Source organism: Trichosurus vulpecula, chromosome 1 (genome assembly GCF_011100635.1).
Source record: "Trichosurus vulpecula isolate mTriVul1 chromosome 1, mTriVul1.pri, whole genome shotgun sequence".
Taxonomy (NCBI): Eukaryota; Metazoa; Chordata; class Mammalia; order Diprotodontia; family Phalangeridae; genus Trichosurus; species Trichosurus vulpecula.
This window is the reverse complement of record NC_050573.1, coordinates 521,652,880-521,724,802: the sequence shown is the minus strand read 5'-3', so window position 1 is coordinate 521,724,802 and position 71,923 is coordinate 521,652,880. Positions and strand designations below refer to the sequence as shown.

The 71,923-nt window shown below is 41.6% G+C and overlaps 1 protein-coding gene across 3 annotated transcripts; it reads left to right on the top strand.

Moving 5' to 3' along the window:
- The first annotated feature begins 38,445 nt into the window (after window positions 1-38,445).
- On the top strand, window positions 38,446-69,411 carry ITGAL (integrin subunit alpha L). Of its 3 annotated transcripts, none has more exons than XM_036741267.1 (31): window positions 38,446-38,620; window positions 39,705-39,807; window positions 40,696-40,790; window positions 40,889-40,956; window positions 42,951-43,068; window positions 43,268-43,398; window positions 43,536-43,681; window positions 44,510-44,642; window positions 44,782-44,923; window positions 51,236-51,312; window positions 52,066-52,198; window positions 52,326-52,480; window positions 53,341-53,478; window positions 54,187-54,384; window positions 54,509-54,639; window positions 55,002-55,159; window positions 55,685-55,836; window positions 55,968-56,039; window positions 57,665-57,703; window positions 57,789-57,862; window positions 58,063-58,204; window positions 58,883-58,987; window positions 59,252-59,331; window positions 59,793-59,879; window positions 62,192-62,267; window positions 64,357-64,464; window positions 65,009-65,065; window positions 65,200-65,298; window positions 65,413-65,508; window positions 65,607-65,717; window positions 69,026-69,411. In XM_036741267.1, exons 1-31 carry the CDS (start codon window positions 38,566-38,568, stop codon window positions 69,245-69,247), a joined length of 3,501 nt encoding a protein of 1,166 aa, XP_036597162.1. In that variant the 5' UTR covers window positions 38,446-38,565; the 3' UTR covers window positions 69,248-69,411. The 3 variants fall into 3 exon arrangements, with proteins under 3 accessions (XP_036597162.1, XP_036597161.1, XP_036597163.1); XM_036741266.1 differs by having other exon boundaries at window positions 57,656-57,703; XM_036741268.1 differs by lacking the exon at window positions 69,026-69,411 and having other exon boundaries at window positions 57,656-57,703; window positions 65,430-65,508; window positions 65,607-65,695.
- The last annotated feature ends 2,512 nt before the right edge of the window (window positions 69,412-71,923 follow it).

The window sequence follows — 71,923 nt, the reverse complement described above, 5'->3', positions numbered from 1 at the left end:
GTTTAGCTTTTAAAGCCATTTAAGACCTGGCCTGTAACTATCTTTCCAGCCTTGTTTTACCTTACTCCTTTCTTGCAATCTGTGATCCAACCATCTGACCTTCTCTTTGTTCCCCTCCTGGTAAAATAGATAAGACTCTCCATATCCCCCTTGTACCTTGTTTACCTTGGGTAATTCTGGAAATATTCCAGGCCTGTATTCTCACCTCCTTCAGCCAATTACTATGCTCAGAGATCCTAGAGGATAAGTCTGGAAGCAGAGACAGCAGATAACATCATGCTCCCCACTGATCACCCTCCAGGAACCTTCCTAAAAGGAGGAGATGTCTCTAACACACATCAGAGATCAGAATTTTCCTATACAGAAAGGGATGGCTGGTAAGCCGTTTCTCAAGCTGCCAGACCACCCCAGTCTGGAGAATTTCAAAACCATTGTTCCAGTCTGGACACAGACTTGGAAATCCATCCTTCCCGTTCCCCATCAGCTGTAAATAATTGTCTTCAGTAAATCTCTTTTGGACGTATGCATCTTATGTATAGGCTTCCTTTTCCCCTTCCTAGAGTAGATGACTTGGTTACCACATCATCACTCATTTAGAGAGGCATTTGCTGCCAAAGAGAGAAACTGTAATGGGTAGGAGAAAGAAATCAAGTCTCTTACTTTTTAAAAAAATTCCGTGAATTCAGAAAGTCCTCATTCCACTTGCTGTAGTGAATGGCCCTAATTAAAAGAAGTAACATGAGTTCAATCTAGAAAGATGACTTGGCTCTAGACCATATAAAGCTCTGAATGCCAGATGAGTCTGTTTTTTTATTGAGGAGTCAATAGGAAGCAGTTGAGGCTTCTTGAGCAGGCTCCCCTGCTCATGGTCAGAATTATGCTTTAGAAACAAATATCATTTAGGCAGTTGGATGGAGGCTGGACTAGAGAAAGAAGACGCCTGGGGCAGGAAGACTAATTAGGATGCTATTCCATAGTCCAGCTAAGAGATCATGAGGGCTTGAACTGAAGAGTGGCTGGGTGAGCGTAGAGAAAGGGACAGATCTGAAAGATGATTTTGGAGGTAGAATTGATAAGACTTGGAAACTGATCAGCTACAGGGGTAGGGCAGGAATGAGGGAGAGGGAAGAGTCAAAAATAACTCTAAGATAATTACTACTCAGTCATGTAAGTCTAAATACCCTGTGCTAGTAACCTAGAACATTAGTCCTGGAAGGGGCCTTTGGGAATCGTATGATCCAACAACTTTCTTTCACAGAGAAGGTCCCTCAGACCTTCCTAGAGGAAGACGTTACTCAGGGAGTTAGTGGCAAAGTCAGGACCAGTATCCTGGGCTCCTGAGTCTCACCCTGTGGTTCTTTTCGTTGCATTATCTTTCCTTAAAATCTGTTTTAGCTTCTTTGGACTTTTTGCTTCCAAGAAAGTTTGGTAGAGTCAGGGGCTGGGGAAATGGAAAGCTTATGAGTCCAGCCCTCTCATTTTACAGATGAGGAAACCGAGGCACAAGAGATTAGGTGATTCCCTCCAGCATCACAGAGGTAGTAAGCCTCTGAGGTAGGTCTTTCTGCCTCCAAGTTCACAAGTTCACAAAGCCAATATATACCAGAGATGAGATTTGAACACAGATTTTCCTGATTCAGGGGTTCTTTATCTATTAAACCATGTTACTATTCCATAGCATTTACATAGGTAAATAAATACAAGGTAATTTGAGGAATGTAGGGAGATAGTGCCGACCCCGGGGCTGCTCGGACCCTAGCACTTGGCCTGTTTCCTGGGTAATACCAGACAGGCTTAGTGGGAGTTGAAACAGTAGGCGCCCGGAGGAAAGACTTCTGTCCCTAGCAGCCCCCCTAACAGCACCCCCCTCCTGCTCTGATAGTCATCCTTTCTCATGCAGGCAGAGTCCATTCACCAAGGACTCACAAGCCCAGTAGGAGGAACACAGCTGGCCACTACCTAAAGCTCTTGAACCAGTGCCTAACACAAACATGCTTTAATTAATGGGAACTTCTTGGATACTTTACAAGGGCATCCTGCCTCGTGCCTCACATAGCTCATACAGTCTGATACCAGTTTGTATCCTGCCCGAGCCTTCCCATGCCTCTTTAGATACTGTAGAACAGCACTCCCCTCCTGTTCCCAGCCTTCCCTGTCACTGTAGAATAGCACTCCCCTCCTGTTCCCATACTCCTATGGAAACCACCTTACCACAGCCCTAGTTTTCCCATACGCTTGTAGGCAACATAGTTTACAATAATCCAGATTCTTCCCACCAGATATTGCTACTTACATCTAATCTAAGTGCAACAATACATTACTGAAGCACATCTCCTTTTTCCCATGCTTTCATCCCCTTGAACATCTGCTTCTGCTTATGTAGTGCAAAACCCTATAAAACTGGATAATGTCTGCCAATAAATCAGAGTTATATGCATCTTGTCTCCCGCCTCATCATTGCGTACTGAGATAGGGCAACTTGCTGGTCAAGACCGTAACAGAGGAATAGAGAATTAACAATGGTGGGGTTCAGAGAAGGCATTGAGGAATAGATAGAACCCAAGCTGAACCTTGAAGAAAGATGAAAAATTCAGAAACTAAGATGAAGAAGAAGTGTGTTCCAGTCATGGAAAACATAGGTTTAGGAGAGGAAATATCAACTTCAGGGACCAACCAGTAGTGTAGTCAGGCTGGAGCAAAGAATCTATGTGGGGGAACAATATGAAATAAAGTTGGAAGGATAGGTTTAATCAAACAATCAATAAATATTTGTTAAGCATCAGATTGTAGAAGCCCATAATTACCATGCTAAAGGATTGTTATTTATCCTGTAGCAATAGGGAGCCATTGAAGGTCTTTGAGCAATAGATGTCTACATCAAATCTGTGTATTAGGAAGATTATCTTGGCATCTTTGTGGAGGATGGATTAGAGAAGGGAGAGACTCGGAGTAGGGAGACAAGTTAGGAGGTTATTATAATAGTCTAGACAGGAGGCAATTGGCCTAAAGTAGGATGAATGAAGAAAAGGAGATAGATGGAAGAGATGTTAGGGAGGGCAGTGGAGATCAATAGATGGGCCTTGCAACTGATGAGATATGAGGATGAGGAAGAGGGAAGACTCTGAGGTTGAAAACCTAAGTGTCAGGGAGGATAGTGGTATCCTCACTAGAAATAAGGAAGTTTATAGGAAGGAAGATACTAAGTTTGGGTAGCCAAAAGGAAATACAGGTAGAGAAGTTGTGTGTGGGGGCTGGCGTGGCGGGGGGAATAGAAACTGCAATTATTTTGCCACATTTTGGTAGACTAACTATGTAGGGATCTCCCTCTCCACCCATCTGATGGCCTAATAATAGAAAGTCCCCAACCACTATTGAAGAAGTATACAACATGGGCAGCTAGATGGTGCAGTGAGTGATGATCACCAGCCCTAGAGTAAGGAGGACCTGAGTTCAAATCTGGCCTCGGACACTTACTAGCTGTGTGACCTTGGGCAAGTCACTTAACCCTAGTTGCCTTGCCTTACCCCCTCAAAAAAAAAAGAAATATATAATAAACTGTGCAAGAATGCAGTAAAATTGAATGGTCTGACCCACTGTTATAGCAATTGTTTGTTGTTCTTGAGTAAGAAACACCTGCAGTCTGGTCTAAATGATTACCTTGAATCTTCAGTTTTGTCTAAAGGGGGCTATTTCCCAATTGTAAAAGTGCTTGGTCACCTTCCCTTTTCTCCTGCCCTTGAACAGGGCATGTTTTCTCATTCTGCCAGCTGCATGGCAAATATTCCTCCGGAAGTCTTCCCTTTATCACTTGAATGACTCCCCCTTCCTTCACCAGTGAAAAGTGTTCCTTACCTATCCTGGGTTGCTGCAGAATACTGCTGATTGGTTGTGTACTTTAAACCAGCTTGAAAAGTACACAAACTCAATCTGTAACCCTGGGAACTTGAAGCCGCTAATAACAGTGTTCTTAGCATGCTAATACACTTCCTTGCTTTCAGTTTGGCCTCCTATCTGACCCACTGGTTTCAGACTTCTGCTCAGGTGTCTGATCTTCCCAAGAGATCCCATTCCTCTCTGTCAATGTCCAGCAGGTAAGTGAAGTGGGATTGGATTTCAGAAGAGAGATTTGGGTTGAGTATGTACATTTGGGAGTTATCCACCTAAGACTGAATCCATGGAAACGTATAAGATCACCAACGAGTGTAGAAAGAAAATAGAAGAGGACAAGGGCAGGTGAGGGGCAGGAAAAAAAACAAACCAAAGGAGACTTTAGTCAGACAAGACAGGTTTGACAGGTAAGAATAGGTCCAGAAGAAAGCAGGAACACAGAAGCCAAGAAAGGTGTTTATTGAATGTTTTCTGAATAAATGAATGAATGGCTAGATCTGAGCCTGCCTGAAGCTCCCTCCAGTCCTACATGGCTCTATGTTCTTTGTATTTCCCCAGAGTACTTCCTCTTGCTTTTTCTCTGTCTCTCTCAAGATATCTATTAAACTGGCTTCTCACCTTATCAATGGCTGATGGCTTATGGGATCTTGAGCCTTCCCTCTTTCCTACCTTGCCCCTTCCACCAACATAAATGAGATAAAGCTCCAGACACTTTCTCAAGGCTGGTCGGGAGAACCACTATCTTGAGTTTTTTCTATCAAAGAATTTGCCTATCACTCAGTCCCTCAAGTTCTGGGTCAAGCCCCATTTTATTTTTTTTTGGAGGGGGGAAGGCAAGGCAATTGGGGTTAAGTGACTCGCCCAAGATCATACAGTTAGTAAGTATGTCGTATGTCTGAGGCCACATTTGAACTCAGGTCCTCCTGACGCCAGGGCTTGTGCTCTACTCACTGCACCACCCAGCTGCCCCTTCAAGCCTCATTTTAGGGAAAGCTAGTGAAAAGAGCAAATAGAATGATACTTGGAAGGTTTCCTAGAGGTTATCTGGTCCCACTGCCTCATTTTACAGATGAAGAAACTGATACCCAGAGAGGTTAAGTGACCAAGGTCACACAGTGAGTGGTGGAATCAGAATTTGAACTTTGGTCCCAGGATTCCATATTTAGCATTCTGGGGACATAGAGAGATGGGGAAAGCTCCATATTTGGAGTCTAGGCCTCAGAGTTAAAATCCAGTTCTTCTGTTCCCTAGGATAGATGATTTTGGGGATCTGTTTCCTTATCTATAAATGAGAGGGTTGGGTTAGATGATCTTGGAGTTCTCCTTTATATCTAAATCTAGGCTGCCATGATACTGGTTTCCCCAATCTTTAAAAAAAAAAGTACCCTGGGGGATATACAAGCTTTCCTCTGCCACTGATTTTTTTTTTAATGCAGGACAGAAGCCTGGGTTAAGAGTCAGAAAATTTGACTTTCAGTAATCAGAACTTACTGGCTTGTGCATGTGACAGTAGGTGAATCATAGCAGCATTCTTAGCTTCCGTTTTTTTATGTGTAAACTAGACATAAATAATATTTGCACATCACAGCCTTGTAAGATACAAAAGAAATTCTATTTATATACATATACACACATATATGTATATATGTGCACATATGCATACATATATGCATATATACGTGTGTGTGTGTGTGTGTGTGTGTGTGTGTGTATAAAGTGCTTTGTAATCAGCTGAAGCTGTCATTGTCATCTTTCTAGTGTGTTTCCAGTTCTCTCTCAGGGCTTCTGCTGTCAGTCAATTCTGTTCTCACGACTCCTTTTTCTTCTTAATTCACACCTATAGACAGGAAGTCTGGTACAAATGTGAGAAACAAAAATGGTATGAAACAAGATTTATCCCAGATGAGTCACTTCTTCCCCCTGGTATTTTGAAGTGATACCCACATAAAAGGGGAAGGGGGGAGGAAGAAGAAGCAAAAGCAAAAGATGGAAGGAAAGGGAGACAATGAGGGGGAGAGTGATGAGGAAAGTAGTAAGATGGAGAGAGAGACAGAGAGAGAGAGAGACAGAGAAAGACAGAGAGAGACAGAGACAGAGAGAGAGAAACAGAGATATGGGAAATTAAGAACTAAATAGGGCAGGAAGAGACTGAGGGAGAAAGAAAGAATGAAAGGGGAACAAGATAAACGAGAAAGAGAGTGAGAAATAGGATGTCAAGGAGAGACAGATGGAGGTAGAGATATGGAGGGAGAAAGAAATTGAAAAAGAGAAAGATAAGAGAAGACAAATGGAGAGAGACAGACCTGGGAGAAATTTATAAAAAGTAGAAAAAATAGAAATACAGAGATAGGGTGGGAAAGAGAAAGGCTAGAGACTGGTCAAATAGAAACAGATGGAGAGACAAAAAACCAGGAGGTAGAAAGTCAGAGAAAGATAGAGAATAAGAAATGGGGACAAATAGAGATGAATAAAGAGTGAAAACTCTGTGTGTGTGTGTGTGTGTGTGTGTGTGTGTGTGTGTGTGTGTAAGACAGAAGGAGTCTAGCCATGAGTAATGGGAAGAAAGAGAGGGAAAAATGAGGAAACAGGGAGAGGGAATGAGGGATGGAAAGCTGGGGTAGGGGAGAGAAAGATAGAAAGAAAAAGAAAAGATATATATGTCAAGTACCAGTATTCAGAAAACGTCTTTCATTCGGGTATGAGAGACAGGACAACCTCAGCTGGAAAGCCTTAGCAAGTATTATTAAAGGCATAGAATATGTCTCAGAGTTTCCAGGGAGAACCCACCACGACACTACGAGTCTTGGAAGGATTTGAGAATAGCAGCCCCCACATTCCTTATTCCTTGTTGCCTCCCTCTAGCATCATTCAGCACCCTCTTTGAGGTTCATTCCACTCCTCAATGTTAAGGGTTCTAGATACTTCCAGCTCCTACCATTCCTCACATTGACCTCTCTTCTTTCTTGTTTTTGGGTTTGTTTGTTTTTTGGCAGGGCAATTGGGATTAAGTGACTTGCCCAAGGTCACACAGCTAGTACGTATGTCAAGTGTCTGAGGCTGGATTTGAATTCAGGTCCTCCTGACTCCAGGGCCAGTGCTCTATTCACTGCACCACCTAGCTGCCCCTACCTCTCTTCTTTCTTCAGGAGTTTTGTAGCTGGTTTCTAGCCTTCCTTTCTGCCCTGATTCTTACCCTCATGCTTGGTGACTTCAGTCTATACACTGATGTCTCTTTCTTATTCATCAGCCTGGAATCTTCCATGGCTCACACTTTCACTTTACCTCAGGCACCCACAGAGATCCTCATTCTTTATATAATGATACTTGGGGTGACCACCCACACTATAGCACCATATATCTCTCACAGAGGAAATATAGACACCAACTCACTCTCTAGGCTGACTTGATCATTCTAACCTGCTCCCACACTGGCAAGTCTAGGTTCCCAGAGAAGGAACACCATGTTCTTTGGTCACATTAAAATTATCTTGGGGATTTTAGGGGTAATTCTGTTGTGAGAGAATATATTCCCCTCAGTTACTACCATAGCTCTCAAGCCCCAGCAAATGTGTTTCTATTTTCTCAAACCAGACACTCACAATGATGATACTTTCAGATCTTAAATATAACCATTTTCTATTACTCAGTAAAAGGAAAAAAAATAATAACATTGTAATAGGATTATCTCTCACATGTAGCATACATGTAACGGAATTTCTGTGGTAGGGTAACACAGATAGGAAGAGTTTAGAGAGGGCAGCTCCCCATGTGTAACATGAAATGCCCTGGAGAGGCCATGCAGCCCAAGAAGAAACTCCTCTTTCCCTTCATCCTGGTTCGCTGGCTTGCTAATGACAATAGTCTAACAGAAAGATATGGTTTCAGATTACAAATGTCAGATTACATATTACAAATCTCTGTTGTTGCTATTTATTTCTCCTATATATCATCTTGGATTGGCTTAGAAACCTTCACAGGCAACTCTATCGAGATTGGAAGTTCCCATGGGGAACCCATTGTTCAGCTACTTCCCCATCCAGTGTCTGGCTCTAAAAATAGGTGTTGGACTTCTCTATCAAATTATTCCAAACTTCCACTTATATTGCCCAAATAATATTATACAATCAAAGGTTAGCAAGCTAACTTTTTTTTAAAAAATCTAGTCTTAGAAGAAACCATTGCACAAAGGGCAGCCAGAAAGCATAGGGGAAAAGGGAAGCACAAAGAGCTGACCAGAACAGTCCATTGGAAATATAGCACCCAGAGCTAAGCTTATGATTGTATGAGCAGGAAATGGCTTTCCCACTTAGATGCTAGAAAGTAGGGGCAGTTAATATAGTGGATTGGCCTGCTTTGGCCACCTTATCTCCCACCCTAGTCACTATGTGGCCACAAATACCCACAGCCTCACTTCTACCCTTTTTTTTGTTTATTCTTTCCTGATCTTATGTGAATAAATATTTGGAATGAATCAGGCCGAGTTAAGACTTTCTGGGCTTCTAAAAATCAGAGGAGTGATCAAAGGTCCTGCAAATGAAATCAGCAGCCGAATCGGCCAGCAAGTGACTCCTCATGGCTGGCTTGCTCTTCACCAGACTTAGCTACTGTAGCTACTGGCAGGTTCCATCAAAGAAGTTTTGCTGCACCTTTGATGGTTCCTGTGGTCTTTTGAAGTTCACAAAGTTGCAATACAGCTCATATTGCCTCCACTATTCATTCACCTAAGAACAGGAAAGAATAAACCCAATAGGGACATGAGAAGCAGCAAGATGGGGAGATAAGACAGCAGCAGTAAGCTTCCTTATGGCTCCCCTCTTCCTCTGCTGCCTGGGAGGCAGACAGACAAAGTTTATTGTTCAGATCTTTGGTACCCATGTTCCTTTCTAGTTCAGCAGCCAATTAAAAGGATTTTCATCACCAAAGAGTAAATAAATGGGAATGAGAGCATACCAGAGCATCCTCTGAAGCAGGAAGGGGAAGGCTTGGTGAGTCTCGATTTCCTAAAGCAGAACCTCAGGAAAGGCTAAGGACTCTTTGGTCAGTCCCACCTTTATACCTAAATGTTAATGAAACTATATGTAAAATTTAATCGGACTTCCAGACTTAATCGGACCAGGGGACAGAGGCTCAAAGTGTCAGCATGACTTCCCGGTCATCTAAGTAGAAAATTACAGAGCATCAAGAGTCAGGCACTCCTCCAGCTTGATATTCCTTCCTTGGCAGGTGCACAAGATTGGGAAACTGCACCCATCAGAACCAATGTGGCACTCTTGCCCAATTGACTTTTCGTGCTGTTGTTAAGTGAACTTTTTGTTGTTATCGTTGCTGTTAAATGTTAGATGGTCTCTGGGTGTCTTGTTTTGCTCCATTTCCAAAACTGATGCACCAAACATGGACTAAGTCAGGAATGACCTAGAACATTACCAGCCAGACATGCTATTTTTCTATCAAGCTAGACTTTTAGCCATTTGCTGAATTAGCATTTAATCTGTCTTCACGCTTTTGCATAAGCTGTGTCCTATGCCTAGAATGCACTTGTCTCATCTCCGTCTCTTAGAATCCTAAGTTTCATTCCAGGCCAGATCCAGGGTTACTTATGTTTGGTTCTTCCTTAAAATACAATAAAACACAGATAATACTACACTTTATTTTATTTTATTTTTTCGGAGGGGGAAAGGCAGGGCAATTGGGGTTAAGTGACTTGCCCAAGGTCACACAGCTAGTAAGTATGTCAAGTGTCTGAGGCCAGATTGGAAGTCTGGTCCTCCTGACTCCAGGGCCAGTGCTCTACTCACTGTGCCACCTAGATGCCCAATACTGTACTTTAGAACGAAGTCAATGTGTAGCTGGCAGGAATCCTTATGTATGGATAATGGCTCTGTTTCCATTTGAGCTTGACCCCATTAGTATAGAGTAAGGCAGTAAGGGGAGGTAAGGCTGGAGAAATGGGCTTGGACCAAAGACTTATTCTCAGTGGTATGGAAGATGCAAAAATGCCCTCAAGAACATTATAGATTAATCTTGTGTGGAAAGCAAGTTGATATTAAGCACTGATCACTGGTTGCTATATACAATTTTATCTGAAAGTTTAGGAGCAAGATAAAAATTTTCTGTTCAAGTCTTTGACTCTACAGAAAGTAAATTATTTCTGGTCTAAAACATAGTAGTTACTATATAACAAAGAGACTCTAAACAAATTCTAGAGCAGCAGAACCCACAAAATGACAGAGTGAAACAAATCTCCAGCCCCAGACAACCTAGAAAATTGACAGGAAAGGTCTGTTGCCCCAGTCTAAGAAAAGAGCACAGTCCAGTGTGGGTTGTGCTGGCATAGACGGGGTGTAGCAGGCCTCAGGGGACTGAATCGCTGGCAACCGTGGCAGTTTCCAGACTTCTCAACCCACAAATGCCAAATGCCAAAGACAACTTAGAAGGTCAGTAGGAAAGGTCTGTTGGATCTGGGTGAGAGAGGAGCAAGGTCTGGTCCCAGCCCCAGCCCCAGCCCCAGGGTGGCAGCAGTGGTAGCAACAGCAGAGGCTGCTTCTGGAGCTCTCAGCCCAAAGATGGTGGGAAGGGATCCAGTGGCTGATCAGAGGTGGATTGCAGGGATCTCTTTGGTGGCATTAAGGCAGGATTTTCTTGCTTTGCCCATGCTTGGAACTGGGTTACAGTCCTGGGTGGCAGTGTTGGGGTGAGGAGGAGTGCTGGCATGGCAGAGCTTGTGGCAGTGGTGGAGAGGTAATCCTCCTCATAGTTCCAAGGCAGAAAAGAGTACTTGTGGTCACTCATAGACCAGAGCACAGGATCAGGAGAGGAGTGAACACCTCTCCTTTCATCATACAACCTTGGAATAACTGAAAATTTACAAGTCCCTAGAAATATCTCTGAAAACAGCTACACAAAACCCCTAAAGCTCGGGACAGTATACCCTCCACAATGGAAGCAGAGACCTACCTTAACAAAGAGCTAAAAGTCAGGTAGTTGGCTAGGAAAATGAGCAAACAGCAGGAAAAAAATCAGACTATAGAATCTTACTTTGGTGACAAGGAAGATCAAAACATACAACCAGAAGAAGACAACAAAGTCAAAGCTTCTACATCCAAAGCCTCCAAGAAAAATATGAATTGTCACAGGCTGTGGAAGAGCTCAAAAAGGATTTTGAAAATCAAGTAAGAGAAGTAGAGGAAAAATTGGGAAGAGAAATGAGAGTGATGCAAGAAAACCATGAAAAATGAGTCAACAACTTGCTAAAGGAAACCCCAAAAAATACTGAAGAAAATAACACCTTAAAAATAGACTAACCCAAATGGCAAAAGAGGTCCAAAAAGCCAATGAGGAGAAGAATGCCTTAAAAAGCAGAATTGGCCAAATGGAAAAGGAGATTCAAAAGCTCACCGAAGAAAACAATTCCTTAAAAATTAGAATGGAGTAAATAGAAGCTAATGACTTTATGAGAAATCAAGAAATTATAAAACAAAACAAAAGAATGAAAAATAGAAGATGATCTCATTGGAAAAACACCTGACCTGGAAAACAGATCCAGGAGAGATAATTTAAAAATTATTAGACTACCTGAAAGCCGTGATCAAAAAAAGAGCCTAGACATCATCTTTTAAGAAATTATCAAGGAAATCTGCCCCAATATTCTAGAGCCAGAGGGGAAAATAGATATTGAAGGAATCCATTGATCACCTCCTGAAAGAGATCCCAAAAGGAAAACTAGGAATATTGTAGCCAAATTCCAGAGTTCCCAGGTCAAGGAGAAAATATTGCAAGCAGCCAGAAAGAAATAATTCAAGTATTGAAGAAACACAATCAGGATAATACAAGATTTAGCAGCTTCTACTTTAAGGATTGGAGGACTTGGAATATGATATTTCAGAGGTCAAAGGAGCTAGGATTAAAACCAAGAATCACCTATCCAGAAAAACTGAATATAATACTTCAAGGGAAAAAATGGATATTCAATGAAATAGAGGACATTCAAGCATTCTTGATGAAAAGACTAGAGCTGAATAGAAAATTTGACTTTCTTTTTTAAAATTTTTAATTTATTTTTTATATTTAGTTTACAACACTCAGTTCCACAAGTTTTTGAGTTCCAAATTTTTTCCCCCTCCCTCTCCTCCCCTTCCCTTCCAAGACAGCACATAATCCAATATAGGTTGTACATATACCTTCACATTAAACTTATTTTCACAATAGTCCAGTTGTAAAGAAGAATTATCAACAATGGAACAAACTATGAGAAAGAAGAAACAAAACCAAAAAAGAAAAAGAGAGAGTGTGCAAATAGTTTGCTTCAATCTGTATTCAGACTCCATAATTCTTTCTCTGGATGTGCATAGCTTTTTTCCATCATGAGTCTTTTGTTGCAGTCTTTGAACCTTGCATTGCTGAGAAGAGCCAAGTCTATCAAAGTTAGTTATCACAGATACTGTGTGTCTGTAATCATGTATAATGTTCTCTTGGTTCTGCTCCCCTCATTCAGCATGAGACCATATAAGTCTTTCCAGGTTATTATGAAGTCCATCTATTCCTCATTTCTTATAGCACAATAGTATTCCATTACATTCATATATCACAACTTGTTTAGCCATTTGCCAATTGATGGGCATCTCCTTGATTTCCAATTCTTTGCCACCACAAAAAGAGCTGCTATAAATATTTTTGTACATATGGGTCCTTTTCCCACTTGCATGATTTCTTTGGAATACAGCCCTAAAAGTGGTATTGCTGGGTCAAAGGGTATGCACATTTTTATAGCCCTTTGGGCATAGTTCCAAATTATTCTCTAGAATGGTTGGATCAGTTCACAACTCCACCAACAATGCAATAGTGTTCCAATTTTCCCTACATCTTCTCCAGCATTTATCAATTTCCTGTTTTGTCATGTTAGCCAATCTGACAGGAGAGATGTCTAAGTTGTTTTGATGTGCATTTCTCTAATTGATAGTGATTTAGAGCATTTTTTCATATGACTATAGATATCTTTAATTTCTTCCTCTGAAAACTGCTTATTCATATTCTTTGACCATTAACCAATTGGAGAATGACTTGTATTCTTATAAATTTGACTCAGTTCCCTGTATATTTTAGAGATGAGGCCTTTATCAGAGATACTGGTTATAAAAATTCTTTACCAGTTTTCTGCTTCCCTCCTAATCTTGGTTGAAAATTTGACTCTCCAATACAAGAATCAAGAGAAACAGGAAAAGGTAAACAGGAAAGAGAAATCATAAGAGACTTATTAAAGTTGAACTATTTACATTCCTACATGGAAAAATATTTGTAACTCATGAGACTTTTCTCAGTATTAGGGTAGTTTGAGGAAATATATATACATATATATACATATACATACATATATTTATATATATGTATATATATATATACACACACAGAACATGCAGATGACTTGAATATGAAGGAATAATATCTAAAAAATAAAATTAAGGGGTGAGAGAGGAATGTACAGGAAGAAGGAGAAAGGGAGAGATAGAATGGGGTAAATTATCTCACATAAAATGGAAGAAAAAGCTTTCATAATGGAGAGGAAGAGGGGGGAGGTGAGAGGGAATGGGTGAACCTTACTCTCATCAGAATCAAGAGAATCAGAATTAAGGAGAGAATAACATACACACTCAACTGGGTATGGAAATCTATCTTACCCTACAGGAAAGTAGAGGGGAAGGGGATAAGAGAGGCAGGGATGATAGAAGGGACAGCCGATTGGTGGGGAGGTAATCAGAAGCAAACACTTTTGAGGAGGGACCGGGTCAAAGGAGAGAATAGAATAAATGGGGGTTGGGATAGGATGGAGGGAAATATAGTTAGCCTTTCACAACATGACTGTTATGCAAGTGTTTTGCATGACTGCACATGTGTAGTCTATATTGAATTGCTTGCCTACTCAGTGAGGGTGGGTGGGGAGGAAGGAAGGGTGAGAATGTGGAACTCAAAGTTTTACAAATGAATGTTAAAAATTGTTTTTACAGGCAACTGGGAAATAAGATATACAGGCAATGGTGTATACTATCTTGCCCCACAGGAAAATAGAAGGAAAGGGGATGGGGGGTGATAGAAGGGAGGGCGGATTGAGAGAAGGAGTAATCAGAATACACTCCATCTTGGGGTGGGGGGAGGGGAGAAAATTTGAAACTCAAAATCTTGTGGAAGTGAACGTTGAAAACTAAAAATAAATTTATTAATAAAAAAGGGAGAGAAAAAAAAGAAATTGTGGTCAGGAGTAAGGAAAGGGGAGGAAGTTTAACGAACACATTTGGAAATGGCCCCAGATGTTCATAGTGCAAGGAAAGTGGCATTGACAGGAGAGAAGTTTAGGACAAAATTATATGATTCAGTTTCCTAGATAAGGGCACCTGTGTGACAGCATGCAAAGGAATGAATGGGGAAGAGGAGGAAAGCAGTCATAGATGAAAGACAGGGTCTCAAGCTCTTGAAAGACAACATTTAAAAGACTCTAAGAACATTGGGTAGCTAAAAAACATAGTTCTGCCAACTTTGCAAGTTTTATATGATAATAAATTTCTCTTTGTTCAATTCCTTTTCATTACTAATGTAATATAAAAGGTTTGTCCTATACCCCTCAAACCCAATTAACATATCCAACAATATAACCTGTATCAGGTGAGAAAGTCTAGGCATTATCTAAGGCTGAGGTTTGTAATCCTAGAGGGAGCCAAAAACAGAACAATAGCAGCTTTGCCTTTTAAGTTAGATTATAATCATTTAGAACATAAAGCAATAAAATAAATGAGAAAGCAGGTTAGACAAATTTTAAGTACAGGTAAAGAATTATTTTTCCACTACAGATGGAAGGGTAGGTTGGAATCAGATTTTAAAGGTCCCTCTAAGTGCCAAACACAGGAATTTGTATTTGATCCTAGAGGTAATAGGAAGCTGCTAAGTAGAAGGGTGACATGGTTAGAACTGTGCTTTAAGGAATGACATTTTAGTAGCTATATGTAGAATGGATTGGAGGGGGGAGATGCTTGGAGGGAAGAAATGCTTGGAGTAGGGAGACCAATTAGAAGGCTATTGAAATAGTCCAGGAGAGAGGTGAGAGGTGACAATTGCCTGAAGTTGTTGGCCATGCGAGTTGGGAGAAGGACACTAATTAATCTAAGAGATGTTGTGGAGGTAAAATTGATCAAGATGTGACAGCTGATTGATTGAATATGTGGGATGAGGGAGAGTGAGGAGTAAAAGATAATTCCAAGGCAGCAAATTTTGATAGAATTAGTGTGGGTTCTAGGGGAAGGATAATGATTTCTGTGTTGATTGTATTAAACGTTAGATGCCTTTTTAACACTCAGTTGCAAATAGGCAACAGGTGGTTGGTGACATGGGATGGTAGCTGAAGAGAGATTCTTGGATCTTGGAATCATCTGTATAATGATAATAACTAAATCCACGACAAGTTCACTGAGAGAGAGCATAGAAAAAAAAAGTGTCGAGTTCTGGGAACAACAGCAAATAATTGTTTGTTTGGAAGACTGCCTAAGCATAATAAAGGGAGATAGAGCTAGGAAGGTAGGATGGAACCAGAATGTAGAGATCATTTAATGTCAGCCTCAGGAGTTTGGTCTTTATGGTGTAAGCAAATTCAAGTTATTTAAGGTTTCGATTTGGGACATGACAGAGAAATACAGCTGGGAAGACAGAGTTCCAAATTCTCTCTCTTCCTCCCTTCCCTCCCCCTTCCCTGAGATGGTAAGCAATTTGTTTTTTAGGTATGTGTAATCATGTAAAACATAATTCCATAGTAGTCATGTTGTAAAAGAAAAGACAGACCAAGACCTTAGAAATCATCTAGTTGACCAGTACACCCTACTTGCCCACCTACTCTCCAAATGGAAGCAAGGACATCGGTTAGGAAGGTTTAGGTTAGGTGTTAGTAAGTAGGCAGTTAGCTGAACTTTACTCTGCCCACAAACATTTTGGTTTTTCTCCCTCTCCTCTCTTCCAAGCCCACACACATCCTGTGGAAGGCGGATGACTTCTTCCTCTCTCCCCAGCCTCCAAATGCTACATGGGGCTTTGCAGCTGATGGAAGGTGCCAGGCATGGCTCAGTAAGTTACCTGCAGAGATATCTCCCTCCTATGGTTCTTGTGAGGACAGGGCTTTCTAGAGAAAGAAGTTGTGGCCGTGGTTACTAGTTGTAATGACAAGACTTCCCAATCTTTGATTTTGTCAGTGTGGGTCTTCCCTGAAGTGACAGCTACTATTTATAAACTGGTGATTTGCTCTCTTGGACCTGACCTAATGACTGACACAGAGTAAGCAGACAGCGCTTTCTCTCTCTCTCTCTCTCTCTCTCTCTCTCTCTCTCTCTCTCTTTCTCTTTTTCTCTCTCATAATATTTTTTTCCCCAATTACACGTGAAAACAATTTTTAGAATGTTTTTTTTTAATTTTGAGTTCCAAATGCTCTCTCTTCCTCCCTTCCCTCCCCCTTCACTGAGATGGTAAGCAATTTGATTTTTTCAGAGATGTGTAATCATGCAAAACATATTTCCATATTAGTCATGTTGTAACAGAAAAAGACCAAGAAAAAAAAACCCAAGAAAAAAATAAAGTGAAAAATAGATGCTTCGATCTACATTCAGACTCCTTCAGTTCTTTTTCTGAAAGTAGATAACATTTTTCATCATGAGTCCTTAGGAATTGTCTTGGATCATTGTATTATTAAGAATAGCTAAGTCATTCACAGTTATTCATTTTACAATATTGCTGTTACAACATGATCTAGTTCTGCCCACTTCACTTTACATCAGTTCATATAAATCTTTCCAGGTTTTCCGGAAATCATCCAGACACTTCTAAAAGACTATTCCTTGATTCAAGGATAGATGGGACTTCTGCTCTCAAAACTTAGTCACCAGGGCAAAGAGAAGGAAATTGAGGGGATACCTATCAACGGGATAACGGCTAAACAAGTGTGGTGTATGATTGTGATGAAATACTATTGTGCTATAAGAAATGAGGAGCAGGATGGTTTCAGGAAAACCTGGAAACTGATGCAAAATGAAGTGAGCAGAACCAAGAGAACACGTACAGAGTGATAGCAATATTGTAGAACGATGACCAACGGCTATTCTCAGCAACACATTGATCCAAGACAATTCCAAAGGACTCGTGATGAAAAATGCTACTCATCTCCAGAGAACTGATGAGCTCTGACTGCAGACTGAAGCGTACTTTAAAAAACGTATGTTTCTTGCTTTTTTCTCAAAGTGACTAATATGTAAATATGTGTTGCATTACTTCACATGCATAAGTGATATTATATTGCTTTGCCTTCTCAATGCGGAGGGGAGGACGGAAGCCAGAGAATTTGGGACTTAAAATGTTCACAAAATAAATGAATAAATAAACGGGAGAAAAACCTGGTCACTAAATGCTTCCCCTGGGCTTATCAAGTAAACGGGCTCAGCAAACTCCAGATGCTATACCCCTCCCCCAGCGGTTTGCTAAAGAGCGAAGCACTTTTTAGAGACAAAAGAAGGCCAACCAGCAAAGTGGGTGCTGCATGATAGTAATACTCCGAGGCCGTTACGTTCCTGAAGGCTGGCTTTCCAAAGACCTCAGTACAAAGATCACGGAAGGCCCCACCAAGGCTAGGGGGCTCGCCCTAGGTTGCCAGGCGAGGGCAAGGGTCAGGGGCAAGTCTCGTGGCGGACATCCACGACCCCGCGCTCTACTCGCTGTACATCCCCCTCAGTCCCCAGCTCAAACCTGCCAGCGATCTAGCTTAGGGCTCCAGCGCCCCGCCCACTCATGACGTCTCCTTTGGAAAGGGCCCAATAGGACGACGACCTCCAAGCCCCGCCTCCCCCGCTGCCTTGGAGTCTCTGGCTCCGGGTTCTTGGCTTCCCTCCTGGGCCTCCGCCGTCGCCCAGTCTCCGCTCCTGATCCTTGTGTGGAGAAGCTTGAGGCCCAATCCTCGCAGCGCGTGGGGATCGAAGCCCCGCCCCTCGGGAAGCCGGGACTGGGCCCTGGCGGGAAAAGCAGGAGGCTTTGTTTGGGTCTAGAGGGCCAGGCGGTTTGGAGGGACGGGAGTGGGGCGATTGCGGACCGGCCTGGGCTCTCCTGCCCACTTAGCGTGTGACCTGGAGGGAATTGTGTACTCTCTGTCCTCCTCTGTGAGAAATGGGGGCGGGGAGGGGGCGCTGGACCAGAGCCCCTCCGAAGCCCCTTCCAGCCCTGACGACCTGTGAGCCCCCCGCGGGCGAGGTTGGGAAGCATCACCCCCCCAAGCTTCATGTCACCGCAGCCCTCTTCACCCGAGACCCCCTAGCTCACCCTGCTCCCCGTGCCTGCAATACCTTTCCCTCTCTTGCTTCACCTGTAGACAATTCTACTCATCCTTCAGGGCCTACTTCAATTCACTAAACATTTATTAAGCACCTACTATGTGCTAAGCTGTCTCTTCCGGGAAGACTTTCCCTCCTTCCACCTACCTGAAAATGCTCTGTCTCTCTTTCATGCCCGCGTGATAACTTGTTACTACGTTTATGTGACCTCCCAATTCACCCTTGTATGTTATACTGATATGGACTGGTAAAGTCAGAAAAAAACCCTCTAGATTTAAGGCGCTGTAGGACGAGTCACTTCTTCTCTCTCCATGATTTGCAAAATTGGGATGACAATAGCTCTGGGGACTGATATAAAGGAGGGCTTTTGTAAGCCTCGAAGCCCTGTGTAAACATGAATTATTAATATCTGCATTATCATTCATACTTATTTGTTCACCTTCATTTCCCTTCCCCAATTGTGAGCTCTTTGAATGCCAGAAGCAAGTCATTGCCTGCATCACCCAGTACATCGCTTCTTCACCAATAATAATAATAGCTAATATTTATATAGTCCTTATGTTCCAGGCACCCTGCTAAGCTACAATTATTATCCCATTCGACAACCCTAAGAGGTAGGTGCTATTATTATCCCCATTTGACAGATGGGGAAACTGAGGCAAACAAGGTAAGGTGACTTGCCCAGGGTCATATAGCTAGTAAATGTCTGAGTCCGAATTTGAACTCAAAACTTCCTAACTCTGCACCTGGTCAGTTCTATCCACTTTATCACCTACTCGCTACCAGGGACCTCATAGATATTTGTTGAAAAATGAATTTATTTACTGTCCCAGTACATATGGAACTGCATGTTAAACACATACGTCTGTATGTAGATACACAAGGGATGACTGGACAATGCCTCTTACCAGACACATCAGAACTTTTAAGTTCAAATGAGAGTTTAAGGTCCTCTACAAGGACGGTTGTACTGAGAGTAGAAAGAAAGGATAAAAATGACATATTGGCAACTGATGGCGTGTGGAAGGTTAAGGAAAGAGAAAAGTCAAAGATAATAGGAGATTACATACCTGGGGGCCGTTCAATTTAACCAACATTTATTAAATGCTTACTGTGTCTAAGGCCTTGGGAAATTAGGAAATATCAAAATAAAAAACAAACAAAAAAACCAATTTACTTACTTGCCTTTGACAAAGCTTATAGCCTACTGGGAGACTAAGTTATCTACATCAACAGAAAATAGAGACATCATAGGGAGTTTGAGGCTTGGGGGGGGTGCGGCGATGAATTCAACTGGAAATGCATTGAGGTTGAGATCTTCATGAGTTGATTTTCAGGTGGCAGGGGAGCCCAGCTTTCCCACGTACACCCAAATAAATATCTTAAAAGATACTGGAGAGACCAATCACCAAGAAAATCAAAGAGAGACAGCAATAAGCTTCTCCACTTGGTCCAGGAATGTACATAAGGATGGCCAGAAAGCCACAGAGGTTAGGAGAGAAGAGGCAGAAGTCACCTGTAGAGTAGAAGGCCAGTAAACAAGCTTGACTCCTCATAAAAGGAGTTGGACAGAGTATTTCCTTCCTCAATTTGTGAAATGATTTATATAACATAAGTATTAATTATTCTTTAAAAGTTTGACAGAATTCTCCAATAAATCCCTCTGGACCAAGAGTTTTTTCTTTGTTAGTTCTTGTTACTCCTAGTTCAGTTTCCTTTTCTGAAACTAGGTTCTTTAAGAGCTCTATTTGGTAGTTTGTTAATTCAACTGTTTTTTATATTTTTGTAGGCAATCCTCTATTTCTTTTTTAATTCTAAGTTTTGTTGGCATATAGCTGTGTATAGTAAGCTTTGATAATTTTTTTATTTCTTCTTATTTTGCTAGGATTGCATCCTGTTCACTTTTTTTCTAGGTTAATTTGTTTTCCCACTCTCTTTTTTTCTTTAACCATGTTGACTAAAGTTTTATCAAGTTTGTTATTCTTTTAAAAGAATCAGTATTTAGTTTTGTTTATCAGTTCTGTAATATTTTTGGTTTCTGACTGTGGAAAATATTATACTATTTTATATCATTTTTGTAATTTCAGTAAGACTCAGGGCCTGAACTACTTAACCAGAAGAAAAGCCTGATCCTAACAGTCTCTTTGTTCTCTGAGTAAGCTCAGAGATATCTCTATCTTATATCAACAAAATCCAGATGGAGCATTCCTTGCTCTGTCCATGGCCATTAAGGGTGAAAACCTTGACCCCAGACACTATCTTGAATTATGTGACTTTTCCTTATCTTAATATTTTATGGGCATATACTATGTTGTGGAATGTTAATGGCAAATTAAACACAGAGATCCTGGGGTAGTAATTCCAATTGACACTCTGTCAACTATCTAATTTGTTGTATTTACAATCTATTCCATTAAGGAAAATCCTCTTCTTGTATCATGGTTAAACATACATGGGGGTCATAAAAATGAGGTCATACAGGCTTGCTAGCTCTGCTAAAATAACATATATAAGTTTTCTCATTGCTTTGTTCAGGCAGCTAGAGCTTCTGCTCTGACTCCTTGTACGTACAAGTAAGCTAGCTCCGCTATGTTTTAAGGGAAAATAATAAACAACATGGATTTTTCTATCACCTAGCTCTGTTGTTTCCTTCAACCAAATTTTCAGGTTTTACATGACTTATCTATCTCTCCTCTAGTTTTCAAGTTTTCATCTTTCATGCTTATTTTAAATTTATTTGTTAACTTTCTAATTTAAAAAAAAATACACATTTAGTTCACTAATTATCTCTATGTTATTAATATATGTTTTTAGGAATATAATTTTTCTTCTGAAGACTGTCCAAGGTGCTTCCCAGAAATTATGCTATGTCTCATTTCCATTACCTTTCACAAGGTTATTAATTGTTTCTATGATTCTTCAACACATTCATTATTTAGGATTTCTTTATTAAGTCCCATTTAGGTCTGTATTTTTTTGCTTGTGCTATCTGAGGTACTTACTACTTTTGTTGGATTATGGTCTATAAAGACTATGCTTAATATATCTGTATCTTTAAATTCCTTTGGGCCTGAATACATGATCTGTTTTTGTAAAAGTGTTATGTGGTACTAAGATAAATGTATGTTCTTTAGTCATCTCATTCAGAAGGCACTGAAAATTTTTTTTCTGTTCTTTATTTTCCCATTTGTCTTTCTATTAGATTTTGCCAAACTCTGAAAGAAGAATATTAGGGTCTCCTATTATTCTTATGTTACTATCCATGTCTTTTTGCAACTTAGTTAATTTTTCCTTTATTAACTTAGATGCTATGCTATTTGATGCATATAAGTTTAATATTGGTATTGGTTTGTTATCCGTGGTTTCCTTTAAACATAATATAATTTCCTCGATAATCTCTACTAATATTGTGAATTTTTATTTTTGCTTTGCCTAAAAGTGTGATTGCAACTCCTGCTTTTTTGAAGTTGCCTAATATATAGTAAACTTTGTGTCAACTTCTCATTTTCATTCTATGTACTTTTTTGCTTTTTAAATATGTTTCTCATAAGTAAGAGATGGAATTTTGTTTTCTTATCCATTCTGCTATACTTTTTTGTTTTCTTAGATTGTCTAATCATTCACATTTAATGTAATGAGAGGAAAGTTTATGTTTAACTTTGTATTTTTAGTGCTGACTTTTTTAAAGTAGTTTTTTTTTTAGTTCCTCTTCTTGTTTTAAATCAGCACTTTGTCCCTGTGATTTGTTTTCTTTAAACAATTTTTATGCAATCCTGTTCCCACAGGCTATTTTCTCCACCTCCTTTCACCTCTCACTCCTATTTGTCAATCCTTTCCCAAGTTTAGGGAGTTTTACTTAAATGAGTTCCTTTTTTTTCCCTGTTACTATTTTAGTATTTAGAAGAAATATTACCCTTTCTCTCCATCTTTTTCCTTTCTTTCCCACTGCTTAGTTAAGTGATTGGTTCAAAAATCCCCCCTCCCATTCTCCTCTTTTCTTTTGTGTATTAGAGGGTTTTTCCCCTGAGTTGATAGGATCCTCTTTTGTACTTTTATTTGCAAATTATCTATATAATATTGTAATTAATTGTTCTTTGAACTTTGGGTAGAATTCACCTGTAAGTGTGTCTAGCCCCAGGTTGTTGTTTTTTTCTTTGGGGAGTTCTCATCTTAAAAAAAAAGTTTTATCGATCTTTTTTTTTGTTGTTGTTTAATATCACTATACTTTCCCTTGTTTTCTCTCCCTTTGCCTTCCCAGAGGGCAATAAAATATAAAAATATAGTATTTTTAAAGAAAAGAAGAGAAAAGTCACCATCAATACATTGGATCAGTACATTGAAAAAGTCTGAAAATATGTGCAATGTCCACAGTTACATTTGTGAACTTTCCACTTCTGCAAAGTGATGTGTTGGGCATATCTTTTCATCTTTCTTTCTAACCATGATTATTCTTAATAATTTTGCAACATTCACTTTTGATTTTTTTGGTGGTTGTTCTTTCTGTTTACATTGTTATAGCCATCGGGGATATATTTTTTGGTCTTTGCTTACTTTACTCTTTATCAGTACATGTAAATCTTTCCATATTTCTCTGTATTCATCACATACATAATTTCTTACAGTACAATAATATTCCATTACATTCATGTACTACAATTTTTAGCCATTCTTTGGGAGTTTATTTATGCTTTGTTCAGTTTCTACTCCCTGATATTGTTATTTAAATTCTCTATTTCTTATACTGTTAATCTGAGTATTTTATATTTTAATAAAAATTCATCCATTTCATTTAAGTCATCACTTTTGTTGGAATATAGATGGGAAAAAATTTTCTAATAATTCCCTTTATTTGTTCTTCACTTTTTGCATACTCTACTTTTCTTGTTTTTATATTGTTAATTTTCCCTCTTTTTTCATTAGATTAGTTAACAATTTGTCTATTTTATTAGTTTTTTTTAAAAGAGTATCCTCATTTTATTTGTCAGTTCAGTGAGTTTTTGCTTTCAATTTATTAATCTCTTATCTGATTTCTCAGAATTTCTCCTTTTGTTTTTAGGGTTTTGTTTTTTCTTTTGGGGGAGTGGCTTTTCTAGGTTTTTTTTTTTTAAAGTGATATGTCTGATTCATTGATCTGATCTTTGTTGATGAACATGTTTAGAAATACAAAATTTCCCCTTAGGACTGCTTTGGCTGTGTCCCAGAAGTTTTGGTATGTTGTTTCATTTTCATCTATTTGATTGACACAATTATTTATCATTCCTAATGATTTATTTGATCCAACAATTCTATAAGATTATTCAACCTCCATTTAAGTTTGGATCTTTTCTTCAAAGGTCCTTTATTGATCATAATATTAATCTAATTGTGGTCAGTAAAGGATTTGTTTAATGTGTCTGCTTTGTTTTTGAGGTTTTTATATACAATTTTGTTGTTGTTCAGTCATTTTTTAGGCATGTCCTACTCTACCATTTGGGATTTTTGGCAAAGATAGTGGAGTGGTGTGCCATTTCCTTCTACAGCCCATTTTACAAATGAGGAAACTGATGCAAACAGGTTTAAGTGATTTGCCCAAGGTTACACAGCTAGTAAGTGTCTGAGGCTGAATTTGAACTCAGGTAGAGGACTCTTCCTCACTCCAGGCCTGGTACTCTATCCACTGCCATCTAGCTGTTCCCTTTGTACATTAATAAATACATGGTTAATTTTTGTAGTTTCTATGCATAGCTGAGTAAAACATAAACCCTTTTTAAATGACCATTCAGTAATCACTAGATATCGAATGTGAACCCCTCCCCAAACCATTTTGAACCCCCAAGGCCTGAGAAAGGCAGAAAACCTGGATTGGCCAATCGGGAGAGACATTTTGGCCCACTCTGAGCTTAACCTACCATAATGCTTTGTGTCAGCAACTACAAGGCCAGATGAAGCTGACTAGGAACATTCTTGTGTTTATGACTGTCCAGGGCAGCATGCCTTGAACCGGATACTACCTTGAATAACGGGACTTTTTCTTGTCTTGGACATGTGTTATGTTATACTCTCTCTCTGTCTCCACATATATGTGTGTATATATTCATGTTAATGATAAAAGAAACACAGATATCCCGACACCCTGACATTCTCCTATCTTATTGTATTTACAATCTATCCAATTAAGAAATTCCTTTTTCATATTATGGTTAACACATTTGGAGACTATAATTTTGGCTAACACAGGCATCCTGAGCAAGGAAGGGAGGGGTGAAGATGTAAGATCCCCTTTGTCTGTCTATCCTTGGGCTCATTTTCCACAATGAACTCCCATGCATATATCTAAATGTGTGTTCCATAAGCTTTGGGAGGAATAAACGTGCAGATACAGCCTGATTTTGTTTGACTTTCTTAGAATGAACTGAGTAATGGTTAACAGTATCAAATAGATCTTTTCAAAATTTCTATTCATGTGCTTAACTTCTTTCGGCTTTATATTTTTGTTAGGTTTATATCTGTGTGAAAAGGTGATGTCTCCAATAGACTTTAATTGTCTATTTCATTCTGTAATCTGATTAACTTTGCCTTAAAATATTTAGATGTTGTGCATATATATGTGCATATATAGATGGTACATGTATATGTATTGTATTGATATTATTTTATTGTACATGGGTACTTTAAGTATAATACAAGTTCACTGTTTATCTCTTTTGACCATGCATATTTTATTGTTGACTTGTCTGAGATCCTGATTGCTACCCCTACTTTTTCAAGTTCATATGAAGCATAATAAATTCTTCTCTAGCCCCTTTATTTAATTCTTTGTGAATCTTTACATTTAATATGTGTTTCTCTTTTTAATTCTTTTTTTCTTTTTGCAGGGGGGAAGGCAGGGCAATTGGGGTTAAGTGACTTGCCCAAGGTCATACAGCTAGAAAGTGTCTGAGGCCAGAATTGAACTCAGGTCCTTCTGACTCCAGGGCCGGTGCTCTACTCACTGTACCACCTAGCTGCCCCTAATATGTGTTTCTTGTAAACATCATATCATTGGATTCTGCTTTTTAACCTGTTTTGCTACCCTTTTCATTTTATGTTTGTGTTCATCCCATTAATGATAATGGTTATGATTGCTAAATGTGTACTTCCTTCCATCATATCCTCTCTTTGGTCCTGCTTTTCAATGAAGAATATGGTGGGAAAAAATGATTTTGATAGATACTAATGACCCATAATTATTATTGAATATCTCAATTAGTCAGAGACTTTAGACTAGGTGTAAAGTCTTTGGTCAGTTTAGGAGTCCTTGAAAGCTAGTGGATGAAATGGAATGACACTGCATAGGAAGCATATTTGGATTGGTTGAGGAGATTGGATCAAATTCTGTGGGGCTTGTATAAAACCAATAAGCTAGCTTTGACCAGAGGAAGGAGGCCCTTGTGAACTTCAGAATTTTTTGAGGATTTATACTTTTCATCAGAATTCTAATATCTTCCACAGAATAGCAGCAGCCAATGTAGTGTCTGCATCCAGAGCCAAGGTCAATAGACATACTTAGGAAAGGACACTATGGGGAGCCCAACAGAAACCTACCTGGGGGAGGGGAGGGAGGGATTACAGGAAAAGGGACTTCTAGGAGCTGTGAGTTGATACCTGTGCCCTCTAAGCTTCAGCTCCCTTTCCCCTGGACTCTTTATGTTTTAGTGGGAGAGGGTGTCAAAGATTTTTGTAGTGACGCTTTGTACCAATTTGCACCAACTATGTCAACGTAGTAAGATGATCCTTTCTAAAAGCTAATTAAGTCTATATGATCAATTGATATTGATTGATAGTCATGGGTGGTGGTGGTGGTGGTGGTAGAGCAGACTGGTAGGGGCCCATGGCCTACAGTACTAGAAAACCAACCCTAACCCCTCAACTAAAACCTTGCCAGTGGATATAGAAGCTGCCCTCTGCGGACCTATCTTACCAGTGAAAATTGGAAGTATAGTTCTAGAGCATGAATGTGTCACATCTTCCTTTATGATCTACCTTCCAGAGTTGGAGTTTGTTTTGGTCGTCACTGCTCCCTCCTTGACTCTATCCTCCTTCTTAAGCCTCTCTTTTCCTCTTCACCCTTTCCCTTTCTAGAGGTATCTAGGTTAATCAGCAGATAAAGCACTGGACCTAGAGTCTAGAAGACCTGAGTTCAAATCCTACCCCAGATACTTACTAGCTGTGTTACCCTGGAAAGTCACTTAACCCCTGTCTGCCTCAGTTTCCTCACCTATAAAATGCAGATAATAATTGCACCTACCTCCCAGGGTTGTTGTGAAGTTAAGATGAGAGAGTATTTGTAAATTGCTTGGCCAACTTTAAAGTACTCTATACATGCTAGCTGTTATTTTCCTGTTGAGTTAAATGTATCACTAAACCAAACTCTTTGTGTATGAATATGAGTGTGTTCAACCTTCCTTTGTCCAGTTCAGATGAAAATGAAGTTCATGTGATGCCCACTCCCCCAACCCCTTCCTCTACTTCTGTATACTTTTTTCTGGTGCCCCACAGTTATGGGAAATAGCAAGTTCCTACCTTCTCCTTCCTCATTTCTTTTCTAGTGAATTCCTTTTTTCTTCCTTTTTCTTTCCTCCCTTAAAATCATCAAAACAAACAAAACCACACCCAATCCTTCCATTTGTCTTCCCTATGTAACCCTAGAAGACAGTGGGATTTCCAGGGACAATTGTTTTTTCTCCCCATGTTAGAATGTAAGTATTTCACCATTATTTAACCCTTGCAGTTGTCCATTGAATTTACTTTTCTAGGCTTCTCTAGACTCTCATGTTTGCATTTCAAAGTTTCTATTCAGCTCTGGTCTTTTGATCAGGAATGCTAGAAAGTCCTTTATTCCATTAAAGATTTGTTTTTTTCTTTATAAATTTCTACTTGGAGTTTCAGGACAAATCATTAATGGTTATAAGCCTTTTGGAATATTGCATTCTAAATTTCTCTCTTTTATAACCATAGCTGCTAGGTCTTATGTGTTTCTGACAGTGTTTTCTCAATACTTCATTTCTTCTTCCTGGATGCTTGTAGTATTTTTTTCTTTGACCTGGAAGTTCTGGATGGAAGTTATGACATTTCTGGGAGTTTTCATTTTGTGATTTCTTACTGGAGGTGACCAGCAGATTCTTTTTATTTTCACTTTGCCCTCTGGCTCTTATAAATATGTCTAGTTTTCACTTATGATTTCTCATTATCCTTGAAAACCATGACCTAATACTTTTTTTTTTGGAGGTGGGAAGGCAAGGCAAGTGGGGTTAAGTGACTTGCCTGAGGTCACATAGCTAGGCTGGATTTGAACTCAGGTCCTCCTGAATCCAGAGCCAGTGCTGTATTCACTGTACCACTTAGCTGTCCTGACCCAATACTTTTTATTTCATGATAGTCAGTAAAGGTTTTCACGGAGTCTGATGATTTCCCTTTCATCATAACAAAAAATATTTTACTTAATAGAGAATTTCCAGACAGTCCATACAAAAGAGTCAGCACATTTCTTGAAGGGAGGTTTCTACACTTGACAGCAGAATCATCATACAAATGAAGTTTGTGGCAACGTTTGAGCTTTTGTTCAGAGAACTAAGCTTGTCCATCTACAGCATATAAGGAGTTAGGCTTGGTTGGAAAACATCGTTTAAAGTAAAACTTATTGGTTGCTCTAACCAATGCAATTCACTTCACCACAAAAAGGGAGAAAGAGTCCGCAAAACTGGGGAGGAAGGAAGATACAGCCCCATAGCTAACCAACCACTACTTTCATTCATTGATTCTTAAATCATAACATAGGAGGTGAGTACAGGTAGATTTGTGCTACTACATGCAGGTTCACAAAAAGGGTGATGAAACCTCTTGTTTCTGCTCATGTTTCTTTCTGTTGCAAGTCAGTCTGGGTTAGGCGACTTGCCCAGGCTCACATAGCTGGTAAGTGTCAAGTGTCTGAGGTCAGATTTAAACTCAGGTCCTCCTAACTCCAGGGCTGGTGCTCTATTCCTATGCCACCTAGCTGCCCCTTTGCTTATGTTTCAACAATGAATTAGGACAAGATGTAGTTTTGCTAATGTTCATTTAATCAGCAAAGGACCAAAGAGCTTCAGTTTTTATTCTGTAATTTTTCTAGTTGGTTGATTATTGTCCTTTGCACTTAAAGAGGACCAAAATGACATCATTTGGTGATGTCTTTTGACTTTCGAATAAATTGAATTTCAGTGAAACAGAGTTGCACAAAGTCATCAGCTTCATTTTCTCTTCCAGGGTCATCAAAGTCCATTGGCAAGACAAAAGTCAAGATGACTGGAGATGGCTCGGGATACAGTGGATGACCTTGGCGTCTTCAACGTCTAGCCAAGCTCTAACCAGCCGCTTTCGTGGCTAATGGAACAAATTGTTCTCATCCTCCCATTCTGCCAGGGAGGTCTTCACCTGCTTGGGGTAGACACCCCCCTGACCCACCGATGGTTTGAAGCCCCTCAGTAACTCTCAACGTGGTTTCATCCATTTGCCTAAACGGTTTAACTGGGTATGACTGCTGCATGCTACAACTTCTTAGAGGCACAAGTGAAAGTTGGGTTTATCAGGTGGATACCAAAAGTGGATGAGCAGCTGTGAAAAGGTCTTGACATCCTTTACACTAGAAGTACTAGTCTTCCCTGAACACCCCTCCTCCTCGGTGTTTCTAATACTATGTTCATTAATTAAAAAAAAAGAGGTCTTGGTAGAAAGAATGACACACACTTGATGTTGAGATTGAATTTAAATATTATTTATGGCATATATATATATATATAGATAGATAGAGAGAGAGAGTCTGGTCTAGGGATAAGCAATTTGTCCCTCTTTTTGTACCCTAAGCTGAGAATGGTTTTTATATTTTAAAATACTATAAATATTTTAAAATGTAAGATTTTAAAATATAAACCATTCTTAGCTCCAAGACTATACAAAAACAGGCTGCAGGCCAAGCTGTGGTTTCACAGTCCTTGGCCTAGTCCATGCTCTTGTGTGGGTCAGAGCCCACTACTCACATTAAAAATATACAGAGACCATTCTTGAGAAAAGGCAAAAAGGAGTTTATTACTTTTTCATGAGAAAGGACACACCCCAGCAAGTGTGTGTGTGTTTTGCATACAGCTCAAAGAGAGTTTCCCCACCCCCTACTGGCTCCTCTTCCCATTGACTGGGTTGGGAGCTCACATTCTAAACAAGGAATCTTTTCCCAGCAACAGAGAACAAAGAACAAAAAGACAGGCATGAGACCAGGGACCAGTATTCAGCAAAAAGGGAGTAAAAGCTAGATAAACAGGACCTTGCAGGTGTCTGTCTACTGATATAATTTCTTATCCCTACTTTCTCAGCAGAGCAGTTTCTAAAAATATAGAAGGGGTGCAGAGTGGGGGTGGATGGTAGGAGAAGTAAGATTTTGTCCCACACTGAGGAGACTTCAGTATTTCAGCATCCCACTCATTCAGGTGAGCAGAGGGAAATATTGGAACTACCATGCATATCTCATTATGCACTCTGAGTCATGCACCTTTTTGTTAGGGAGTAACATGCTTTATCATTAGTCCTCTGGAATTGTGGTTTGTCATTATGTTTATCAGAGTTTCTAAGTCTTTCAAAGCTATTTTTCTTTACAAATTATGTAAATTGCTTTCCTGGTTCTTCTCACTTCACTCTGAAACAATTCATATACATTTTTCAAGTTTCTCTGAAGTCTGTATCCTTTGTTATTCCCTATGGCACAATAGTATACCATTATATACACTTACCATAAGTTGCTTAGATGACTTGTTTCCTGAGTTTCCAGTCCTTTGCTGTCAAAAAAAAAAGTTGCTGTAAATGTTTTTATACCTAGGGATTCTTTTCATCACTTATCTTTTTTGGGGGGTATAAACCTAATAGTGGTATTGTTGAATTAGTCAGATGGCTAGTTGCTGTTCTTGGTTCTCAAAGAAGGCCAAAATGACATCACTATGTTGGAGTCAAGGTACAGTGTGTCTCACTGTGGCTGAATACAATCTCGGAAGGTTCTACCACAAGTCAGGCACAAATAGTGCAGATGAATATTTGGGATGGCGATGTTTCTAAATTTGTGCATCTTACATTTCTTTTGAGCTACTGCAATTCTGCTTTGGTTATAGAACACAGAACCTTCTTTGATTCGGGTACACCATGCTGATAATCCTGTGCCAGTGTCTCTCATGTCTCACAATCGATTCCAAAGCTCTTCAGAGACACCCTGAGAGTATCCTTGTATCACTTCTTCTGACCACCTTGTGCGAGTTCTCCATAAAATAGACTTTTAGGCAAACATACATTTGGCATTTGAACAATGTGGCCAGCCTATTGGAATTGCACTCTCTGCAGTAGAGTTTGCATGGTTGGCAGTTTAGATCAAGAAAGGACCTCAGTGTCCAGCACCTTATTTCACCAGGTGATCTTCCTAAGGCAATTCAAATAGAAGCGATTCAGTTTTTCGGCCTGGCTCTGGTAGACTGTACAGGTTTCACAGGCATATAAGTCACTGTTTAGCGACTTTTGGGGCATATTTCCAAATTACTTTCTGGAACGTCTGGACCAATTCACAATTCTGCTACATGCATAGTATTATCAGTTATACGCACTTATAGATACTCATGTAGGTATAAAGATCAGAGAAACACAGAAATGTAACACATGGCACTGTTGTACCAGAAGCGAGCGAGACACACCACAGAGTATAAGTTTTAAGTGGAGAATTTATTAGCCGGCGGCCATCGGGGTACGGCACCACAAATCAATGGCAAATGTGTTGGGGTGATGGCTTGGTTTATATAGGATATGGGGGTACAGAGTAGGGGGGAAGAGGAACAAAGGTCCTGGCTGATCAAAAGATTCAGTCAGGTTATCGTACTAGTGGGATAATCTCATTTACATTCCTTGGTGGAGTCCCAGAGTCCCAGGGATATCTCCCAGGAAGGGTCTATCAAGTTATCTCTCAGTGGGATGGTCCTATCTATTGACATTCCAGGAAGGAACCAAGGAGTCTCAGGGATATCTGCTAGACAGGATCTGCCAGGTTATCTCTCAGTGGGATGGTCCTATCTATTGACATTTCAGGAAGGAGCCATGGAGTCCCAGGGGTTTGCTAAATACCAAAGATATCTGAATCCATTCTTTCTGGGGGGGCTTGTCAGTAGCTAGGGGTTACTCAGGGGTTCCTAATTTTCCTTGTATTACATTCCCCACTTTTTTTCATGGGGATTTCAAATCCTTGAAAAAAGGAACGACCTGATGGGGCATAGCAATAAAATTAGGAGGCCAACCAAAAACGCAAAGCAGGGGTGACAATAAAAGGAACGCTACGTCGTTGGCCCCAGGGGAAGGCCAGACCTAGTTGGAAGACTCAAGGAGAGTCCAAGGAGCCTCCCCAGGTACTGCACTCCAGAAATTTAAAAAAATGGTATAAAACATCCCACATTTCCCCCTTTTTGGTCAAAGGAAAACTGAAAGTTTCGCCTAAAGACCAATTAAAGGTATGGAAAAGACTCCATTTTCCACAGGGTGAAGTTTTAAAATCCCTATCTAGGTGGAGTCAGGTTTTCCCTTTTCTGTATTTGGACATCCCCAGGGATGGGCAGAAATTGTAAACTAATTGTAAGTAAGCAGAGGGAACATAATAAAAGTTCAGGAAAAGCAGTCTTGGGAACACAAGGACGCAGAAGGGAAAAAAGCAGGTCTTTGCTCAGGTTCTGGTTCCGGATCCCGTGAGAAAGCCGTCCGCGTCCGGTGCTGTCCCTCTCAGGCTCTTGGAACCGCAGGGCAAGGTCTTCTATAGGCCCAGATGTCCACTCCTCACAATGTTCATTTAAAGCAGTATTTTAAAATCCCAGATGCCTGATTGTAGTTATCTGGTCCCTTGATAGTAAAAGAGAGTTCTGCTTCTCTGGTTCAGATCTAGAAATTCTCAGACAATTTTAACTTACTATAACTTACAGATACTTTACAAAGGGGATATATTTTCACTTGTACCATTATCTTATACAATTTTCTTGTATTAGCATCCAAATTTAAGATCTTATTACCAAAACACACTTAACAGCTCGAATTTCCAGAATTGATAAATTTTTAGAGCCAATCATACACATCTGTACATAATTCTTAGGGGAATCAATCAATTGCCTTTTTTCAAAATTCGCTATCCCTTCCTTTTATTAGACATTTATCACATTACATCTTTGCCTTATTTGATTTGCCTAATCATTTTCCCCTTTTGGAGGATGTTATCCCTATATTATTTCAATGTCTTATTGGTCATGAACCTAAGTTAAAATTGTAAGCTATTCATACCTGTATCCTATTATAATAACTCAGAGATATTTCAATATTCATCTATCTATTACCTAACAGATTTAGCATAGTGCTTACAAAACTTCTTGATAATTTAAATTTGCTAAGAAAGAAACGAGGGACTATGTCATATATCTTAACAGAAGGAAAGAACTTACTTCCTTAGCTCTGATTCCAGGCACATCTGATAGCCAGTCTTATAGTCACCAGGTGCTGAAAGCAGGGCTTAGGTGTAACCAGGTGGGGACTTTCCTTTTCAGAAAAGAAATAGCAGAGTTGGGAAATAAAGTCAGGAAGATCCTACCTAGGCTGTGTCCAAGGTCATCTTCACGACTGCTCCCAGGCAGACCCACCTAAAAAATTCTCAGCTTGTAACGCCTGCCATGCCATTACTGGCTTCATGTGACCTAGTCCTGTAATCAGAGCTTAAGACAATATTAAATTGTAGTCCCCAAAATCTTAAATAGCAAATAAATATCCTTCAGATAAGATTGCCCAAATTTTATTGAGCTAACAATTATCAAATCAAGCTACATAACTTTTCCATCTTCTAAATACTTCCTCACACTCATCTCCAACTTACTTTGACCATCTGAAACTATCATTCTCGGGACAAGAGAGGCTTAGCTAACTCCCATTTGTCCCCAAACTTTCTTATTTGCCTTTCCTATTTTCCCTCAACCTTAATTCACCTTTCCAAATCTTTCAAACCTAGTACTAAGTCTTCTTTACATTTCAACCATAAGACAAAACAACTCATAAGTAAGTACTTTCATTGTCATAACTGTGTATACTGGAATACCATTCCAGCTCCTTAAACCACAAAGATACAAAAAGGGGATTTGTTTTTCATGATAACTCATTCTAAAAAAAGGGAACACTTATTAAAAAGATCTGCCATCTCATCTCCCCCTAAGGGTGGGTTCTTCTCCATCAGTTGGCAGACTTCACTAATTAAACTACCAGGCCAAACCCATCTCAAGTCTTAGTCTAATCTTTCTAATAAGGTTCTCACCCAGAAACTCTGAGAACTCACAATAGGTTTGAACTGCAACCAATTGGCTTACAGGTGGAAATTCAGCAGGCCTTCTAAAATTATACAAAAAGATTTTTCAGAACATTTTTTTTCAAAAGTATTTTCCCTTCTTAAAGCAAAATAACCTTTAAATGCTGGAATTCATTAACTAAGTTGGTGCCAAATGTCCTCATTCTCAATATTGCACAGAATTCCTAGACATTACAAAGTTCCTTAATCAAAAAGTGTTATAATGGGAGGACACTTAATTTCTATAAATTACATACTCAATTAATTAGCCTTATCACAATAAGGTTTACCAGGACTTAAAAAAGCTTTTTCCATAAGAATTCCTCTACACAGAAAACTCACACAAGATTGATAAGAATTCATGACTAGATGGTTTCAAAAATTCTTGTTTCAGTTAATAACCTCAATTTCTTAATTAACTACGATTCTTAATCTAACAACATCCAGATTATAAGAGAAATTATTCTCTAACAGCACAGGTAATGCGATGTTAACCAATTTGTATATAATAACTAACTTAGAAATAAGTACACCACAAGCAATTATCATGTATCTAAAACTTGAAACAGATTCCAATTAATTACCAATCTAGTGATCATAACTGAGTTGGATAAGCAAATCAAATCTGATTCACAACCACTAGTGGTAACATTTTAATTTCTAAGGCCCAATATTCTCTGGATTGTAAAAGATTACCACATTTTTCAATATTGCTGATACATCTGTTTGTCAAAATACACAATTTAGAAATGTACCAGTGCCCTAAACATAATTATGCATTTTAAAACTTGAAACAACCCTTTTATCAATTTAGGTGATCACATTTCTAAATCTCCTTGCACGGAGAATCTTTCATATCATTATTTGAAACTATAACTTTAAATCACCAGATATATTCTCATAATAGAAAACTTTTTTCACACAGAAAGTCTGTTCTCATGGTTAAATATCAGTATTATTAATTATTTACTTGTTATAACCACATATAACAGTTCCAAATTTTATCACATCCCTTTAAAAAAACCCAATTCACATATATCAAAATCAGATTAAAATTGGTATAATATCATTTCTTACCACACAATGGTCTTCTCAAATTTCACAATCTAAGAGAATTTTTGGGAACACAATGCAAGTTTAGAAATACAGAAACAATAATTTTCAGATGACATCTATTGCATGTCCAGATACACATGTAGAAATTATTCAGCTTATTACTTTTGGTATTATATGTTAATGTATTAATATATAAATACATGTATCACATATATTAATACATTAACATCCCAAATACACTTTATTTAGCTGTATATTCTTCAGCACCACTACCTCTGGCCCAGGTATAGGAACTTTTGCCTGGCCATGAATGAACTTATGAAAGAAAGAGAAACTTAATTTTGCACCCACTTTTCCAAGCTTCATCTTATACAAAAATGCCTAAAAGGATTTTTTTTTTTCGGACTCCCAAGGAAGATAAGAGCAGGAAAAAAATCCCTTTTAGTTTTCTAAAGGGCTCCTCCCTAGGTGGGGCCTGGCAGCCCCTTGAGGGCAAGGAGCCTACCTTTCCAAGCACTAACTGACCAACCCTATTTCTTTACAAGTTTCCTTTTAGCTTCAGCTCTGATAACCTTTCAATGTGGAGGGTGGGGGAAGGGTGAGACCAGGAGCAGCACATGGCAGCCAAGAGGAGCACATGGACTCCTGACTAGACAGGTAATCTCAAGCTGCTACTCTACCACCCCCTAAATTCCTTATACAGGTTTTCTATCTCTCTCTTTCACAAATTCACCTTTTAAACTTTACCACAAGGACGGGCTACAAAGGTACTCAGGGGCACAGGACTGACTGTCAGTCTATGAATTTCTATCCCTCTCCTCATTGCCCGGTGGGGAGGGTGATTTAAGTTTTCCCTACAGTTCTCCTGCATTCTCTTCTAATCTGATCCGGGAGGAGAGGAGTTTGATTCAACTGCTCTAACTTTTACTGCAGCCCTAGTGAAAAGATCTCAATGATTGTAATTCAAGTAAAACTTCACCCCTTGCTCACTCCCAAAAACCTCTTTTGTACTTGAATCTAAGGGAATCAGGGACTGGGACAAATGCGAGAGTCCCACTGAAGACTTTAACTGAGGTTTTAGCCACAAGGCATTCATTGGGAGGAGATGTTTTCAGCAAGAGTGAGCTCCTGGAATGGATTTACAATTTCAGGAGTTCTTTCTTCCCAAATTCAACTAACCAATTTCCAAACTTTTTAACAATTTAAAACCCAGAATTTGCCAAATTTTAACCTATTCCCCGTAGTTCCACGCTGGCCAAACGGGAGCCACAAGGAAGGGAGTCTGTTTCCCTATTGACAGCCTGATATCTCTGGCTGCCTATGTTTCAGATTTTTTTCTTTTTTTTTTCAACAAAACATAGACATTTCACAATTAACACAGACACGCGAACAGAGACGAACTCAAAACACAACGAAGTTCACGGTGTGGATCGAATTGAAGGCTAAGCAGGTCCCCTCAGAGGAAAGATTTCCTCCTCAAAGATACGACCCCCAATCTTTCTCACACCTCAACACAAAACAGAGAACCACACAGTGTGGGTGAAATCGAAGGCTAAACAAGTCCACTCAGAGGAAAGATCTCCTCCTTAAGGATACGACCCCCAATCTCTCTCACACTGCAACACAAAACAGAGAACCACACAGTGTGGGTGAAATTGAAGGCTAAACAAGTCCTCTCAGAGGAAAGATCTCCTCCTCAAGGATACGACCCCCAATCTCTCTCACACTGCAACACAAAACAGAGAACCACACAGTGTGGGTGAAATTGAAGGCTAAACAAGTCCTCTCAGAGGAAAGATTTCCTCCTCAAGGATACGACCCCCAATCTCCCCACACCCAAAACACAAAACAGAAAACCAAATGGCATGAGCTGATTGAAGGCTAAACAAGTCCTCTCAGGGGAAAGATTTCCTCCTCAAGGATACGACCCCCAATCTTCCCACACCCCAGTAGGAAGGGTGGCGTCCCAGCTTCCTAGCTCTGTACCACAGCCTCGTCAGGGTTTAGCATGGTATCAGAGATCCAAATGGCTAGCCCCAAACCAGAAAAAACCTTACCTCTAGAGGTCTACAAACCAGAATTCTCCGTAGGCCGAAAAGGGACAGGTCAACAAAGAGTCCATTCTCCGAGACCATCACTCCACATCAGAGTCCTAGGAAAAGAAATCCCCAGGAGCCGGCCCTCTGAAGTGAGAGAAGGTGGATCGGGGGCAGAGACTCCCTGTTGAGGTCCGGAATTCTGTGTGTGTCTCCAGGGCGGTAACACGAAATACCGCCTCATCTCGCTGGGGCCTCCAAAATGTTGTACCAGAAGCGAGCGAGACACACCACAGAGTATAAGTTTTAAGTGGAGAATTTATTAGCCGGCGGCCATCGGGGTACGGCACCACAAATCAATGGCAAATGTGTTGGGGTGATGGCTTGGTTTATATAGGATATGGGGGTACAGAGTAGGGGGGAAGAGGAACAAAGGTCCTGGCTGATCAAAAGATTCAGTCAGGTTATCGTACTAGTGGGATAATCTCATTTACATTCCTTGGTGGAGTCCCAGAGTCCCAGGGATATCTCCCAGGAAGGGTCTATCAAGTTATCTCTCAGTGGGATGGTCCTATCTATTGACATTCCAGGAAGGAACCAAGGAGTCTCAGGGATATCTGCTAGACAGGATCTGCCAGGTTATCTCTCAGTGGGATGGTCCTATCTATTGACATTTCAGGAAGGAGCCATGGAGTCCCAGGGGTTTGCTAAATACCAAAGATATCTGAATCCATTCTTTCTGGGGGGGCTTGTCAGTAGCTAGGGGTTACTCAGGGGTTCCTAATTTTCCTTGTATTACAGCACAAATGGATTTTTTTTGGTACTTATCCTCATTCTTGGGTAAAAGTACTGGTAAATGTTTAACAACCAGCTCTGTGTGGTTAGGGAATATATTCATGACATAGTTTTTAAAAGTTTAATCATCATTATTGACATTTTCTCCATCACCTTCTAAGTCTAGGCAATCAACATGATGATACACCAAGCCCTGATTTCTAACCTTTGCTGATTTCTGAGGCATAAATCCTCACACTGAAAATTTAACAATCAGCTCTTCTGAGCCTCTGCAAGCCAGCTCCAGCATACCATTGCCTAGGTCCCCCAGTTTTGTTTTGAACAAATATATTTCTTCTCTTAGGATTTTCTGTTGAAGCTAGTTCCTAGCGGAGGAATGAAAGAAAGCTAGAGGAAGACACAAATTGGGGTACATTGGAAAGAGCTTTGGAATAGAGGGGTTGTGGATAGAAAATGTTGAATAAGCTGCCAAATGTGGATGCTTTGTTGGTCAGTTTTATTTAATCGGTTTTCTTTGGTATGGGAGAGGGTTCAGTGATGAGTTGAGCAAATGAGTGTGATTTAAAAAAAAAAAAAGACATTAATTAGAAAGAATAATGGACCTTGAGTCAGAAGACCTGGGATTCAGATTCAAGTCTCTTGCAAACAAAAGACTATAATTTCATTCTTCTCTCTGGGCCACAGCTCCCACATCTATAAAACAAAGGAGTTTTGGCTAGACCATCTTTGAGATTCTTTCTAGCTCAGCCAGTCTGTGAGATAACAACCTAATTTAATTGCAGAGCTGCAGTGAGCCTGGGTTTTGGCTGATAAGAAAAGCTGCCAGGGGCAGGAAATCTAACCTGGTTACACTTCCTCTCTAAGCCTCTTCTGGTTTCATAACCATCAACTACCCTGTCATCCCTTCCCCTGTGAGAAAGCCGTAGCCACTGGGGCCCCGGGGAAAGTCATTTCCTCCTTTTACCTTAAGTTGGCAACTAACTTTAACAAGAGATTCTTTGAGCCCGGAACTAGGGATTCTTGAGTCTCCTCTTCTCCATCCCTGACGCTACTCCACGCTGGCCATAGTGCCATGAAGGGTGCCAGCACCTTACTCAGGCTGCCCCTGCTCGGAATCTTTCTCTGGGGTAAGTTGAGTTCAGAACAGCAGAATATATAAGGGCAGAGACTAAGGGGAAAACAGGAGCCTGAGAGGTGTGGGTTGGGGAGGCTTTTTGGGAATTGAGTCATGGAGGAGGAACAGTCAGAGAGGGAGGAGAAGGCACGGACAACCTGGTTGGGACTCAAGATCCTAGGGAACAAGAAAAAGAGAAAATATTGAGGGAGACTGAGGGCTGAAAGAGTAACAGGAACAGGCAGAGAATCAGAAACAAAAGAATATGCCAGAGACAGTTGGGTTGGGCATTAGAAATTTCAGTTCAAAATGCTTTTCATAAGTGGAAACAGGAGGTGCTGGATGGGAAGGCTGAGAAGAGGTGTCTGAAATTAAGAAGGTGTGGGTATGTGAGGTTGGATGTTTGAGGAGCAATGGGACAGGATATGCTGGGGCAGCCAGAGCTGATGTTTAGTATGGGATGGAGTAGGGGGTAGAGCAAAGAGGCTGAGTGTTTGAGAGGCTGAGAGAGCCAATACAGGGGAGGAGTGAGAGGAGTGTGTGGTTGTTGGTGAGGAGGTATTTGGACAAGTGGAGGCTAGAAATTGTAATGGAAAATTCAGTGTGAGAGTTCAATCTGGAGAAGCAGAAACCCAAATCTTTGGGGAAAATGGGACCTTCTAGAATGGGGAAGTGTGATGTGTTGTGGTCATTCCTGGTCGCTGGTAGACCGCTCTGATTTGGGATCTTGAAATTGAAAATCCCCTTGGGGGGAGGGAAAAAAAAAGAAAAGGAATGCACTCCTTTCTTGTCCCCTTCTTCACCTCCTTTCCTCTCTCCTCTATTCTGCAGATCCTCTTCACTTCCCCTACCCCCTGGCCTTCAGCACAATTCTCCTGTAAACCAGAAAAGAGTGGATTAACATGAAACATTTAAGCCTTTATTGAGGCCTTGGCCTCCTCTTAGTTCTCAACCCTAGGTGTTCCCAGCCCTAAATCTGTTCCTGCAGCTATTGGTCAGGGGGAACTGAGGAGATGGGGCTAGGTGGGTTGGGGAAATAGAGAAAGGGATGTTTTGAAGCCCCAGCAGGCCCTGATTCTCTGTTCCTTCTCTTGCAGCCCTGGCCTCAAGCTATAACCTGGATACCAGTCACTCCCAGAGCTTTTCCTTCCAAGATGCAGGGAACCATTTTGGGTATCAGGCCCTGCAAGTTGGAAATGGGTAAGGCCCTAGAGAAAAGGTGTCAAACTTGACTACAAGCAGCAGAGGAAACCCCTGCATTATGGGGAACCAAATTAAAATGTCGTTGGCAAATGTTTAAAAAATAAATAAAAATACAATACAACATAGATAATGTTAATTTGTGGTTTTCTAAGTCATTACTCTGGCTGGCCCAGGAATTCTTTTCTATTTAATTTTTGAGGCCACTGCCCTAGAGGCCCTGGTTCTTACCTCCCACCTCTCTGTAGGCATTGATGGTGAAGGATGTATAAGGTAGCAGGAAGGATACTGGCCTGGGAGTCCAGAGACTTGACATTAGTTATTCTGACATTTACTATATGTGAAAATTTGTCATAGTTGATGAAGGATGGCCTTGGAGTCAGGAAGACCTGGGTTTAAATCTTGTCTCTGACACTCATGCCTGTTGTGTGATCATAAATGGGTTCCTTAACCTCTCAGTGCCCTCAGGCAACTCTCAAAGCTTTAAGGTACAAATGAACTGTAGCTAGAGGGTTTTCCATGCCAGGAGTTCCTTACACCAGTGAGATCACAAGTCTGGATAAAATAAGAAAAATTGGGTTAATTATCCTTGCCTTTACTCCTTCCTAGGGCTTTTACAAAGCTCCCATAATGCTATATTGGAAATGTAACTTTGAAAATTGCAAAGCACCTATTCAAATGTGAGGTATTAAGAGGCAAAGTGGGAAAATGGGAGGGATTCACCAGCAAGCACTGGGGGTGGGGAGTGCTGCTGAGAACTTTTTGAGGCAGCATCTGGCATTGCTCTGGGGTCCCAGCCCCGCCTCCCCCAAAGGTTGATTCCAATAGGAGTCCCAGTGTTTCTGAAGATCCAGGCATCTCTGTCTTACAGAAAGTGTTTCCCATCAGGGTCATTGTGGGAGCTCCTGGTGAGGGGAACAACACGGGGAACCTATATCAGTGCCAGCCATCCACAGGACACTGCCAGCCAATGGACCTGAGAGGTGAGAGCCAGGTTATATAACAGGAAGCCTGATCACGGTCAGGGAGCTTCTATTGGCTTCTGAGTTACTTCTGGTATTGATCTTTTTTCTTACCACAGATGCTAATCACACCTCCAAGTATCTAGGCATGACCTTGGCCACAGATCCCACTGATGGACGCTTCATGGTAAGAGAAATAGAGAATCGATAGGTGAGGAGGGAGGGAAGGTAAATAAGTGGAGATAAAGGATACGATGGAAGAGTCAGATGGTTTAAGACAGACAGAGACAGAGAGAATGCCAATCAATCAAGAAAAGAGTAATCTTGGACCTGGAGTCAGGAGGACCTGAGTTCAAATCTGGCCTCAGACATTTGCTAGCTGTGTGACTCTGGGCAAGTCACTTAACTCCATTGCCTCAAAAAAAAAAGTGATCTAACATGGAAATATATTTTGCATGACGGCACATGTGCAATCTATGTGAAATTGCTTGGGGGGGGCGGGGAAAGGAGCAAGGGAGGGAGGTAAGAGAATTTGGAACTCAAAATTTTTTTTTAAAAAGAATGTTAATTGTTTTTACATATAGTTACGGAAAAATAAAATGTTAAATTAAAGAAAAAGAAAAGAGTGATCAACCTGTAATAAAAAAAAACAAAACACCTGGGTTTATTTATATAAGTATACTTATTATATAAGTCCTAGCTCTGCCAATATTAATATTAACTCTGTAACCTTGGGCAAGTCATTCATTTCTCCGGGCCTCAGTTTCCTCATGGGAATAGTAGTACTACAACTGCCTACCACACAGGGAGGTTATAAGGAAGGCGTTTTGTAAACCTTCAAAATGTAAATTCTAACCAATGTTTAGGGCTCAAGGCCCCATGCTCCACTCAGTGGAGTAAGACGTGGTCCCTGCCCTCAAGATTACATACAGGCTACTTCTGTGTGGGAGACAAGTAACCGTGTAGATGGTCAGAGAAGAAATCACTATGGGCGTGAGAAGGCTTCAAAGTTTCCTGGAGAATGGGAATCTGTCTTAAGCTTAACTTTCTCAGAGAATCCCAGGGCAAGGAAAGAACTTAGAGACCATCTGTTCCCAATCCTTCCCTTTTCGGAGGAAGAAACAGCCCCAAAAAGGAGTGTGATTTGTCTGAGGTCACATAGCAATTATAAACATAGGTAGTGTTCTGATAGGTGGAGAGGAGAGGGGAGAGAGAGAGAGAGATCATATAGACAGTGAGAGTGAAAAAGAGAAGTGAAGAGGAGAGGGTGAAAGAAATATGGGCAGGCCACTAGTCAGGAAAAAGCAGCCAGCGTAGGATAGTAGGAAGAACACCAGGCTGGAGAGACTCAGCATGCCTAAGGTCCCTTGCAGCTGTGATGTTCTGTGCCCTGGGTCTGAAGGTTCCTTCCAGCTCTGCTCTTCTACATTCTTTTCTCCCTGTTCCAAGGTCTCTTCTAACTGATATCCCACATAGCTTCTCTATCCTAATGTATCTTCCAATCCTGAAATTTTTGTTTCTTTGTTCTAAAACCCCTTGTTCTATGTTCTAAAGTTCTTTTTAGTTTTCTTTTACCATTTAAAAAATTATTTTATTCTTAATTTAATGCCAAGTTAAACGAGCGTTTCCATATTCACAGTAGAACTACAAAAAAGAGGATTATACAAGAAACTGTGAATTTTTATTGTGTGTAGTTTGTTTTTTCTTAAGCACATATAATCAATTCAGCACATAACTTTCAAAGCAATCCTTCTTCTCTGTGATTCCTTCAGGCTTTTCTACTGTTCTCTTCTCTGAATCTTAAAAAATAAATGCTTCAGTGACTCTCCCTTATTTCTCTTTTTGTTTTTTTCCCCCTTTAGCCTTCACTTTCTATCTTCTCAAGTTTCTTTCTAGTTCTGTTATTCTGTGCTCTGTATTCTAAATTTCATGCTAGCTTTCACATTCTCTATGATATGTTTTAAAGCCTCTTCTCATTCTCACATTATATATTATGTCCTCATGTACCTTTCAAATCTGAGATTCTTTGCTAGCTGTTCTAAAAACCTTCCTTCTCTGATAACAACAGACATCGTTATGTTTGTAATTTTAAAAAAGTTAAAACATTAGTAACAGATAGATTGACAGATAGCTACTCAATTAGTAGGCTTCTGACTGTTTTCCACCTTTCGTTTCCCACAGGCTTGTGACCCTGGGCTGGCCAGGGAATGTGATCAAAACTTCTATTTGAGTGGTCTTTGCTATATCTTCCCACCAAATCTGGGTGGACCCGCACTTCTTGCATATCCTGGTTATCAGGGTAAGAGGAAACCCAGCCCTGGCAAAGGGGCTCTCACTTTGGGGAGTGACAAGACCACAAGTGAGAAATGCAATTTACTAAGCTGGTTTGTCCTAATGCCCAGCCATGGCTAAGCCAAAGGGACGGGGACAGGCATGGTACTGGGTTGATTTGATGGTGGTCTCTTCTCCTGACCTCCTTATGTCCCGCCCCTCTGCAGAGTGTCTAAAAGCAAACGTAGATTTGGTGTTCTTATTCGACGGATCCTACAGCATAGATGATAAAGATTTTAAGAAAATCCTGGAATTCATGGAAGATGTGATGAGAAAACTGAGCAATTCTTCGTTCCATGTGCGGGGACTGGAGTTGGGTGATCGGGTCCTGGGAGGGAAGCAAGGGCTGGGAGAGGGGGGAGCAGTTTGGTGGGAGGTAGGACCAAACATGGAATGAGTAGGTCAGCTGATTCCCCTGTCTCTATCTCTGTCCAGTTTGCAGCTGTCCAGTTCTCAAGCTCCTCCAAGACTGAATTCTATTTCTCAGACTATGTCAAGACAAGAAATCCTAAGTCTTTGCTAGCTAACGTCAAACACATGCAAAAACTCACCAACACCTTTGGGGGCATCAATCACGTTGTGTAAGTTCTTAAGTCTTCATGGTTACAAGGGCTACTTGCACATACATTCTCTTACTTGATCCTCCAAACAACAGCTCTAGGATTTATGGCAAATATATATATGTGTATGTATGTATATATATATATATATATAGTGTGTGTGTGTATGTGTGCCTATGCATATGTGAGTGTATGTAGATGTGTGTGTATATATATATATATATATATATATATATATATATACACATATATAGAAATGGGTGTCTTTATGGTTTTGTTTTGTTTTTACATCCTAGTCATTTTCTGATATGCCATTTCCCCAACCCTCCCTGATAGCAAAGGAAAGCAAGCAAACCTGACCCACACAGCATAACATCAGTCTGTGTCTGCCTCGTTTGGTATCCGTTGTGATCTAACTTCTGGAATGAATCTTGACCATTGCAATTATCCTGGTCCTATTTGTGTCTCTTCTCCCTCCTCATCCAATTCATCCCAGTCCTCTTTTGTTTCTCAGGATCCCTCCTACTCATAATTCATTCATTCATTCATTTAATCTACTCATCATTTTAATACTGTAATAATATATTGCATCGATATGCCTTCGATTCCCTAGTTGATGGCCCCACTTCATTTCCAGTTTTTGCTCAGTATCCCATGAGGAGAAGAAGTGAGGGAGCTGAACGTGAACCCAGATCTCAAGCTCTCTTCTCTATACCAGGATACTTTTTTTCCTTTACTCATGAGGATGACATAATGAGGCAGGAACATCGCCCAAGAGGAAGCCCACTGCCCTCAGTGCTGGGGAACCAAGGGGAGAAAGACCTTACTTCACTTCATTTTTTGACACAGAAAGGATGTGTTTAACGTGAGTCGGGGTGCCCGCCCTGAAGCTGTGCGAGTGATGATCATCATCACAGATGGGGATGCTACGGATAGCGGAGACATCGAGGAAGCCAAACACATCATCCGCTATGTGATTGGGGTATGAATCCCACAGGCTGCCACCCTGGTAGCCCAGGACACTTCCTGTTCTTGTTCCTCCCTGGTGGGTTGAAAGGTCAGTGTGGCCTCTGAAGCATCAGTCAGGGAGCTGCTGAGGTAACCTCTTCATTCTCCCACAGATTGGGGGTGGAATTCAAGAACCTAAAAGACTTAATGACTTTGCCTCCAAACCCCCAGAGGATTTTGTGAAGATTCTGGCCACTTATGACAAGCTTAAGGACCTGTTTGATGACCTGGAGAAGAAGATCTATGGTATTGAAGGTGAGTAGCTAATAATAGCTAATATTTCTATAGCATCTACCGTGTGCCAGGCATTGTGCTAAGAGCTTTATAAGCATCATCTCATTTGAACCTCACAATGACACTGAGAGGTAGGCGATATTATCATCCCCCATTTTACAGATGCGGAAACTGAGGCAAACAGAGGTTCAGTGACTATCCCAGGGTCACCCAGCTAGTAAGTATCTGAGGCTGGATTTGAACTCTGCTTTTTCTGACTCTAGGCCTGATGCTCTACCGACTATACCCCATAGGTGCAAAGAGAAGAATCTTCAGTGAAAATAATCATGCTCTGATTTATTTGTTCTGAAAGTTTGAAAAACTTTCAATGGCAATTTTATCCAGTAACTTGGCCAAGCAACGAGTATTTGTCCTGCTCCATTTGAGTGGGATGCAGAAAAAAGAACAAGAAACACTTCGCTCCTTCCGTTTAGAAGCTTATAATCTAGTTGGAAGGACGCTTAATAATAAAATTAATAACAGCAGAATTGTATAACCTTTAGTGATTTACAGAATATTTTGTTCACCATCTTATTACCTTCATTTTATAGATGAGGAAATTGAGACTCAGAGAATCTTGCCCAAGGTCACACTGGGCCAACAAGTGTCAGGGCCAAGTCTTCTGATTTCAAGTCCAGTGCTCTTTCCATGATTCGTAAAAATGAAAAAAAAAAATAACACTTCTAAATAATTTTGTGCTTTAGTCTTTTTTCAGGCACCTCTCACTCCCAAACCCTATTTGGAGTTTTCTTGGCAGAGATACATTTCCCTTCTCCAGCTCATTTGACAGATGAGGAAACTGAGGCAAACAGGGTGAAGTGACTTGCCCAGGGTCACACAGCGAGGAAGTGTCTGAGGCCAGGTTTGAACTCAGGAAGAGTCAGGCCTGGCACTCTATCCACCGTGCCACCTAGCTGTCCATAATACTACATGATAGCCCATCATATATTGAAGACAGCTTACATATCAATAGTCCCCTTAACATATTGTGTTCTGTTTGCTTTGGCAACACATACTAAAAACCGAACGAGATATCCCTGCCATGGTCTGATGAGTGACACCACACCCTTACTCCCTCCGGATGTTTTTTGTTTGTTGTTGAGTTGTTTCGGTCATGTCTGACTCTCTGTGACCCCACTTGGGTTCTTTTTGGGCAGAGATACTGGAGTGATTTGTTATTTCCTTCTTCAGCTCATCTGACAGATGAGGAAACTGAGGCAAACTGAGATCTGCCCAGGGTCACACAGCTGGATTTGAATTCAGGAAGATGAGTCTTTCTAACTCTATGCCCAGCACTCTATCTACTGCATCATCTAGCTGTCCCAGCTACTCTGGATGTTAAACTTCCCTTAATGGAGTTTAAGACTGAATTTTTTAATTTTTTCTTTCTCTTCTTCTTCTTTTTTTTTTTTTTTTTTTGGTTACCACATCCCACTCTTGCTTCAGATCGAATTTCTGGTCAGTCAGACATTTTTCACTTGAACTAATGTGAAGCAAATTCTCCCCATCTTCTATTTTTGGAGTCAGGGTTTTTTTTTTTTTCGAACCCCGAGTATAGGATTTAACATTTCTCTCATTTTAATTTCATATTGTTAGCTTTAGTCCATCATCACAATCTAAAGGATCTTGATTCTGTTGTCTGGTATATTAATTGTTTTTCTTAACTTCTTATTATTTGCGAACTCAATTAACATGTCTTTTTTTGTCTTCAATCAAGTTATTTATAAAAACGATGATTGCAACAGAGCTAAGGATAGATCCCGAGGGCCCTGCACTGAGACCTCTCTCCAGGTTGACATTAGTCCAATAGTTGACTGTCTTTGGAGAGAGGATGGAATGCTGAACCTGTATGTAGAAGATTGGAATTAAAACCTTGATTTTGACTCTTAAAAATTTATCTTGTTTTCACTGAAACCTCATCAATCACTTTCATTTCTAAATATGCCCCTACTAGCTCACTTCCTAAGCAAACGATCCCTTACAACAAAGATTTTAGAAAGAGAGAGGAGGAAAAAAGACAGTTCAGGAAAACCAACAAGCACATCAGTTGCCTTTTCTCCACCAAGAATCCCCCATTGCTACAAAGAAAGGATGGAAGTGCTTTTTTTCACCTCTTGTTTAGGGACAAGCTTGGTCATTATAATTATGCAGCATTTAGTTTATTTTTCTATTGTTTTCCTTTACATCTCAACCTCATATACAGAGTGCAATAAAATAAAAGAGAATTGTGCATAGAACTATATATATATATATATATTTTTTTTGGAAGTAGGAAGGCAGGGCAATCAGGGTTAAATGACTTGCCCAAGGTCACACAGCTAGTAAGTGTGTGAAGTGTCTGAAGCCGAATTTGAACTCAGGTCCTCCTGACTCCAGGGCTGGTGCTCTACTCGCTGCACCACCTAGCTGCCCCTGTGTATCTATATATCTATAATCTATAGCTTATTTTTCTTAAATATATGTACATGTGTATATGTGTGTGTATATGTATACATATAGATATAAATATACACACGCATATATAATTTAGCATGTACCTTTCAAAGTTTTCTTGCTTACCTATGATTCCCTCTGATTTCCTACAATTCTCTTCCATGTATTTTTTTGGAGGGAGACAACAGGGTTAAGTGACTCGCTCAAGGTCACGTACTTGTCAGTGTCCCTCCCTTATTTCTTTTTGTTTTCATTCTTCTCCTTTTGACTTTTGCTTCCTGCATTCTCAGGTCTCTTCCAGTTCAGATGGTCTGTGGTCCACATTCTAAATTTCAGTCTCGCTTTCACATTCTGTATTGTACACTCGATAGCTCTAAGGGAACTATTGATGAGTTACGAGAAAGAGATGGCAAGCCTGGTCATTGGTGAATCAGTTGAGAGAACAGAGGATGTGTGGTTTACAGAACACTCACTTCAGGAATGAAAGCTGTCTTCAATATGTGAAGGGCTATTATGTGGAAGTGTTGTCTTTACATTATTATAGTCACTGTATATAATGTTTTCTTGATTCTGCTAGATATTGTGACTCAAGTTGATCTGTCTTCCCATGATTCTCTGAATTTTTCGTATTAGTTGGTTTTTCTGGTGTAGTGGTACTCCACTCGTACCACCATGTATTTAGCCATTCCCCAGTTGGTGGGCATCCACTTTATTTCCCATTCTCTGCTCCCCACAAAAGTGGGGAATATTTTGTTGTATATGGCCTATCTTTCTTCCTTTGGTCTCCTTAGGGTATGTGCCTAGCAGGAGGACCACCAGGCCAGAATATGGATAGTTTTATCGCTTTTTGAGCCTAATTTTAAAATGCTTTCCAGTATATTAACATGGCTGCCTCTTCTTACAAGCTATGTCAAGGCTGTCCAACCTTAGGTTTTTACCGAAACAATAGACAATATATTTTGATTTGCCATTTTAGTGAGAGCTCTGCAGTAGCTCGGCTTCGTTTACTAAAGCGTTTATGTAAATTTCTATGCTTGCTGCATATGGGCTGGGCTGCATTTTGGACAGCCCTGAGCTATGTGAATCTAGACAAATCACTTGACTTCCAGGTGCTTCTGTTTCATCATCTGTAAAATGGGGATAATATTGCATACATTGCCTACCTCTCAGTGTTGGTCTGAGGAAAGGTTTAAGAGGACCATAAAGCATTGTAGAAATATGAGATGACGAGGTTGGCAAAGCAGGGCCAGAGAACGGTATGAGTAAAATTTGTCCGCAGGTAGGTGTTCAAAAGGGTGTGATACTAAGGCACATGTTATAAGGACAGAGAGAGCTCAGCCTAGCTATAGAAAATGATTCATTCATTTCTTCTTTCATTCATGTATTCATACAACATGAAAGAATCATTGAATATATAGGTGAGAATGTATAGGAAAGTTCAGGAGCTGGGTTGTGTTTTGGGGGGTTCCGGTCCCCTACCCTGTCAGAAACAAGGAACTCTAAGAGGAATATATTCCAGGCACAAAGGGGTGTGTGTGTGTGTGTGTGTGTGTGTGTGTGTGTGTATGTGTGTGTGTAATAGGAAGGAGACCAGTGTGGCTGGACCACGTAGATTGGTTAGGGTATAGTAAGACTGGAAAAGTAGGTAAGGACCAGGTGGTGAAAGGCTTTCAAATCTCAAACAGAGTTTATATTTGATCCTAAAAGGAATGGGAAGGATCTGGAGTTTATTGAGTGGGTGGGTGATATGGTCAGACTTTAGGAAAATTAGTTTGGTAGTTGTGGGGAGGAGAGATTGGAAGGCAGAGTCATGTGAGGCAAACAGACCAGTTAGGAGGCTATTGAAATAGTCCACTGGCTAGGTGTTGGGAGGGGTACCTGTAGGAGGCAAGGTGAGTCAAGAAAAAGGAATGGATGAGCTGCAGAGGTGTAAGATGTGACAACAAATTGTATACATAGGGTGAGTGGGAGTGAGGATGATACCAAGGTGATAGGGAACCTGAGTAACTGGAAGGATGGTTGTGTCCTCTAGAGAAACAAGAAGGTTCAGAAGAAGAGTGGGCTTTGGGAGAAAAATAGTGAGTTCTGTTTTGTACATGTTGAATTTGAGATGCCTCTAGAACATCCATTTTGAAATAGGCAGTGATAGGTTCTCGGAAAGGAAACTAGGACTGGATATACAGATCTGGGAGTCATCTGCACAGAAATGATAATTAAACCCATGAAAGGTGATGAGTCACCAAATGAGAGAGTGAGCATAGAGAGTTCATGTTATCAGTCAGTCAGCAAGCATTTATGAAGAGCCCACTATGTGCTAGACACTGTGCGAAGCACTGGGGATACAAAGAAAGGAACAGAAGAGCTCACATTCTAATTATCAGACAAGTTTTCTGTATCAGCAAGTTTTTACTTAATTAGTTTTTTTGGTCAGAGATGGTTCAATCTAGTAGTGGGAGATGGGAAATGATTAAAATGTAAAGACATGGGGCAGCTAGGTGGCACAGTGAGTAAAACACCAGCCCTGGAGTCAGGAAGACCTGAGTTCAAATATGCCATCAGACACTTGACACCCTTACTAGCTATGTGACCTTGGGCAAGTCACTTAACCCCAATTGCCCTGTCTTCCCCCCTGCAAAATGTGTGTGTATATATATATATATACATACATACATATATATACATATATATATGTGTGTGTGTGTGTGTGTGTGTGTAAAGACAATAGATATCAATAAAATTAATTGTTGAATAACAGAATGAGTGGACTGGATTAGATTCAGTGGTTCTCAAACTATGTGCTATTGTAAAGGCCCCACTTCATTAAATCACTTAGGATAATCAATAAAACATATCTTCTATACATTTGAATAAGATCAATTCACATAAATATTATTAAATTTTCAAATATATGTAGTTGTTATGATTCATAAAATATGAACTCATTTAAAAGGCTACTGAATTCGTGGTAACTTGTCATCATTATTTATTTGAAGCAGCTAGATGTTACAATGGACTGAATGCTAGATCTGAATGAGGAAGACCTGAGTTCAAATATGTATATTTACTAGCTGTGTGACCTTAGATAAATCACAGCCTCTGTCTGTCTCAGTTTCCCCATCTGTAAAATGGGGATAATAACAGCATTTATCTCATAGTGTTGTTGTGAGCCTAAAATAAGATAACATTTGTTATAAACCTTAAAGCATTAGTCAGTCAAAAAGCATTCATTAAGTGCCTGTTATATACCAGGCACTGGAGATACAAAGAAAGGCAAAGGATAGTCTCTGCTCTCAAGTAGCTCACAGTCTAATGGGGGAGAGAACATACAAACAACTATGGACAAGTAAGACACATGTAGGATAAATTAGAGATAATCAGTAGAGAGAAGGCACTGGAATCAAGGGGGATCGGGGAAGGCTTCTTGGAAAAGATAGGATTTTAGCTAGCAACAGAAGGAAGCCAGGGAGGCCAGGAGAGGGAAATGAGGAGGGAGGGCATTACAGGCATGGGGAACAGCCAGTGAAAATACCCAGAGATGGAGTATCTTGTTTGAGGAATAGCCAGAGGGCCAGTGTCCCTCTATGAATGTTAGCTATCATCCTTATTATTATCTCTCAATTAATGATCACAAAGAATTATTTGGGGGAGTAGTCTTCAATTTTTTATATTAAAAAGAGTTTTTATCTTTAAAAGAGTTAGGAACTACTGGATTAGATAATCTTTGAGGTCCGTAGCAATTAAGAACTTTGCTCAAGGTAGCATTGGTAGTAAGTAGCAGAGTCAAAATTTGAACCCTTGTCATCTGACTCAAGGTCTAATATTCTTTCTACTGTACCACGTGCCCTCTATGACTCTTCACAGGCACCAATAAACAGAAAAATAAGACTGATTTCAAGATGGAGCTGTCTTCCAGTGGGATCAGTGCTGACCTCACTAAGGTAGGTTTGAAAGCTGAAGAAAGGCAGTAGGGAGACAATGGAGTTTATGGAGTAGGGGGAATGACATTGTCAGACCTGTACTTTTTTTGAAAGTTAATTAATTTTTTTTAGTTTTCAACACTCAGTTCCACAAGTTTATGAGTTCCAAATTTTCTCCTCCCCTCCTCCTGCAAGACAGCATGTGATCTGATATAGTTTCTACATATACCTTCACATTAAACTTATTTTCCCAATAATCAAGTTGTAAAGAAGAATTATAACCAATGAAATGAACCATGAGAAAGTCGAAACAAAACCAAGAATCAAATCAAATCAAATTAAAAAAGAGAGAGAGAGCAAATAGTTTGCTTCAGTCTGCATTCAGATTCCGTAACTCTTTCTCTGGATATGGATAGCCTTTTCCATCATGAGTCTTTTGAAGTTGTCTTAGAACCTTGCATTGCTGAGAAAAGCCAAGTCTATCAAAGTTAGTCATCATAGAAGCAACATGTCTGTGGTTGTGAACAATGTTCTCCTGGTTCTGCTCCCTTCACTCAGCATCAGATCATATAAATTTCTCCAGGTTCTTATGAAGTCCTCAGACCTGTACTTTAGGGAAATCACCTTAGCATCTGTGTGGAGGATGAACACTGGAGGGGGGAGGCCCCACTAGTCTGAGGACTAGAAGTAGCTGAGTAAAACCCAGAGATGCAGTTGTTTCTGAGGAGGGGCACAAAAACAGCTGACCTGCCCCTAGTGTCTTTCCTTTTGCAGGGCCGCAGTGTGGTGGGAGCTGCTGGGGCTCTGGATTGGGCTGGTGGGTTTATAGACCTGGGGCAAGATCTGAAGGATGAAACATTCGTGGGTAACCAACCCATGAATCAGGAGGCAGAAGCTGGGTACTTGGGTAAGGTTGTCTTGTTACCCTCCCACAATTCCCTGATTAAAAGACAATGTGCCTTGTTCCAGAGACCCTTGGCCCTCTCCTCAGCCCCATAGGTTCTTGTCTCCGAGTCTCTTGACTCCCTCCACAGGCTATACGGTGACCTGGCTACTCTCCAAAGGAAATAGGAAACTACTGGCAGCCGGTGCTCCTCGATATCAGCATGTAGGTCGGGTGCTACTCTTCCAAGAACCAGACAGGAAGGGAGGAAACTGGAGCCAAGTGCAGAAGTTTGAAGGGATGCAGGTGAGCAGAGCGTGTGGCCACAGGTGGAGCTGAGGGTGTGTGATGGAGACAGCAAAGCTGGACTGGAGGAATTGAACAAGGTGGAGATCTAGGCATCACCAAGACCCTGGTAGAATGGAAAGAGCTCTCAACTTGAAGGCAGGAACCTAGGCTGCCACAGCTATCACTAGCAATTTTCGTGCCTGAGGCAAGTGGCAAGGACAAGAAACATGCCACTGGCCTCCCCTTCATCCCCTCAGTTGTGGGAAGCCTGTAAGACCACTTTAGGGAAGGCTGCTTTGTAAGAGGAAGATGGACTCACCTATTCTGTGTCCTGGGCGATAAGGGTGGGGAGGACTACTTCCAATTTTAACTAGCTATTCCGGAAATCTAGGTGCTAAGCTTAGTTATTACTCTCCTACTCCTCTGCTACTATGGGACAAAGCTCTGAATTGTCCTACCTTAGTTACAGCTCAGTGGAATGACATCCTGCCTCTGATATTTTCTAGCTGTGTGACCTTGAGCAAGGCACTTATACTTTCTGAGACTCAGTTCCTCATCTGTAAAATGGAAATAAGTCACACTCTAGTCTAGTACCTACTTCACTGGGTTGTTCTGAGAATTAAACGAAATAATGTCTGCAAAGTGTTTTATAAACCTTAAAGTGCTGCTTAAATGTCACCTGTTGTAATTATCTGGGCTCTGACGTTTACATAGCTGTGTGATCTTGGGTGTTTCCTCTTCTGTAAAGTGGAGGTCAAATTATTCATGCTATCCAGCTTCACCCAATTACCGTGGGGGGAATGTCCTGCAAACCAACATGCTATATAAATGTGCGTGATCATCATTATGCCACCTCTTCTTTCTTTCTCTCTCTATAGGTTGGCTCTTACTTTGGTGGGGAGTTGTGTGGGATTGATGTGGACCAGAATGGGGAGATGGAGCTGCTATTGGTTGGAGCTCCCCTGTTTTATGGGGAACGGAGAGGAGGCCGTGTTTTTGTCTACCATAGGAAAGAGGTAGAAAGTCATAGCATTGTGTGTGTGTGTGTGTGTGTGTGTGTGTGTGTGTGTGGATGTTGGGGGGCACAAGAGAAGTGTGGAAAAGGAGAAAAAGGAGAGCCTTTCTCTTCTAAGGACCAGCCCAAGTCTTGCCTCCTTCATGATCGTCCCAGTCTGAGTTAACCTTGCTCTTTTCTGCCCTTCTACTGCCCTTACTATAATTATTGATCATTCTGGTCTATGCCTAAGCATGGGGCCTACTGGAAGGAACCATAGCACAAGCTTTAGTCCGGCAGATCAAAGGAGGGTACCCCTTAGTACTCCTATTTCACCAGCTTATATTGTAACTTAACTTTTTTAAGAGTGTGAATTTTTTTTCTTATCTAGAACATAAGATTTTTGAAGATGGGGTGCAAAGGAGAAAGAACACTGAGACCCCAGTTTTATTCTAGGCCCTGACACTAAATCAGTATTTGACTTTTGGCAAAAGGTTTCTCTTCTCGGGGTTTCAATTTCCTTATCTTGAACATGACTCAGTCAGCTGAGGTCCCTTCCAGATCTAATGTGCTTTCTAGCTCTAAGATTCCAGAAATTACCCATTTGCTGTATTTCTTTTGTAATCTCAGTATCTGATAACAGTGTCTTGCACATGGTATGTACTCCATAAACACTTTTGGAGGTAATAAATGAATTAATGTATGTGTGACCCCTTCTCCTTGCTCCCAGCTGGCATTCCAGATGATGATGGAGCTTCAAGGGGACACTGGCTATCCCCTGGGTCGTTTTGGAGCAGCCATCTCTGCTCTGACTGACATTGATGGGGATAATTTGACAGACGTGGCTGTGGGAGCGCCACTGGAGGAGAGCGGGGCCATCTACATCTACAATGGGAAGCCTGGTGGACTCAATTCCCAGCCTAGCCAGGTGAGGAGCTTCCCAGGACTGGGGTCCAAGAACCTAAACCTAATCCTTTACCCATAGCCTGGCCTTTCCCAGTTGTTTGGCATCAGAGCTACTGACTTAGTAAGGCCTCTCTTTTTTGTCCTAGCGCATAGAGGGCATCCAGGTATCCCCAGGACTCCAGTACTTTGGACGATCCATCCATGGTGTCATGGACCTTGGAGGAGATGGACTGATAGATGTGCTTGTAGGGACTCAGGGCCAAGTAGTTATGTTGAGGTGAGATGATGTGGGATCCTTTGAAATCTGTCTTGAAAAGACACAATTTTGGGGATTTAAGAGACAAGGAGGGCTGATGCCTAGGTATGATTGTTGGAGGAGGGTCTAAGGGAAAAGGGATGAGAGTCCCCCACACAAAATCAGGCATATCTTAGCCTGGGACAACCCCATACACTTTTTTAAAAATGGAAGCTAGAATAAGGGTAGTGATCTATAGAGAAAGAAACATGAAGTCTAAAAGGGATTGGGGTAGATAGCTCTGGGAAAGGGGAAAGGCCACAGCTGAATATTATTCAAAGCCCCACCTTCCTCTGTGAATTCTCACTTGAATTTACCTCTCCTTTTGACCTCCCCTCACCCAGCTCTCGTCCAGTCTTGGACATCATCTCTTCATTGGACTTCTCCCCAGCGGAAATCCCAGTGCAGGAAGTGGAGTGTTCCTACCAGGCCAGTACAAAGAAGTCTGGGGTCAAGATCACTGTATGCTTTTGGGTCAGGAACCTCACACCCAAATTCCTAGGTCAGTGCTGTTTAGTCACCTCTCTTCCACAAAACAGTTCTCTTCACCCACTTTTAGCCCCATTCTATCTTGTTGTCTCATAGATTTAGAACTAGAAAGGACCTTAGAGATCATCCAGGCTGGGGGTCCTAACCAAGCGTCCATGAACTTTTTTTTTTTTAATTTTGATAGCTGCATTTCAAGGTAATTGGGTTTCCCTTGTAAACTTATGTGCTTTATTTTATGCATTTAAAAACACTATTCTAAGAAAGGATCTGTAGGCTTCATCAGATTTCCAAGGGGGACACAAAAAAGATTATGAAGCCCTGGTCTAGGCCAATCTCTTTACCTTATAGATGAGGAAAATTATGCTCAGAGAAGCTAGGAGACTTCCCCAGACTCATACATCTGTTGCTAGTAGCAGAGCCGATATTGCAATCCGAATTTGTCTGTTCCAAATCTATTGTTCCTTCCATGATGCCATTTCCCTGCTCAGAGTTCAGGCCTCCTTCCTCTCAACCTCCCAAACCTCTTTACTCTGTCCAGGTCCTCTAGTGGCTAATCTCACATATATCCTACAACTGGATGGACACCGGATAAGAAGTCGGGGTTATTTCCCTGGAGGGAAACAGGAGACTGGAGGGAACATGACTGTCACCCCAAAGGAGTCCTGCACTCAACACTGGTTTAATTTTCCTGTGAGGAAATTAGGGGGTTTGGCTCTGGGGAGGGGAAATATCGTAGTTAAATGTAATCCTGAAGAGGATTCTGCTTGCGGCAGGAGAAGTTCAACAGACGGTTATAATATTGATATGCTTGTTCCCTCTAGGTATGCATTGACGACTACATCTCCCCCATCAATGTCTCCCTGAGATTTGCTCTTTCTGAGGGTGAATACAATGTAAGAGGGATGGGGTCTTGGGTGGGAGTGGAAATTAAATTCTATATAATTTTAGAATCCCCAACTTAATGCCGGAAAGGATCTTAGGAACCTAGAAAGTCAGATCTGGAAGGGACTTTACCTAGAAAGTCAGAGCTGCAAGGGATCTTAGGGACCTAGAAAGTCAGGGCTGGAAAGGACCTTAAGAACCTAGAAAGTCAGGCCCAGAAGGGACCTTAGGAACCTGGAAAGTCAGAGCCGGAAGGAACCTTAGGAACCTAGAAAGTCAGGCCCGGAAGGGACCTTAGGAACCTAGAAAGTCAGGGCTGGAAGGGACCTTAGGAACCTAGAAAGTCAGGCCCAGAAGGGACCTTAGGAACCTAGAAAGTCAGAGCTGGAAGGGACTTTACCTAGAAAGTCAGAGCTGTAAGGGATCTTAGGAACCTAGAAAGTCAGGGCTGGAAGGGACTTTAGGAACCTAGACAGTCAGGGCTGGAAAGGACCTTAAGAACCTAGGAAGTCAGGCCCAGAAGGGACCTTAGGAACCTAGAAAGTCAGGGCTGGAAGGGACCTAAAGGACTATCTAGTCAAACCCTTTCGTGTTAAAAATGGGGAAACTGAGGCTTAGAGGTGAAGTAATATGTGACAAAGGGCACTAGTTTGTGGAGCGAGAATTCAAACACTTGTCTCCATCACAAAATGAGCCCTGGGTGGGTGTTCAGGGTGAAATGGGGGAGGCAGAGAAAGGTTTCTGGAGGTAGATTAACCAATCAGGAGGCAGCTGCCAGCATTAGAAACCCTCTGGGGTCATGGAGTGACGATATCAGGGGAAACCTCCCCATGGACTCAATCAGAGCATCCAGTCAACAAATAATGATTAAGTGTCTACTGGTATTTGCTTTTAAGCATCTGCTGTCCTCAAGGGGCCTCACTCATTGCCCAGCAGGTCAGCCTCAACCTGTGGTACCTCCTTCACTATTTTTTTTCAATTCACAAACATTTATTTTCTCTTGCTCCCACCTCTCCTCCTCCAACTAAAAGAAGAGGAAAACCCAAGCCCTCTTAACAATATGTATAGTCAAGCAAAACAAATTCCCACATTGGCTATGCCTAAAAATGCCTGTTTTGTTTTGCATGCTGAGTCCATCACCTCTCTTATTAGGCAACAGCAAGCTGGGGAGAGAAGAGCGGTGATTCTGGGAAAGGGGCAAAGATCATAGCCAGACATTACCCAGAGTCTAACCCAGGCGTGGGAAACCTGTGGCCTTGAGACCACACGTGGCCTTCTAGGTCCTTAAGTGCAGCCTTTTGACTGAGTCCAAATTTTACAGAACAGATCATGTGGCCTTCTAGGTCCTTAAGTGTGGCCTTTTGACAGAATCCAAATTTTACAGAACAGATCATGTGGCCTTCTAGGTCCTTAAGTGCAGCCTTTTGACTGAATCTAAATTTTGTCTGTAAAATCTGGATTTCATCAAAAGGCTGCACTCAAGAACCTAGAAGGCCACAATATCCTGAAGGCTAACGGTTCCCCACCCCTGGTCTAACACTTCTCTGAAAATTCTCATCTGAATGACCTCTCCTTCCCCTTCCCCATTCCTTCTCCTGGTTTCCCCCACGGCTCTTCACCTGGAAAGAAAATACAGCCTACGATGAGGCCTGTTCCACACTCGGAGACCAAAATGGTAAGAGAGGTGGAGGATGGATAGAAAGAGAAAAAGAGGTTTTAGGGGGAGTAGAAGGAACCCCCATTGGTACTTTTCTCTCCAGATTCCTTTTGAGAAGAATTGTGGGGATGACAACAAGTGTGAGGCCAATTTGAAGTTGAACTTTCATCCCCAAGGGTTTGTATGTCCAAAGCTCTGACCTTTGCCCCTTGACCTCAGTACTAATCCTGAGGCTGGCCTCTGATCTTTTCTCCAAACCAAGTCCACTTCTCTGATTCTGATTAGAACAGTGCCTAACACATCCATTGTAATCATTTAATCAGTGCCTAGTGATTGACCGGTGGGTCCCGGGCCCTGTTCCTTGATCTCTTCTTCAGATCCCCTGAATTGCGCGTGGACCGTACATCCAGCTTCTCTGTTGCTTTGGAGCTGAGTAACATCGGGGAAGATGCCTACCGGGTTCACTTGGGCTTGACTGTTGCCCAGGGCCTCTCCTTCAGAAAAGTGTCCATGCTCCAGGTAAGGAAGGGAGCAGTGAGTGCCCTGCTCCCAAAGTCTTGGCTCTCTTCCCTCTGTCTCTGCTCCCTTCTCCCAACCTTGAAAGACTAGTCCGCTGAAAATGCAAGCAGGGTCAAGAAAGGGGGAATCTTTAAACCCTTAAGTTCCTGGATAAAAGAAACATCAGAAGTTAGTAAGGGGGAATTTGTAATTCACAGAATGTCAGAGCTGGACAGGGCTTTAGACATGGTCTGGACCTTAGAGAAGGAAACTGAATTCCACAGTGGGAAGTGACTCGCCCAAGGCCATGAAGTGATGTGGGACTTGGGATGCAGGATGGCATAGAGAAAAGACCAGCTGAATTTGGAGTCAGAAGGTCCCAGATTTGTATTTCAGCTCTGCCCCTTTCTACCTTTGTGACCTTGGGCAAGTGATTTAACCCCTCCTGGCCTTAGTTTCCTCATTCTGTGAAATGAAAACATGAAACTACATGCGCCCTGAAGTCCTTCCAGCTCTGATGTCATATAGATCACAAACTGTGACCCTCATCCAGGGCACTTTCCATTATGTCCAATTTTCCTTTTTGAGGGACATTCCTAACCGCTTTGAGACTGATGTCCGGGAGGATAACTGCCATTTGGGGACCCAATTGGCACCCTAAATGACTTCGGTCTTCTCCTCCGCTGTCTATAACCTCAGAGTCAGGTCCCTGTGAGCTGTAAGGAAGAGAGTCATGAGGCCAGGCTCTCTGTGTGGACTCTGTCTTGCAACGTGAGCTCCCCCATCTTGAAAGGAGGCCGTACGGTGAGATCCTCTCAAATCGTGGGACCCATGAGAAGAAGTAGGGGGAGAAGCAGGGACTGCTCCCTAAGGTCTGGGAAAGGATAGGACACACGCATCTGGGGAAGGGATTGTAAGTGGAATGGGAGGGGAGGGTTCGACTGGGGCCTGTGAGGAGGAATGTCTGTGCCCCAGGAAGGAAGGAGGAATAAGGGAGGTGGGGAGGGTATGATGCTTCAGTTCTGGGGAGGCATCCATCTAATCCTTCCTGGTGCCTCCTGACCCCAGGTATTGGTCCAGATAATGTTTGACACCTTGTTGAACAGCTCCTGGGGGGACTTCGTGGAGATGCAGGCACGTGTGAGCAGGTGAATGAAATCTAGGCACGCCTTTTCTCAAAGCCCCTTCCTTGTCTTCTGCTACTCTCCAGGCCTGGGAGCACCGGCCCTCCTTTCCCAGCTCCTTCCCAATTTTGCCCCCTATGCAGTTCCCCGCAGGTGATGTGTTTGTACCATCTGTCCCCTGTGCCTCCATTGCCCTCCCTGCTCCCCCCTCCCTCCCAGCTTCCTTGGCTTCCTTTAGGACTCAGCTCAAATCCCACCCTCTTCAGGAAGAATCCTCTTCTGGTCTCCCCCAGCTGCCTGACCCTTCCTTCTAAAATTACCATCCATTTTCCTTGTATCTATCTGATGTGTACATTTTTATTTTTCATGCCATCTCCCCTTGAAGGGCAGGGATTGTTTTTGCTTTTGCTTGTATCCTCAGTCCCTGGCACATAGTAAGGGCCTGGTAAATGCTTGTTGACTGACCAACTGATCTGTGTCTGCAGTGACAATGAGGAGTCCGTACTACTAAAAGACAATTGGGACACCAAGAGGATCCCCGTCCTGTTCCCTATCAACACGATGGTTGAAGAGTATGTTTTCCTCAGCCCCTCCTACCCATGATCCAGGCATTCTGCCCTTCTGCCTTCCTAAGCTCCCTCCCTTGCGACCTTCCCTCTGAATACCTGCTCTTCCTAACTTCCCAGGTGGGACTTGCCCCAAATCCCAACCCCAGGACTGACCAACTTGTTTAAAACCATTGCTATTGTCTCTTAACAGATCTTCTTGCTTTGAGATTTTCTCCTACTTCCTAATCCATCTTTCACATCCCTACCAGACTAATGTTCCTTATGCAAAAATCTGGTCATGCCCTTCCTTTTTAAAAAAAAAATCCTAAATGGCTCCCTATTACCTACCAAACAGATAAAGGTCAAACTTCTTGCCTGACATTTAAGGCACACATAATCTCTAGGTTCTTTAATAAGAAAAGTTTACATTTCTAGTGTACTATATGGTTTATTTTTTTTACTATATGGTTTAAATATGGTTTTTCCCTGACAGCTACCTTGTAAAGGCATATAATCATTATTAGCTCCATTATCTATATGACAATCCTGTGGTTCAGGGAGATGAAAGGATTTGCCTGTACTTCTAGTTGGAGCCAGGCTATGAACCTAGGTCTAATGATTATAACTACAGCCTTTTCTACTATATCATATGTTTCTCAGCCAAGCTTTGAAAATGATGTGGTATGTATAATATATACCAGATTGCTCGTTATCTTGGGGAGAAGGGGGGGAGGGAAAAAATTTTGAACTCAAAATCTCATAAAAAATGAATATTAAAAACTATCTTTACATGCAATTAAAAAAATACTATTTACAAAAAAATTACGTGGTAGGCAACAGGGAGCCATTGCAAGTCCTTGAATAGGGAAGTGTCATGGTGGAAGCTTTGTGTGGCAGAATCAAAAGATCTGAAGGAAGAGAGCTATGAACTCAGTAGGTATAGCCCAAAGGACAAAGCCAAGATGAGATGAGAAACTCAATTAAGAATCCCTAGTTCACTAGACTCACTAGGCTTTTTGCTCTATTATGCCTCAGATTCCCTTGGGCTCTGACCTACAATTGTTTGTTCAACTGTTTGAAATACTGAACCAAGAAAACCCAGAGGATGTGATGGTGTTTTTCTCTAAGGAAGGGAGGGGGAGTGCAGGCCAACAAAGAGCACATACAACAAAAAAGCATTCTAACTAACTCTTAATTAAAACATGGGTGTGTTAGAGTTGGAAGGAACCTTAGAACACAGAATTCCAGAGCTGGACGAACATGGGACATGAAACATAGGGTGTCAGATCTGGAATGGACATTGGAACACAGAACTTCAGAGTTAGAAGGGACCCGAAACACAAAGTATAAGGGCTGGGGGAGGACTGAGAGAGACCCATTAGGACAGTGATGTCAAACTCAGTAGAAACTGGACCACTGATCTATACATAGGGATCCCTGTGGGCTGCGTATTGACTTAGTTTTAAAATGTAATACTATCTGTGTTTTGTGGTATTTTTATTTATTTGGTTTAATATTTCCCAAATACATTTTAATCTGGTTCAGGCCACACTTGAAGTGCTAGAGGCAGAATGTTTGACACCTGTGCTCCAGGGGGCCATATTGTATCTTCATCTGTGTTTTATCTTCTGTGATAGTAATCCTTTCCTTGTTGCTGCCAAGGGTCTCTGTCTCCAGTCTCTGGGGTGGGCAAGAGTGGGAATCATTGGAGCATAGATTTAATGCTGGAAGGGACCTTAGAGGTCTGTCCAACCTCCTCATGACCTAGGTTAGAGAGCTGAGGTCCAGACTGGGGAAAGGACTTTCTCCAGACCATATGGGTAGTAAGAGGCAGAACCAGCACTGAACCCTGGGTTGTCTCGCTCTGCAGCCAGCTTTGTGTTTCACCATGTTCTTGCTCCCCTATGAGCTGGTGAGGATGTACCAGTATATCTGGGTACTAGATTTTGTTTTGTGCAATCTAAGGCAGGATTAGCTTTTTTTTTTTAGGAGCCATGCCACACTATTGACTTATATTAAACTTGTGGTTAACTAAAACACTTAGATCTTTTTCATATTTGTAATAGCCACATGGATCCAATGCCTGGTGCATAATAAGCACCTAGTAAATGCTTACTGATTGATCTCCAAGCCATGTTTTCCCTATTCTTTACTTGTGTAATTGATTTTTTAAACCTAAATGCTTTACTTTTATTCTGTTTTAGAAGGCAGCCATTGAACTAAAGATGGCATCCCGTCTCCTCATATAGCACCTGTTAGCTCTGTAGGACATGGTACCCAATGTTCTCTTCTCTAGCTGTCCAGATCCACCATTTCCATTTTCTCTCTCTTCACAGCCAGGAAGACTCCACTGTGTACCTCAGTTTCACCTCCAAAGGTCCCAAAATCCACAAGGTGCAGCATATTTATGAGGTAGGAATCACAGACTCTTAAAAGCTTAAAATCTTAGAACTGAGAGAGACTTCAGAGGTCATTTAGTCCAACTGCCTACCCAGAGCTGGGATTCACATCATAGCAACCTTGGCCAATGATCATTGGGCCTAAGGCTTGAACATACTCAAGGTTAGACTCTGGCTTCATTGTTGAACAGCTCCACTGGTTAAGAAGCTCCTTATAATAAACTAAAAACATGGTTCCTGTCACTTTCCTCCTACTGGTCCAGGTTCTGACTTCTGGGTCTAAGCAAAACAAATGCCATCACTTTTGCACATGATAGCCTTTCAGGTACTTTTAGAGAGCCATGGAGATCCCTCTGCCACCCAGACTTTTGTTTTCTCGGCTAAATATCCCCAGTTACTTGAACCACTTATGTGGCTTGGTTTATGAGATGCTTTTGAGGTCTTCCTCTGGACCCCTCCAATTTGTTGTAATGTAGTGCCCCAAACCTGAGCTAGACACGCTTCATTCCATATGTGTTCTGACTCAAACTCCAAGCAGTACAATGGGACCATTTGGATACGGTGGTTTGACTGATGCAAACCAAGGTGGTCTTCGTTTTTTAAGGAGCCCATCATGGTGTCATCTCCTGTTAAATTTGTGGTCAGCCATATACTTGTCCAGTGTTTAGCACAATGCCTGGCCCATGTGTGCGCGTGTTCAGTCATTTTTCAGTCATGTCTGACTCTTCGTGACCCCATTTGGGGTTTTCTTGGCAAAGATCCTGGAGTGATTTGCCATTTCCTTCTCCAGCTCATTTGACAGGTGAGGAAACTGAGGCAAATGGGATCAAGTGACTTGCCCAGGGTCAGACAGCTAGTAAGTGAGGCCAGATTTGAAATCAGGAAACTGAATCTTCCTGATTCTAGGCCCAACACCCTATCCACTTCGCCACCTCGCTGCCCTCTGACACATAACAAGTGCTTAATAAATGCTTGTTGATTGATTCCCTATCCTTTATTTGTGTAACTGATTTTTTAAAACTTATGTGCAGGGGCAGCTAGGTGGTGCAGTGGATAGAGGACTGGTCCTGAAGTCAGGAGGACCTGAGTTCAAATCCTGCCTCAGACACTGCTATGTGACCCTGGGCAAGTCACTTAACCCCAATTGCCTACCACAACAAACCCTTATATGCAGAACTCTCCATTTATTCCTGTTGGATTTCATAGTGACTTTGGCTCATTGCTCCAGATCATTTTAAACCCAGTTTCTGTGACGGGTGGTGTTAACTAATTGGGTTGAAATTCCACCTCAGATACTTACTAGTTGTGTGTGACCTTAAGCAAGTCACTTTACTTGTATGAGCTTCTTTTTCCCATCTGCGAAACAAAAGGGTTGGACTTGATAACCTATAAGCTCCCTCTCAGCTTTAAAGCTATGGTCCTAGGATCCGAACCTGAGAAGACTCATAGACTCTCAGAATTTAGAATTGGAAGAGACCTTAGCGATGATCAAGTTCAACCCACCCATTTTACCTCCTCCTCAGAGGCTCAGAAAAGGAAAGAGATCTGACCAAGCTCACAAACAGTATGTCCAGAGCCCAGGCATACTGACTCCCAGCTCAGTCCTACTTCTGCTCTGCCAGACTGCCTCCTATAACTTTCTCCAAGTCATTGAGTCTTAAAAATATTGGCCAGCCAAAGAAGTGACAAGAAAATGCTCCTCCCTTCTTTGCAGAGTTGGGGAGCTCCAGATGTGGAATATTGGGTATAACGTTAGATGTGGTTAATGTGTGGGTTAGTTTTGCTGAATTTCTTTTTTTTTTCATTTTTTGTTAGAAGGGAAGAGGAGGAGAGAGGAATATATTTGGAAATTTAGGGGATATAAAAGCAAAAGATAGCAATAATTAAAAAAACATATTGGTCAAGATAGGGCTGAAGGCAGAGCCTTATGGTTGTCAATAAAGACTTAGCTTCAGGTTAACATGGAAGGGTGGGGAATGAGTTATCTGACAGGTAGAGAGGACAGGAGTAGAACCTGGAAATGCAAAGCACAGAATGTTAGAGCTCTTGGGAGTCACTGACCCGGAGCATGTGGCTACAATTTGTCTCTCCTCTGTCCCCAGGTGATGTCTGAGGTCTTTGTTGAAGCCCCACCTACTCTAGAAATCCTTGTCTTTGTGCCAAAAAGTGAGATGAGGGAATTCTCCACAAGGAACTGGACTGTTCAAGTGGTTGGTATCAGAGGGAGCAATGGAAAAACCTGGAGGTTTGGGAATACCTGGGTCTAAGGAAAGATGGGAACTTCTGGACCTGAGCTGGGCAGGGGGGATTTGTATGCTTGTATCTGAGCTTTAGGGAGGAGAGATATCTGGATCTGATGGGTGAAAGGGAGGTCTGGATCTAAGTGGCAATCTCAGTCCTTCAAATGCTCCTATTTATAAGGAACCATATCATGCTCTAGGCTCACTGAGTCTTAGCAGGCATTAGAAGTTGGTACAGGATACAAGGTGCTTGGATCTGAGCTGGGTGCTCAAGATCTCTGAGTCTGAAAAGGCATTGTGCGTGGTTGGGGGTGCTTGGATCTGAGCTGGGGAGGCCTGAGTCAGCTAAGGTGGGTAGATGAGGGGTGGGGAATCAGTATATGTCAGGATCTGATCAGGGAGGGGGCAGAGATAGCTGGTTTGTCTTCAGAGTAACCTGATGCAATGCCTTTTCCATGCTCCGAAGTAATGGAGAATCCTTCCTTTCTTGCCCCATCCCCCATCATGCCTCTAGGAACCCCCAGAACCCTGCTATCCTGAGGACCCAGATGAGTTGTCCCACCCCACCCAGGTAACCATTTAGGTGCTGGAAGTGTGAGGAGCAAAGGCAGCCTAAGCAGGCTCATTCCTCAAGTCTATCTCCGGCCCCAGCAGGGGATCCTGGTATCATAAAATTGACTTAATTCTTTGCTCCCCCTTTCCCAGGCCCGTGTCCTAGGGTCTGTCTTCCGGTGTGTAGTTGATTTCAGGACAAAGTTTTTGGTTCGAGTGAGTGGGGTGGTGGAGATCACTGAAGAGATCCAGGTAGGTAGCTTGTGAGGTGGCCCCTGGGGTTTGTCTGATGGATGGGGATGGGGGGGGTGGGCCTATAGGGTCGGGACTGGGGTTAAGGCAGCCGCTAAATTCTCCCTCTCTCAGGCCTCTTCCATGCACAGCCTGGACAGCAACATCTCTGTGATCTTCAACTCTAGCAAATACTACCACCTCTATGACAAGGCGACTGCCCAATCCCAGGTATTGGCATTCAGGAATCATCCTTCTTTCTCCTGGCTCCTAGAAATTCTTCCTAGAGGGTAGAAAAACCTCTACAAAAACCCTCTCTTCTCCCTTAGGTTGTTACAAAGGTGGAAATTGTGTACGAGAAGAACCTTCTCTCCATCTATGTGCTTAGTGGAATTGGTGGCTTGCTCCTCTTCCTCCTGATTTTCGGAGTGCTCTACAAGGTGAGGATCCTTTGGTCTTGAGAAGGGCCAGGGTCATTGAGGACTTTCCTCAGGAAGAGAGATGATAGGAGCCCAAGAGTCCATCCACCCCATGGACTGAGAAGCCAAATGACATAGTGATACTAAGACTGGATGGTGGGGTAGGGCGGGGCAAGAAACCTGGGTTCGAGGCCCATGTCTGCCATTGGCTTGCCGTGCAGTCTTGGGTAGATCGCTTCTCTGTGGGCCTCCTTCGTAAAAATGAGGGGATTGGACAAGATGAACTTCTAAGGTCTCTTTCTTCTCTGCTGGTCTAGATTCTGGAAGGTCCCATAGTTGGCTGAGCCATTCCTGGGATCGTGGCATCATAGATTTAGAGCTGGAAGGGGACTTAGAGGCAATTTAGTCCAGCCTGTTTATTTTTACAGAAAAGGAAGCAGAGTCCCATTGAGGTTAAGTGACTTGCCCAGGCTCACACAGGTAGTGAGTAGTTAGGCTTGGGTTTGAACCTGTGTACCCTGACTGATTTCAGTATATGAACTAGGTGAGTAAAGGGACTGGCCATGATCCTTAAGCCTTGATGATCTGAACTTCTTGGGGTGGTGTCGGCTCCTCCGTGGAGATCCACGACATTTGTTTCACTTTCATTGCAAGGGATTTTACCTGATCAAGGAAGCCCATTTTAGGCACTATTCCCCTTGGCTTTCCTGGCTCCTAAACCAGTCTGGCTTCCTGAGTAGTTTGTCCCCACTGAGTGAAGTGGGAAGGGAGACTTGGAATCAGGTCAGGCTCTGACACAAGCCGTGTCATCCTGGATAAGCCAATGAACTTCAGCTTCAATATCTTCATCTGTGAAATGGGACACAGTAATACTTGCGCTATCTGCTTCGTAGGACTTTGTGAAGAAAGGGCTTCATGCTCCTTTTGTTGCTTAATTGTTTCAGTCGTGCCTGACTCTTCATGACCCCATTAGGAGTTTTCTTGGCAAGGATGCTGGAGTGGTTTGCCATTTCCTTCTCCAGCCCATTTGACAGATGAAGAAACCCAGGCAAACAGGGTTAAGTGACTTGCACGCTGTCACATAGCTAGCACGTGTCTGAGACTGGATTTGAACTCATGAAGATGAGTCTTCCTGACTCCAGGCCCATCCACTATGCCACCTAGCCACCTGCTTTATACTCTACCAATATGAATTATTATTGCTACTTTCCTAGTTTTCTGGTGTTCCCCCCATCCAAAATAAAGGAGAATATTGTCTCTCAAGGGAGATTAGTGATTCTTTTACTCTAGGTACTCTAGACCTGTGGTGTCAGGGGCTGCTAAACCTTACCTAAGGGGATCCCTGCTAACCACAAATTGACTTAATTTTAAAGTAATGTTATCTATGTTTTATTGAATTTTTATTTATTTTGCCAAGTATTTCCCAATTACATTTTAATCTTGTTCTGCCCTTTGGGGAAGAGTTACTGTTTGACATCTCTACTCTAAATGGAACTCACTTGTATTGTGAAATCTCTGGCTCTCTCGGCCAATCAGAAAGCCCCTTGTTAGGGTGTGTGTCTAGGGCAAAGTCCGGAAGGTGAGTAGGATTCTTTCATGGTAATTCACTCAATTTAGATGATATCCTTCATCCTCCCAAAATTGCTGGGAGGAGGGAATAGGGAGAATAAAACAAAACTATCTCCTAAATTAAAAATTTCCTGATCTCAAAATTAGAAACCCAACCCCTTGGACAGTACATTCAGGCAAGCCTGTCCTTGGCACAAAGTGAGTGCCTTGGGCTGGGCAGTGTGATTCAGGGAAGCAGCAGGTGGGGGAGATGTAGTTGGCTCCAAATTACTGGTGCTATAAACCTCCTGATGCTCATGTTCGGTGCCTACACTGACTCCTATCCCCAAGGCCCAGGACTAGGCTGGTGTTCTGCCTACCACATACCTCTCAGATGGTCCTTTGCTGATTACTTTTCTCCTTTCAATCTGATTTCATGCACAGGACACAATTGCACAGATTTCCAGGAGTGGAAAGGGTCTTCTAGTCCAACCCCTATCCAACAAGGACTCCTCATTACAATATAATACCCTCCCCCAAAAAATAATTCTCCAGCCTCTGTTTAAAGACCTCAGTGAAGCAGAACCCACTACTTCCTGAGGCACCCAATCCCACTAAGGATTGACTGTCATTGTTAGGAAGGTTTCACCAGTATCAAGCTTAAGTTCGTCTCTCTGTAACTTCTACCCACTGAATCCTAATTCTGCCCTGTGGAGCCAAGCAGATCACGTGCAGCCCTTGAGGATGGCCTTCACGTCCTCCCTGAATCTTCTCTTCTGTAGGCTAAACATCTCATCTATCCTTATATGACTTGGACTTAAGAACCTTCACTCCTCTGAACCTTCTCCAGCTTATCACTATATTCCTTCTTCAACTGTGGAGTCACTGAGAAAGTGTCCAACCAAACTATTGCTGTTACTTCGAAGGTGCCAATCTCCTTTCCTAAACTCTGCATTTTCTCAATCGATTGTATTGTTGTCTCCAAATGCAATATTGGCCTTCTTTCAGAACTAGACTACTGCTATAGGACTGTGGCCATGGCACTCCAAATTCAGTCCTTCAAATGCTTCTGTCCACGTGTTCTGGGATCAGTGAAATTAATACAAAGCATTTCTCCAGGCTTTGCATCCTCCCTGACTATAGTAATGGATCCTTGCATTTATTTCATCTTTTATAATTCACAAAGTGGGTTCATCCCCATTTCATATTCACCTCATTCTGTAAGGGAGGCAGAACAGGTACAGTCACACCCATTTTGCAGATGAAGATACTGAGGTTCAGAGAAGCAAAACGACTTGCTCAAACTTGCACAGCCAGGAAATAAATGGCCAAGCTAGGATTTGAACACAGATCTCCTGATTCCAAGTTCTGTGATCTTCCTGTTCTGTACTACTGCACAGCTCCAGTACTGGCCACTGTGAGGAAACTGGAAAGAAGTGGCCTTGCTCTTTTTAGGGGCGAGGTTGTGTTGTATACACAAGATAAACAAAGATTCTGGGATCCCAAGTGAGTCATTTGAATGGAGTATATCAGGGAAGGCTTCCTGGAGGTGAATTTTAAGCAAAATTGTGAAGGTAATAATGAAGTAATGGAAAAACATGTATTAAATACTTCTACATGCAAAGCACTGGACTAAATGCGGGGGATACGAAGGAAGGAGGTTCCTGCTGTGAAGGGTAAACAAGGATTGGCAGCAAAACTCTTGAGGGCTCTCTGGATGTGGGAGAAGGGCATGAGCAGAGGGGTAGAAGGATCACTCTCTTTTCTCTTCCCATGGGCAGGTTGGCTTCTTCAAAAGAGACCTCAAAGAGAAGATGGAAGCTAACGGTGCAGTCCAGGGTGGAATCATGGACACAGCCTCCAGCCCCTGTGCTGCTGCTGACCCAGGCTGCACAGAGCCCCTTCAACCAGAGGAAAGAAAAGGCGAAGGCTGTGCTGAGCCCGGCAGCTCAGAGCCCCTTCACCTGGAGGAAGGAGGAAGAGGAGAAGGATGTGGAGACTGAAGCCTGAGCTGTCAGGGAATATCCTGGGGGTCCTGGGGCCCCAAAGTCAGAAAAAACCCAGTGCCGATAGTCAGCAATCTGGAGGTTTAGTATTACTATGACCATGTGGAACATTTTATACCATTTTATATCATTTTTGTAATTTCAATAAGACTCAGAGCCTGAACTAATTAACCAGAAGAAGAGTCTGGACCTAACAGTCTCTTTGTTCTCTGAGTAAGCTCAGAGATGCCTCTTCTTATGTCAACACACTCAGAGCCCTCTTTCCTTGCTCTGTCCATGGCCATTAAGGGTGAGAACCTTGACCCCAGACACTATCTTGAATTATGTGACTTTTCCTTATCTTAATATTTTATGGGCGTATACTATGTTGTGGAATGTTAATGGCAAATTAAACAGAGATCCTGAGTTGTAATTTCAATTGGCACTTTGTCAACTATCTGACTTACTGTATTTACAATCTATTCCATCAAGGAAAATCCTTGTCTTGTATCATAATTAACATACATGGGGGTCATAAAAGTGATGTAATGCAGGCTGTTGTGTTGGGACCAAAAAAAATTGTATTTAAGCTTCCTCATTTCTTTGTTCGGGGAGTCAGACTTAGTCCGGCCCCCATGCATGCATGTATTCGCTAAGTTTAAAGGGAATGAATGAATAAATAAATAAGCAATATGAATTTTTCTATCACCTAGCCTGTTGTTTCCTTCAACCAACTTTCAGGTTTAACAGTTATGGTGCTGTGAACTTCGGATGGAAGTGATGGAAAGGGGACAAAGCAGCCCAACCTTGCCAATGCTTCAGGTGCCACAGGATTCATTTTTCCTGGAATTTTGGCCTTGACAAGGTCGGGGATAAGTTGTCTCTATTCCCAGCTTCCAAAAAGGACTCCCACAAATTTGGTTGAAGTCTGAAATTCCCTTTAAACTAGCCTTAGGGACAGGGACCAACTCGAGTTAAATCACTTGCTTTGGATTAATTAGGTCCTCTTTGAAGAAAGAAAAAAAAAAAGAAAAATAATTGGCTATGGATCAATCAAAAACTAAAATTAGAAGTCCAACCATTCCTCCACTACCTCCACACTATTCCTCACCCCTTCCCTCCTTTCCTTCCCTTGGAGGCCCTGAATCCAGGGGAGAAAACTGCATTTTGCTGTTACCCCCTCCACCTCTGCCTCCTAGTAAAGGCTCTGATCCGGAGGGAAATAACTCTATTCTGCTACTGTTGCCTCCTCTCTCTCCTCCTCTCCTCCTCTCCCCCTTTCCCCCTTCCCTTAAGGGCTCTGTTTTTGCCTTCTGCCCTATTCCTGCTTCCTTCCCTTAAAGGCTCTGATTATGGGGAGGATAAATGCATTTTATCCTTACTCCTCACCTAACCTGCCTTAGTCCTCCTCCATCTCCCCTTTCCCCCTTCCTAAGGGATGGGATATGGAGAATCAGAAAAGTTAGGAACGCCAAGGCTTCCCCAAAGACCATAGAGTGCTAATAGCCAATTCGTTAAAGCTTATAATTCCCTCTCTCTGTTGTTTAAACTCTGAGCTCAATCTATATTTGTTTTGTTAATTGTCAGTATGTGTTTGTGAGTGTGTGTGCTGCGAAATGTCTATACCTTGTGAAATATGAAATGCAGGCAGCCAGAGAATTCCAAGGCTGCAACTAGGGAAACAGAGCAAAAACTTTGGAAACTGATTAGTTGGATTTTGGGAGAGAGAACTCCTGAGACTGTAAAATCACTCCAGGAGCTCACCCTTGCTGAAACACCCTCCCAATGCTGATCATTTATCATTCTGCACTCCCTCCTCAGAGTTAAGAGGGAATCTTTTCCCTTAGATTTAAGTGCAAAAAGTTTTTAAGGAGTGAGCAAAAGGTCAAGTTTACTTGAGTTACAATCACTGAGATCTTTCACCATTGTTGTCCTGTCTCTGACCAAGCCAGGGCTGCAGTAAAAGAGCAGCTAAAACAAACTCCTCTCATCCCAGATCAGATTACAAGAAGAGAATGCAGGAGAGCTGCAGGGAAAACTTAAATCACCCTTCCCCACCTGGCAAAAGGAGGAGAAAGACAGAAATTCACCGACTGACAGTATCCTGACAGTCCTGTGCCCCTGGGTACCTTTATAGCCCATCTTTTTGGCAAAGCTTGGAAATGTCATCCAGGTCCTATACATTCTGCCCACTCTATCCCCAGCAGCTGCAAAACTGCCCTAGGCTCAGTAACTTCTGCACTTGTGGGGGAAGGGAAAGGTAGATGGATTTGGACTGTGGTTAGCGTTCCCTAAACTCTGCCTTCCAGAATTGTCACCACTGGGATACCAGCTTCTGCTCTAGGTAACTTTATACTTCTCTGTTCCAATTGCAAAACTGTATTTTTATCTCTGTTTGACCCCTGATTTGTAAAGGGAAAATAATAATGATGGTTGTTATGGGATCAAAACGATAATGATTTCAAAATGCTTAACATCATGAATAGTATATATTAAAAACTACATTTTTTTATGTAACTGTTAACTTTTGAAGTGGTTTTTGAATACCGAAAAGTAATAAGTTGAAAATTTTCTATATGTGGTAATCTGGAAATGCAATTGATGTCATCTGAAATTCATTGTTTCTATATTTCTAAAATTGCATTGTATTTCTAAAATTCTCATAGATTGTGAAATTTGAGAAGACCGTTGTGT

What these genes read in the sequence shown, in the direction of transcription:
- ITGAL (XM_036741266.1), top strand. Translation starts at nt 38,566, where the DNA reads ATGAAGGGTGCCAGCACCTTACTCAGGCTGCCCCTGCTCGGAATCTTT. An exon ending in TTGTCTACCATAGGAAAGAG is followed by an intron (nt 53,479 to 54,186) that starts GTAGAAAGTCAT and finishes CCTTGCTCCCAG; the next exon opens with CTGGCATTCCAGATGATGAT. An exon ending in ATCAACACGATGGTTGAAGA is followed by an intron (nt 59,880 to 62,191) that starts GTATGTTTTCCT and finishes CTCTCTTCACAG; the next exon opens with CCAGGAAGACTCCACTGTGT.